This window comes from Solea solea, chromosome 2 (genome assembly GCF_958295425.1).
Source record: "Solea solea chromosome 2, fSolSol10.1, whole genome shotgun sequence".
NCBI classification, from domain to species: domain Eukaryota; kingdom Metazoa; phylum Chordata; class Actinopteri; order Pleuronectiformes; family Soleidae; genus Solea; species Solea solea.
In genome coordinates, this window is record NC_081135.1 from 16,672,777 (window position 1) to 16,733,724 (window position 60,948).

The 60,948-nt window shown below is 38.4% G+C and overlaps 1 protein-coding gene across 4 annotated transcripts; it reads right to left on the minus strand.

The window, feature by feature from the left end:
• Window positions 1-25,867: 25,867 nt before the first annotated feature.
• On the minus strand, window positions 25,868-60,305 carry arhgef7b (Rho guanine nucleotide exchange factor (GEF) 7b). Of its 4 annotated transcripts, none has more exons than XM_058622642.1 (22): window positions 59,874-60,305; window positions 57,735-57,818; window positions 52,120-52,204; window positions 51,441-51,559; window positions 50,723-50,927; window positions 44,867-44,958; window positions 42,605-42,699; window positions 42,243-42,338; window positions 40,226-40,348; window positions 40,001-40,139; window positions 38,006-38,065; window positions 36,434-36,580; window positions 35,145-35,231; window positions 34,979-35,057; window positions 34,068-34,204; window positions 33,639-33,857; window positions 33,427-33,520; window positions 32,391-32,480; window positions 31,855-32,013; window positions 30,697-30,793; window positions 29,935-29,989; window positions 25,868-29,523 (listed from the first exon to the last, which is right to left on the minus strand). In XM_058622642.1, the coding sequence occupies exons 1-22, from the start codon at window positions 60,036-60,038 to the stop codon at window positions 29,401-29,403; spliced, it is 2,550 nt and encodes an 849-aa protein (XP_058478625.1). In that variant the 5' UTR covers window positions 60,039-60,305; the 3' UTR covers window positions 25,868-29,400. The 4 variants fall into 4 exon arrangements, 3 of the variants coding, with proteins under 3 accessions (XP_058478625.1, XP_058478627.1, XP_058478626.1); XM_058622644.1 differs by lacking the exon at window positions 59,874-60,305 and adding an exon at window positions 57,890-57,908; XM_058622643.1 differs by lacking the exon at window positions 31,855-32,013.
• Window positions 60,306-60,948: the final 643 nt, after the last annotated feature.

A 60,948-nucleotide genomic window follows, 5' to 3' on the forward strand; every position in this document is an offset into this window, starting at 1 on the left:
ACATAAAAACCGATTCCTCCACCCTGCCAGAAAGTTGTGTGTCTCGATCCACTCTGCTGCAGCGCAGAGTTGGTATCACATCATCCAGCCACGTTTCCATGAAGCACAATCACAAGATGTAGAAAAGTCTCTGTTCCTTCCCATCAATAGAAAGAAATGAAAAGGTCTCTGTGCTTTCAAACGTGTACACAGATATGATGAGTGTATTATTTTGAAAACGGGACGTCTAGACTGCAGGCTTTTCACCGTAAATGCCTTTGTAATTCAGCGTCAGATAGTTTGACTACAGATAAACGAGTATTGGACAGCTTGACCGCAGTCGGATAACCTCTTAATAAGGATCTATATAAAGTAAGAATATAGTCCCCGGGTACAGCTGGTCATAGAGCTGCACAACAACGAGCGCTCCCACAGACCCACTTCCATTATTGAATATGCTGGTGTTTTCACTTCTGCCTGTGTTTTCTGTCTTGCTTGTGTTTTTGTTTTCCCCTTTTGTTTACCCTTGTTGCATCCCTAGTCATATAATAATGGCAGAGGCTATATAAAAGCCTCAGAATGCCCCATTTTTACCTCAAATTGTCAAAAGCTCCGTACCAACCCTCGCCATGCTGAGCTCCCCCTTTCTAACTTTTCCTAGAAAAAACCCTGTCAGTTATACATCCAGTGGCGGACTGGGACATTAATTCCGGCCGGGAATTTGATGCCATTCCAGGCCACCCTTCTCATGCAGACCACCATACCTCTAGTTGTGTATTCTAACCCTATTTGATAGTTAAAAGAAATGTGTGTAATTATTTGGCTCAATGGTCACCACAGACACACACACACACACACACACACACACACAAACACACACATACACACACTTCTCTGTGTATACATATATATATTCATTGATTGATTTTATATTATTAATGATTGCACACACAACCCAGAAAGACAGGTGTCTGTGAACACAGACTATAAAGTTTATAGTCATACTATATAGAGCTTGTATATATTATAATGATAGTCAAACTATTATTTATGGTGCAGAATTACAATAAAGAGAACTGCCACAAAGCTGCAGCCTAATAGATTAAGAGTAAACAACAAAGCTATCTGTATTTAATTATGATTTATTATTTCAGCATGTATAAACTATCCTGTAGTGGCTCAAACATTATGCAACAAAATCATATTTTTCATTAATCTCTAGGTATTCTAGATTGATTGTCAGGCCGTGTGCCAGTCATTCCTAATTTTTCCCCTGCAGTCATATTTTTATTAGCCCCCACTTTAGTTTTAGGAATACTACATAGATGTGTACAGTGGCGGATTGGCCATCAGGCCACCGGGACGCTTCCCGGTGGCCTGATGGTCATCCTGGCCTGACTTCAACAGTCACCGGACTGAGTGGACTGACTGGAGTTACCGGACACCCGGGCCAATCAAGTCAATCCATCTAGTTACATAATGACACCGCTCGGCGATCTGTCGGCGTCACACAACAATCAATTAGCTCCAGTGTCTTCACTCTAGTAGTCGAGAGAAATTGAGGGACAGAAGAAAAGGAAAAGTGGAGCAGAGAGAGAGAGGGACAGAAAACGGAAAGCCCTTGCCACAGATGCAGCGAAATGTTGTAGCTTTCATGGCGTTTATCGTTCAATCACCGTCACCACCGCAGACTGTGTGTCTCACGGAGGGTTAATTCCATCACCTCTTAAGCAACAATAGTGGAAGTCACATGCGCCGCCCCAGCCCCCTCCGCACACACACACACACACACAGGCACACGGCCTGACAATCAATCCAGAATGACAAATATGATTTTGTTGCATAATGTTTGAGCCACAACAGGATAGTTTATACATGCTGAAATAATAAATCATAATTAAATACAGATAGCTTTGTTGTTTACTCTTAATCTATAGGCTGCAGCTTTGTGGCAGTTTTCTTTATTGTAATTCTGCACCATAAATGATAGTGTGACTATCATTATAATATATACAAGCTCTATATAGTATGACTATAAACTTCATAGGCTGTGATCACAGACACCTGTCTTTTTGGGTTGTGTATGCAATCATTAATAATATAAAATCAATCAATGAATGTATACACAGAGAAGTGTGTGTGTGTGTGTGTGTGTGTGTGCGTGCGTGCGTGCGTGCGTGCGTGTGTGTGTGTCTGTGGTGACCATTGAGCCAAATAATTACACACATTTCTTTTAACTATCAAATAGGGTTAGAATACACAACTAGAGGTATGGTGGTCTGCATGAGAAGGGTGGCCTGGAATGGCATCAAATTCCCGGCCGGAATTATTGTCCCAGTCCGCCACTGGATGTGTAATTGGTCAACTTAATAATTTTCAGGTTTTTCATAATATGTTTTGTGTAAAAAATCATCAAATGTAAAACAAAGGGAAAACATTGGCGTTCTTGTTGTTTATAGGTTATTATGCTATTATTTTACTCATCCGGCCCACTTGAGATCATACTGCTGTGTATGTGGCCCCTGACTTACAATGAGTTTGACACCCCTGTTGTAGATTCTCACTGAACTATGAATGAACACATATGGAATTATGCAGTAAACAAAAAAGTGTGAAATAACTCAAAACATGTTTTATATTTTAGATTCTTCAAAATAGCCACCCTTTGCTTTGATTACTGCTTTGCACGTTATTGGCATTCTCTCGAGCCCATAGCCTGGAGGTGTGTTTGGGGTCATTGTCCTGTTGAAAAATAAATGATGGTCCAACTAAACACATACCGGATGGGATGGCATGATGCTGCAGGATTCTGCAGGATGCTGCAGGACGCTGTAGGATGCTGCAGGATGCTGCAGGATGCTGTGGTAGCCATGCTGGTTCAGTGTGCCTTCAATTTTGAATAAATCCCCAACAGTGTCACCAGCAAAGCACCCCCACACCATCACACCTCCTCCATGCTTCACGGTGGGAACCATGCAGGTAGAGACCATCCGTTCACCTTTTCTGTGTTGCACAAAGACACGGCGGGTGGAACCAACGATCTCAAATTTGGACTCATCAAACCAAAGCACATATTTCCACTGGTCTAATGTCCATTCCTTGTGTTTTTTGGCCCAACCAAATCTCTTCTGCTTGTTGCTTTTCCTTAGTAGTGTTTTCTAGCAGCTATTTGACCATAAAGGCCTGATTTACACAGTCTCCTCTAAACAGTTGATGTAGAGATGTGTCTGCTACTAGAACTCTGTGTGGCATTGATGTGGGCTCTAATCTGAGGTGCTGTTAACTTGCGATTTCTGAGGCTGGTGACTCGGATGAACCCTAAGCAGCAGAGGTGACTCTTGGTCTTTCTTTCCTGGGGCAGTCCTCATGTGAGCCAGTTTCGTCGTAGCGCTTAATGGTTTTTGTGACTGCACTTGGGACACATTCAAAGTTTTTGCAATTTTCCGGACTGACTGACCTTCATTTCTCAAAGTAATGATGGACTGTCGTTTCTCTTTAATTAGCTGATTGGTTCTTGCCATAATATGAATTCTAACAGTTGTCAAATAGAGCTGTCAGCTGTGTACCAACGTGACTTCTGCACAAAACACAACTGATGCTCCCAACCCATTAAGAAGGCAAGAAATTCCACAAATGAACCCTGACAAAGTACACCTGTGAAGTGAAAACCATTTCAGGTGACTACATCATGAAGCTCATTGAGAGAAGGCCAAGGGTTTGCAGTGCTGTCAACAAAGCAAAGGGTGGCTACTTTAGGAATCTAAAATATAAAACATGTTTTGAGATATTTCACACTTTTTTGTTCACTACATAATTCCACGTCATTCAGCACGTCTTCATGCATACCTATTCACACATTGCTTGCTGAGCCGCCAGGTGCAACTCTGGGTTGAGTGTCTTGCCTCAGGACACATCAGCATGTAGAGAGTTGGAAGACGATCCACTTTACCACGGCTGGACAAAATATTCTACTTTTGTGGAACATTTTACTACGCACCACCTACAGAACATGGAACAATCAGTGGAAAATCTGACAACTTTGCCTCAAGCATCTACATTTCACCAGCCCACTTCTCCTCAATCCACACACTCACACACACTTCTCTGATCTCCTCATCCTCAGTTAATCCTGCTCCATCTAAATCAGAGCAAACAGCCCGGAGGGAACAAACTACCATTGTTTTGGATCCATCTAATCCTTCTCTCCATCACTGTCTTCTCCCTCTTATGTCTGACAAGGCTTGTGAACATGAACACAACCACAACTCGTGTTTGTGTGTGTGTGTGTGTGTGTGCGTAAATTATTCTGCAGATCCATTTAAAACCTGGATCTGCAGAATAAATTCTTCCTGGCGTAGATGAGGGTGTGTGGAAAAGGGGGAGGGTGGATTGGACATAAAATGCAGGAGAGCAATAAGATAGGAGAGTAAGACAGGAGGAAGGAGAGGACAACAAAACAGAACAAGTTGGGGGGGGGGGGCAGATGAAAGGTTACTGCTAGGAACTGAGAAAAAGGGAAGACGTGAGATGATTTTGGAAGAAGCAATGCAGAGACGAGAGAGAAGATGGAGACAATAGGAGGTGAAAGAGGAGAAAACAAAGAGAGGTTTGGATTTTTAATTCCCTCATTTCACATAAAGACAATAAAAGTCACAAACAGAGACAGGAACAAAACTTAGAAAATTAAATTTAAATCCCCATTCCCTCTTCACAGATCAGAAAACCCCGCCCACAGCTCATGTGTGATGAAAAATCTCAATATTATCCGTCATTATATAATAAGTTCCACTCACGTTTGAACAGTATTTTTCTTTGGATATTATTTGGGTGCAAATCCCAAAACACTGATAAGTGTTGTCAGATGAGAACACAGAACAAATAAATACTGAAGAATTTCACTCTGTGAACAACAAACAAAGAGAGATAGAGTGAGGAAAGTGATGAAGGGAGGAGTTCAGTGGGCAAATAAGCTGAGAGGAGCATAGAGTTTATAAAAAAATGACAGTCAATTTGACAATCACCAGTCAGTTATGCAACCAGAAATTCACACATGTCAACTCATATGTGCTGTAGTCATTTTCCTCTAATTTACAAAAATGACCTGATGTTTCATATTTGCTCCCCCTGAAGTTTTGGATTACATATTTTTACGACACCACTGTAAACATCCATCCAGCAAACACAAGCTGTGGAGCCATGCTGGGCGGCATCCATTTTTCATGTCCCTGTGTTTTTCGTATGTGGCCTCTTGCTTGGTCAGACAGTCTTTTCCTCTTTCTTGCTTCCTCCGACTATGGTTTTCTCAGATTGTTTTTCGCGGCTCTGCCATCATGAGCGTCTAAAATAATGCTATCACTGCCTTGATTTTTGTGTCGGTACCTGGTTAGAGTGTGTGTAGTGCTATAAATCAATTCAAGTTTCTTGTGATGCCTGACACTTTGCAAGACCTCCTGATTCTGAGGACGCCGGGTCACCATCCCTGATCTTGCGAGGCTGGTTTTAGGGGGAGTGGAGACAGACCCCAATCTCCTCACAACAAGCCATTTTACCATCACAATGACTCCTAGGTGAGACCTCATGATTCCGGGTTGGCAGCTGTGATGTTCCGCTAACAGACAGTTGGGGAGAGTGGAACTATACAGGATTTTTACCTTCATTTAACAGCTTAGCTAATAGTAAAATACTGTTATTTTAGACGTTCATCATGGCAGAGCAGAGGAAGAAGAAATGACTGTCTGACTAAGTGAGGGGCCACACATGAGTTAACATCGGACCGGCTTTTTGTCGAATGGCGAGAACTGAAAAACACAGAAGCATGCTCCACGGCTTGTTTTTACCGGGTCCGTTGAAAACAAATGCACATGGCCAGGAGAGGGGAAGGGAGGGGGTGCCAGTGACTGTGACCATTCACTCCATAGTAAATGTTTACTGATGTTATAAATGAAAGGAGGAGGTGAGAGAATTCAAGACAGGGCTGAGAAGGTGTAAGGAGAAAGAGGATGTAAACAAAAGGGGGGAAAAGGGGAATTAGGAGGGAAGACATGTAAAGGAGAGCAAAAGAGAGAGGGAACATCGAGTAAAAGGAAGAGGAAAGGGGGAGGAAAAAGAGAGGACATATGAAAAGAAGAGGACAGAGAAAAATACAGAGAGAGAGAGAGAGAGAGAGAGAGAGAGAGAGTTGCCACTTTGCCACAGCAGCATTTAAAGCTGTAATGACAGGCCAGAGAGTGATAAGAGACTCTGAGTGGAGAGGCCACTATAGCTGCTCTCCTCTCCCTGCTAACAACTGTAATTATCCAAACTCCACACTCACTCTTATTGATCTCTCCCTCTACCCTCCTCCCCCTCCCCCACCCTGAGATAGATAGAGAGAGAGTGTGTGTGTGTGTTTGTGTGTGTGTGTGTGAGTCTCCCTCTCTCTCTCTCTCTCTCTCTGACAGGGTGACAGCAGAGTGTGTCCCTCTCAACACAAGAGTTGTTCACACCTGCTACCAGTAGATGTGGAGAGCAGTGACGAGGACCTGGACAAATACGTGACAGACTCAAAACACAAATATTGATGCAGCTCCGATGTTCCCCTCAACCATGGTGCGTGTTAAGTAGGAGTGTGTGTGTGTGTGTGTGTGTATTGGTACTCTCATGTGTCTCACACCTGCTTAGCAACAACGCTGTAATCAGCATAGTAGCCTTTATGTGTACGTCTGTCCTTTTCTATTTCTATTACGCGTTCAGTTTTTCAGAGCGATACACTAGATCTGTCGCATTTCCAACGAAATTTGTATTTCATACAGTCGTACAGAGGGTCAACTTAATTTTTTCAGTTTGTGTACATTATGTCACAGATGTAAGTATTTTTATTGTATTTTATTGTAATTATTATTATTCTCAATACTTTTGGTATACTTAGTTTTTATAGATTGTGAGTTATTTTCTTTTCTAGGTTGAAGCAGATATAACACAAGCAATTTCCACCCAGGCATTAATTTAGTATTTTGGATTCTAGATAGACTAATGCAGTACCCATACATGGCATGTAAAAAAAAGTTGTGGCCAATAAATACTCACTCCAACTTCTACCAGGGGTAACTACCTTGGCATGACACTTGCCAGGCTTTTGAGAATATCTTTGTAACTCATTCCCAACTGAAAATAAAACCCAATTACACTTTCTCTGTCCATCCTGAAGCTTTACCCCTCTTCCCTCACTTTACTATTTCTCCCTGTGTGTGTGTGTGGGTTTCCTACATTCCAAAAATATTCAGATTTGGGGATTAGGTAAATTGGACACTCTAAATTGACCGTAGGTGTGTGTGAGAGTGGATGGTTGTTTGTCTCTATGTGTCCCTGCGATGGACTGGCGAACTGTCCAGGGTGCAGCCCACACAGCGCCCCCCGGGACCCTCATGTGGAGGATAAAGCAGTAGAAGATGGATGGATGTACGATATACCTTTTTCGCAGGAACTGTTTTTGCAGTGTGATGACTACATTGCTGAGTGTGGCATGAGCAGCCCTGTCATTCAGGTTAAACCAAAGTCCTCACATTCCTTGGAAGACTTTACGGAGAAAAAAACCTTGAGTATTTAAAACTCCAGATCCTTTTAACTATTGAAACACTGACACCCCCGACAGTGATGATAACCTTGTGCAGGTGTGCAACAAGGACGACATTAAAAGCACCCTTCCAGTTTCTGATGGTATTCAACTAAACACCCCAAACCATTGAAACCAGTAGATCGTGAAACACTGACCAAAGATTAAGACACATTTATTAGCTGTTAACAGGAAACATAAAAAAAAGTTGTGCAAAAAGCTTCTCACCTTGTTCAATTATTTCCCCAATTTAGGTTGTTTGACTTCCTGTTGTCCTTTTCTTTGGATTCTTTCTTATAAAAAAGTATTTTATACCTTTTAATTGTGAGCTTCTAAGCATGTTGAACATTAGTTCAGTATTACTAATTAAACTACTTTGCTGCTTTTCACTTGACCAAAGGAAAGCAACAAAAGCTTTGATGTTGCCTTTTAATGAGGAGCACTAACAATGCTAACAAGTCATTATTAGAGCAGATAAATGTACAGAATGTATTACCTACTGTGTTAAAAGTCCTGGAAATAGTAAAATTAAAAGTGTCAGGGTTTAATTGTTGGAGCTAATCAGGTGAGCTGTAACTATAAAGGTGAGGTTAATAGCTGCTGACAGAATCACCTTCAGCAGACGCCAAGATAAGAAAAGGTCTTTTTATTGGCAGTGCTGTGGTTCATACACATACACACTCACACACATGCATCATTGTGTATCTGGCTGCTCATAAATACTCAGAGGATCAATGTAGGAGATCCAGTCTCTGGGCATCTCCTGTTAGCCATACGCAGCCGTCAGATAGTGCCGTTCAGCTGGGGGGAAGGATTTACACGTCGCACCGTGGACCTGACACCCACACAAAACCCCTCTTTTGTGCTCCCATCACCTGTCCCAGATTTATGATGTCCAATTACAAACGTGGATTCTAACACCATTCCCCATTAGCCTATCAAATGCTTTAGTGGTGGTTACCTCAAAGGGTTATCTGGCCTTTCAGCAGGGGCATTACCAATTTATACCCCCCACCCCCCAAGAAGATCTGAACAAAGACCTCGCTGCCTCTGCTTTTTTGTTTTCCTGCTCTGCTCCCCAAGACAGGTAATTAACGGGGTAAGAGTTTGTGGTTAATTTGTGAGATAATTATCTAAATTAAATTGCCTCTCTCTCTCTCTCTCTCTCTCTCTCTCTCTCTCTCTCTCTCTCTCTCTCTCTCTCTCTCCCTCTCTCGTATCATTTGTTGAGGGTGGTCAGGGGTTTTATGCCGCTGTAGAAACAAAACCAGTAATGACATGTTCTTTCTTTTCTTTTGTTTTCTTTCGCTTTGTTTTGCTCTCTCTCTGTTTTTAGTGAAAGAAGAAGTAAAAGAAGAGGGTAAAGGCACAGACAGAAAGAGAGAGCGAGATAACTGAACAAATCACTATACAGACAAAAGACAACACACACACTCATCTGATCTGCAGCCACTGTTATTTATTAGGTAGCTCTGAATAGCAGTGCTCAGCTGAGAGGCTAACGAGATCAGATCTTACTCTTCACATCCAACACTAACCGAGATCATTGGAGAAACTTGATTGTAGTTTATGATGCTTTTCTTTTGCAGTTGGAATGCAGTGAACTCGGGGGCAGCATCACTCCCAGTTCTGACATAGGAGTTCCAATGTAAATGGAATGCAGAGTAAGTCCATACATGCGTACATCACATGAGAGAATGTTCATGTATGCTTTTTAACAGCTCACCGCTACCGCCTCAGATTTTCAACCCGGAAACTCAGAGCACCGCCATACAGACATTGCTTTTTTACTGTGAATAGCACTTCTGTTTGTTTCACAGTAAATTTTCGTAAACATAGTACTGTTTTGTAATTTTGTCTGCAAAATATCATGTCAAGCGGTGGCATTGCTAACAATGGCCCAACAGGAAAGCAGTGAACACTGGGATGATGTCACTCCAGGTTCTGACTTCTGAGTTCTGGTGTAAATGGGACACAGCATCAGTGGCGGCTGGTCAAATTGTTCACAAGTCAGTTTTTCACATATACTATATATATCAGTGATATGGTGATATGTGAGTTAATATGTGCAGTTAATGCATATCACCACTAGGACACACCAAAGCACCATTCTCATGCCTGATACCGCATTTGATCGCGTAGCATTTATGTCCTTGTCTGTTTGTGTTAAATTGTCCATGTTTTTATAAATTATTTTCTTCATGTGAGACAGGTGGGGGGCCCTAGCGCCCTCTATGGACGGGCCGCCACTGCACAGCATTAGTCTTAAAACACACAGAAGAGCCCACAAATAGTTTCAAAAGTGAATTGTGACACTTGAAAAACACTCTTGACCCCACCCACCCCTGCTCTGCAGCAGGTCTGATAGTATTACTTGACCGAGCCTGTTTTCAGATGAAGGACAAAGTATACAAATTAAATGAAAACGCAGACAGAATAACAACAAAAGTTACACACTATAGCTTTAAACCTGATGTCTTTTGTCTCAAAATAGTAATGTTGTGAAATCGGTTGACAGGTTTTTAATGTGCCACCTAATGGACTTCTAAAACAACAAAGGCAGATGTGTGTGCAGATGTCCATCACTGCTGGCAGATCTGGGTGGACAGATAACACCAGCATGTATTTGACAATCCCATTTTCTTAAATCAAACTTCTGGCTTTGAGAGAAAAAACTTTTTTGTTGTAAAATTCCATTAGAATTAAATGTTTCCATGTAGCTTTTCAAATGTGATGAATCGTAATTTGCATGAAAATGCCCTGGATGGAAATCCAGGGGAGTGTGTCTGTCGTCCTCTCTCTCCGTCCTCATCCATCCCTCCTCACCTCCTCCCTCCCTCTTTCTCTCTCTGTACTGTATGAAGGAGGGATGATCGCTCCCTGTCACATCTGTTGGCACGTTGCCATCAAGCCTTGACAGGAAAATAACACTCTTCAGGGAAAATAATACACTCGTTCTGCCGTCAGTGCTCCCAGACACATGCCTTGCTGTGTGTGTGTGTGTGTGTGTGCATCTAAAAGCCCTTGTCGCTACTGTCAACCTGAGTACAAAGGATCACTTTATATGATTAGTATGCATCTCTGAAAAACATATTGAACAAAAAGCACTGCCCCGAATGCTGCTCCACGCCAATTAATGGATTAAGAAATTATTTTGAGGCGAAGCTTGTTGTGAGACAGCTATGATATATGGCTAGAAAGGCATCTCTGTTGTGTGTATTGCCAGCTACATGGCTCAAATGCATTTGGATCACACAACAGCAAACTTGTACAACCAGATATTTGTCTTTCCTGAGTGACAAGGCCCATAAAATGCCATTCTACCTTCATTTAAATCAAAGAAAAACAACTTTGTTCCTCTCTCGAGGTTGATACGAAAACTCCCCTCCAGCAGCTGTATCACATGCCTTTGAGCAACTCTCTGTTGCCGTGTGGATTGAAACCGACAGCAAAACTTCCAGATCACTTCAAACCCATCAACCCAGCACTGTTCATGAGGACAAAAGCCACTTTGACATGACAGTTAACCCAAATCTGACAGAGCCCTAAGACCCTTGTTAACCCTCTACTCAAACACATTTTTTTTGCAGCGGGGAATTTTACTGTTGACAAATCTACCACCAGTTTGTTTCCATCCATCCAATATTATAATTACATCATTTATAGTTGTGTGTTACACACTGATAAAGTCGTATGTTATGTTACTGTGAAAATATCTTGACATGACGTGTTGTTTCATGCGTCCACTTACTGAAGGTACTAAGTGTATGTGAAGTGATGTTTTGGGTTCGATTCCCGGCTCCGCTAGTGACCTTCTTGCGGCGAGGCTACAATGCTAGCTACTGTACCGTACCACTGTGTGTCCCCTGTCCCCAGAAATATGTATCAAATGATAAATGGTCTGTATTTAGAAAGTGCTTTTCTAGGCTTTATAACCAGATTTTTATTATATACTGATAGGGTTTTATGTTACTATACTATATTACTTGTTATATACCTTTATATGATGATTTACTACCAGCAATATCTTAAGAGGTTACACAATTAAAATAATTAAAAGCAGAAAATCATCAGATTGAGAGTGAAAATCTGACATGTTTCAAGTTTCTTTATTCAACAAAGAGTCCTACCGAGCCAAGATAGCTCACAAAGACAAGACAAACTTAGGAATGTCAATTAAGTTTTCAGGTTTGCAATTTATCATCAATGTTACTTAGGGAGTCACTGAGGTTTAGTGTGTTCTGGAGCTTACTCTCTGACCAGAGAACAGCATTTGAATGGATTTTTAAAGGCCCACTATGTAAAATTTAGGTGAAGTGTTTTTCATCTGGCAGACACTCAAAATAAATAATAATAAAATAAGTGTACACTCACCTGATTGTATATATTATTTTATATATATATTACCATATAATGAGCCTTTTATATTTATATCAGGAGCTGGGTCAGCTCTAAGGAGGGGGCAATTTTGGACCACCATGTTCTTACAGTAGTAGAAAAACTAAACTTCTTTTGTTTTGATGCTAACTGAAGGCTACATACTGTAGGTTCAACAACACACTTGGATGGGGACGGTGAGGTGAGTGATATTCTGGTACAACATGAAATGTCACCAAAACATGTTGCTATATTGTACACACTGTACCTTTAAGACAGGAGTCTCAAACTCAAATGACCTTGTGGCTGCTGAGTTTTTAGTTTAATGAAATAAGTGTTCAGTAGGGTTAGGGGATATGAGCCTAAAATGATATCACAATATTCCATAATATCGAAATAATTATATTTATGATGATATTGCAAAATACAGGTGTTTGTTTTGATATGGGCCGATAAATAACATTATAATAATCATTTAGAAATAACTCATTATAACTTGCTATTAAGTGGCGGATTGTAGATTTAAGTAGTAGTATATTCTTCATAAATTATGTGTCAAAGCTGCTTCACACTACAGTTTTGCCATTCACCCATTCATACATCGTTGTGATGTGACAAGGAGTTGAAAGCCAACCCTCTCCACCACTGAGCCACCGCTTTCCTTAACTGTTCAAGGGTTGTAAGTTTAAAGTTCAATTTTATTAATCCCCTTAGGGAAAGTATTCCTCTGCATTTTGACCCATCCTAGAATTAGGAGCAGTGGGCTGCCACACTGAGTAGCGCCCGGGGAGCATTGGGAGTTGGGTAACTTGCTCAGGGGTACCCCAGCACTTTTTGGCCGGGTGGGGATTTGAACCGGCGACCTTCCGGTTACAAGTCAAGTTCCCTTTCCATATAGTGGCAGCCCGTGTACGTAGTGTACCTAGTGTACGTAGTGTTACTTTAGTAAGCAGGACTTAACTAAATGAGTTATTTTTGTATAAACACACACAACACTATTGTTCAAGAATTGTTTTTTAAGGCGACCAGTTTGCATGCTTTTTTTTACTAGTGTTAACTAATTACATTTTACAGTGTAGACGATCAGAAACTTCAAAAGTTATCAAGGAAGCATCTCATCTCTGCAGCCTGTGCTAAAAATACAGTACATTTGCTCATGTAATTAGAAATGTGCAGACTTTTTAATGGCACAGGAGTTTGATGTGATATGTTGCTGATTGGTATTCTAATCCATTATCGACCCCGACGAGAAGCTCACATCTCACTTTCCACCCAAGCACACAGAAAATGGCAGTCCACTTTCCTACACTAATGCAAACAACATAGCTCCTCTAAAATCATGTGTAATTGGTGAGACCATTTTGCCTGACTGGATGTCTCGTGTAATGCTCGTAGCGGAGTGATGATGGCAGTGTAGTTCCTCCGTAGTGATGGGGTCTGATTAAAGGGTGGAGCGCAGACATGCAGATGGGTTGGGAGAACCGTTTAAATACATACAAAGGCAGATTTGCATTCATGATGCTTGACGAGCAGGCGGCTGAAAGGTGACACGTCACTTAGCAGATCAACCTAAACTTGTCTTTTATGCAAAGATGCTTTTTTTTTTCCCTGAAAATTAATGTGAATTAATGGGAATACTTTTTTTTTTTTTTTTTGGGGGGGGGGTGTTGCCATAATTTACACACACAGTGATTTACCCAACTGTTCTGAGAGGTTTTTTAACATTTACAGTTGCAGAGGGCGAATCTTTTCCTTGTAGTTTTCATAAAAATACAGTTTGAAAACCGTAGATGAATTACACTTTCACTGCAGCTCAGCCATAAAAAATGATTTGTGTCTCGTATTGGAGCTATTTAAACTGACGTTAAAACCTTGCATCTATTGAAGATATTTAAAGGTGTAAACGTATTTCTTAGAGAGGTAAAATCTACATTACATTACATTACATGTCATTTAGCAGACGCTTTTATCCAAAGCGACTTACAATGGAATTGAGTACAATCTGCCAAATCTAGTGAACAATTTCTTTATACTTAGAGTTGCATTATGGGAACTTCAAATAACGCACAAAATGACACTGGGAGGTGTCAGGTAAAGAGACAGAAGGGTTTTCTTGAAGAAGAAAAAAGGCTTCTTTATAATAATCAAAAATTATACAAAACATAGTATATAAAATTACTGGGCCCTTAAAAGAGGTCAAAAGAAAATAACTAACCAAAAGTAACTCAACAGCATCAACTGACCGAACAGTATGACACACAAGGGCAGCCAGCATCCGCAGATGATTACAAAAATATGATTTTCTGAAAATGTGTTTCAAATAATTAAGTAATCTTCACTTTAATGACAATTTTAGACAGAAATCGAAGCCTTTGATCTGAAAAAAGATATGAACTGATTCAAAGACATTCTGTTGTAAAGAGCAAATGTCCACAAAATAACTATTAGCATATGTTAGGCTCAAAGAAGAAGCAGTCATTCCTAAAATTTTACTGATACACAATCATTATTAACAGTACGAAAAGGGAAGATATAGTTTGTTAAGAGCATTTTTTTATATTTTATTCTCCGCTTCTCCCACACATTTATGATGATTAAAGACAATGTCCACATTATCACCAGGTGACTAGTGTTAGCTTAAGGCAGCCAATATATATGGGTGTTTGTCTCTGACTACAGACATTTAAAGACTCTAGCAACAGTCAGTGTCAAATTAAGTTATTTTTCAAACCAATAAATTTAACCCTACATTAACTAAAAAAATCAGGACTAAGCCAAACTTACTTACTGACCCTTATTTGTTTATAACCCACATTTTTCCTCAACAAATTAAAGGAGGTACTTAGATAGTAGAGATCAAAGTAAGATATGTTCCAATTCTGTTCCTCAGTTGTTTTTGAAAATGGGTAGAAAAGTCATCATATTGTCATTTTCATCTTATTGTAAATGTAAATGTTTATTTGGGCAAATGTGAAATTTCATTTTGTGTTTTTATTAAACCAGTGCATAGTTGACTTTTAATACAAATATTTCAAAATAAAAAGTCTTGTTTCTGTAACGTCAACATGTTTTTCTGGTACAAATACACTCGATGATTTGTTTCACAATAAAAGGACTGTAAAATTATTATTTACAGGTATATTAAATAACTTATCATGTAGGAGTTGTTTCTCAAAGTCTTGGATAATTCATGATCATTTATCTGCTGAATTTTCACAGTCATTCCACTAATATATCATAAGAAAATTATGTAAAATAAGTCACTGAGCGGTTGATATTCCACTCTCGTTCATTTAGCCATTATGGCACAAGTGAAGCAATGGTATAATGTTCACATAGTAAATGGAGATGACATTTCCTACCTGCACTATTCATATTTGAATCCTCATTTTCCTCATGTACAGGTACATCCAGACTCCATGTATATGAATAATTAATATTTTGAGTGTTGAGATCAGATCTTTAACTCAAATCTAATGCTGACATGTTAGTGCTGCATCTTTTTATTGAAAAAGGTTTCTTAATGTGAGGTACTTCTTTTTGACAAAATGGGGCAAAGTTGCAGAGGATGATGGTAGATCTTTTTTCTTTTTTTAAATAGGACTGTTGCTACATTTATATATATGTATAATTTAGCAAGGGTTAAAATCAAATATTGATTAATTGTAAAAAATTAAAATAAAAAATAAAAAAACGGTAACACGGTGGTACAGAGAACTCTATGCGAGATATTACCAAGGGAAAGCCTGTCTAAGTTGAAAGGAAATAACATATGTTGTAGAAATGTGGCAACATTTTATATAATATAATATAATATAATATAATATAATATAATATAATATAATATAATATAAGCCTGGAATGCCAACATTTACAGCTGAGTGAGGAGATTTCTTTTAAAACCCAAATTAAGTAGTAAAGTATTTGCTTATGTTTACTGAACATGTGTCACATGATTACAACAACTTGTGAGCTGATTTGTCTGATACCATACCATGGTCAGTCAATGTCAGTGTATGGGGATGGACAGGGAAACAGCTGTTAGTGTGTGTTGTACACAGACACAATCTACAGTCGCAGAGGCTTCAGCGGCCTCTCTGAAGTGGATATGAAGCTCCCTCTAGTGAAACATTAGCGTTTTTACTGGATGAGATCCCACATGTTGACAGAGCAGCGTTGCAGTCAGGTGCATTGTGGTTTGTAACTGTCAGATTTCTGAAGTCAATGTTCCTAAAACTCTGCTGCAGCATAAGATTGAAATAGATGAATTCTGATGTTAAAAATGAATGGGAAATAACTAAAACTCAATCAACTTGCATATAAGTCTCAGGCTGTGACATATATTTACATTTTAATGTTGATAAATATGCATAGGCCCTTTCCTTAAACAAATAACAATAACAATAATAATAAAGATCCAAGGGAAATTATACATATAGTATCTGTAATATATAAGAAAGTATAGACACATATCTGTAAAATATATACATGTGATAAAGCACTAGATCTAGATTAGGAAAAAGATTATTGAACACATGGTCAGGATTTACAGATGCATTTAAAGCTAATTAGAAATAATGTAACAGATACTTTAGTTCCAACTTAATAAAATGACAAATATTGAAATAATTATGAATAAAAAAAATATGACGCTAAGGAAAAGGAACAAATGAGTGGATTGTAAATACAATATGTATATATATATATATATGTATATATAGATGTATATACATCTATATATACATATATATAAGCATTAGCTCATATATATGTTAAATAATTTTCATCACACCATTTAGTTTCTAACTGTAACTCCAAAAATGGTGGATTAGCAGGTTTGTTATAATTTGCTGCCATCTAGTGGTTGTTTTAAGCCTCACATAAACCTTGACTTTTCTGCATCATAGGCCAAGTTTTAATAGGGAATCATCATGAATTTATGAGTAAAAAATCTTGAATTTATCCAGTAATTCACATGTGTTATTGCCTGATGTGACTGATAAATGCAGTAATTCAGGTTTTGTAATCATCATGACTTATAATTTATTGATGATTTATATGATGTTCATGATGACTTCAAAGGTAAGTCTGTGTTTAAAAGGACAAAAGGAAAATGGTCTGATAAAAAATGATGAATTCATGATAATTCATGTAACCTCACTGTAAGGCATTACTGATGATATCTGTTTAAATTGGATTCAAAATGAACTGAATTGTGACTGTAACTGAAATCTTTATGCAGCAATAACACATGAAAAGTTAAAGCAGAGATGTCAAACTAGTGCATGCGGGCCACATGCGTCCCTTCAATGAATGAATGAACAGATGGAATATAATATATTATAATATATATAATAATAAGACGTTCTGTTGTAATTGTCACATTATGAATGTGAATGTGTTACATTAAACATAAAACTACTAATTATGCTTGTTTGGTGTTTTAATTACAGTCATCAATGTTATTATTTTTGAACTTAATTTAGATTTATTTCATGACAGATTTGTTTTTGCATCCTAAATATATTGTGAATACGGTTGCAAATGTTCAAAATTGAAAACTTAACCATGGGAGTTAATGGAAATGTGTGGAAATTAACAGGAACAAACTAATGTTCAAAATTGAAGGTTGAGAACTTAAATCCAGTTGGTCAATGATCATGGTGGATATCCATAGACCACATTTGCTGAATGTAAACTAGCTAGCACCATTTGATTTAAGGGGCTAGCTAATCATGGTGCTAGCTACCTGGAATGTGACGTTGTTTATTCTGCCTCCTGCTGGTTGGTTTTCTGTAACCATGTGGTAAACGATATGACACAGTTTCTTTAAATTATCCAAACTTTCCAGTTAATTCTCATTAATCTCCATAAATTCCCATAAGTCTCATGGAAAGTTTCCAATTTTGATTATTTCCTAAATTCCCAAACAAAAGTTCCCATGGAAAGTTTCTGGAAATTTAACAGGAATTGTCTGCCTCTTTGAAACCCTAATTGTGAAGCTTACATCATTCCATATCAGAGCAAGCACTTTTACTTAAAATATCATCATGAATATCTTTTTTCTAATATTATGATGGAATATTGTGTTTTTATATATTTCCTTTCAACGCAAAGGTTGTAGGTTCTGCTAGTCTACATGCCGATGTGTCCTTAGGCAAGGCACTTGCTCCTGATGGCTGTGCTGGCAGTGTGTGAATGGGTATGAAAGATGAGTGATATGTGTATAGCTGCACATACTTGTGCTGCATGAACGTGTGTGTTAGTGACAACCCTAAACAAAAGTATATTAATTACTGATTGATCAATGTTAAATACTTTTACTTCTAACCCTTAAGTACATATTATATGTATATACAGTATATATATTTATATATATATTACTTTTGATACTTAAGTACAGTAAATGTTAGGTACTATTTTTACTCAAGTAATATTCTAAAAGGTGACTATAACTTCTACCAAAGTCATTTTCTGGTGAGATACTTGTATCGCTTTCAAGTACTTCATACAAGTCTGAAAAACAGTCCCACCAACTAAACCAAATATTCTTAAATAGATTGAAATGGTCTTGTTTTAAGTGAAGCAAACTTTGCTTGGCTAGAATTCTTAGAAATCAGCGTGTAAATCTGCAGCCACTCTCACACTGTAATGTCCCCTTAATATAAAGAATTACAAGCCAAATAAAGTCGAAAAAAAAAAAATCTTGTCAAATTGGGATTGGGTGGTATAGAGGTTTTAAATTACAACATCTTACAACACAGTTAAGAATTCCAAAATACAGTTTCTACAGATTCTTCTAATACAAGTATAGTTTGTTCCTCAGTTGGGATTTCAGTTAAAAACTTAAACTAAGCTGCAATATCTTATTAAAGCGATACTATGTAATATTTCAACCGTTATACCATTATATTTATTGTGACCCTAAACCAGTGTGAATAGCACCCTGGTCAGAGCCTGAGAGGGTAACTTTCGAGGGCGTAACATGATTCTACTTTACTGCTTCGCTCCAACCTCCTGAATACATCCATGCTCACAACACTGAGCGGGCAAAGCTACAGAGTTTCATGGGATTTGTTCTATCAGTGGAAACAACAGAAGCACTACAACAACTAAACAGGGTGAAGATTTTGTCGAAAGCAGATTATATAATTATAGTGATTATAAGAATAAGTCCCACTTTCACTTGCTGGCATAAGCTGAGAGACGCCAAGGTGAATGTGATGTGACTCGTACTGCAGCTACTTGGAAATGCATGTTTTTAAAATAAGGCTTGAAATGAGGAATAAAGCAATCGCAGTATGTGAGGAGTCGACTGATATGGATTTTTCAGGACAGATATTACTTCTAGACTATTACTACTAAATGAGACCAATAACTGAAATTGTGACAGATACACAGATTTTTACTCTAATTCCAAATTTTACAAAATCGAACACAAAACTGTTTAAATTAAAAAGTAATGAAAAAAAATTATGTCTAACTGTCCTTCCATTCTGGGACTGCCCCTTTATGAGCTAAGTGCAAGAAATAACGGTATTTATATGGAATTCTAATTAGCAATATGAGACTATTGGCGTATTTCCACCGGCTCTACTCTACTCGCCTCGCCTCTGCACGGCACGGCACGGCACGGCACGGCACGGCACGCTTTAGGTTGCTTCTCCACCACAATAAAAAGTACCTACTCAACATGGGCGGAGTCATCACTGCACGGCTGCGTGAAACTGTGGCGACTTTATTGTATGCGCGACACACACACAAACGAGTGACTAGTGACTCCTACACCAGACTCCTGGTAGTTGTTGGAGATTAACCCAGGTTTTGAGGATCGTTAAGTAGTTTTAACTTATCTACAGTTTGCTGTGATTTCTGTCCACAGTCAGTGAAAACGACCGAGGCCTGGATTGTCATAATTTTGAACAATAACATTGGGGGGAAATAGCTGGAACTGGTCGACTGTAGGGTTATCAGTGGATGCATCAGTGGGCCATTCAGAGGGTTTTTGTGGTTTCTCAACTAACAATCCGACTAATGCTTAAGAATGAGCGTATACAACTTTATTATCGTTTACTTAATTATAAAATTATCTTTTTTTTGTTGTTATTTAATCGGGACAATGCAGTTTAACACAGTTCCAAGACAGAGCATGAAGCTGATGTGCTGCAAAAAGAGGATATTTACAACTACAGTCACTAATTGGGCTTTTGTACATCAGACAGACAGACAGACAGACAGACGACTTTATTAATCCCTTTGGGAGGTTCCCTTGGGGAAATTAACAGCTCCAGCATCCATACACAGCACTGTTAAAAATAGAGAATAGAATAAAATAAGATAAGAATAAAAATAAAAATATAAAAATAAAAATGAAAGTGACCCATGCTATATATATGTATGTATACCTACATACACACAACACATGTATATATATATACATACATACATACATACACAGATACATGCATACATACGCACACATACATACATATACATACACATATACATATATATGCATACATACACATACATATATACACATACATACATACATATCCATAAATGTTAACCCGCTTAATCACGGGGGTGCTGTGCCAATCTCAGCTGACATAAGGCGATAGGTGGGGTACACCCTGGACAGTTTGCCAGTCCATCACAGGGCCACACATAGAGACAAACAACCATTTAATTTACATAATCCCCATATATTGCATGTTTTTGGACTGTGGGAGGAACCCGGAGAAAACCCACACACACACGAGGAGAACATGCAAACTCCATGCAGAACGGTCCTTGTTAGGTGTAAATCTTTGAGGCTAAAATTCTCCCTAAAGCAGTTAAAGGAGTGCTCACATTCAAATGGCCACATATTTACATGTGTTAGATATTGTTGGAAAGCTTAGAAATCACACTTTCAGAAACTGTAAATAACGCTAATGCCCCTCGGCCTACTTGTTCCTGGTTTTCTCATGGCTGGGCACATTTACACCGTATGTTGTGTGACAGGATGGTCTAACTAAGATTGTGCTTGTTTGGAAGTTTTGGAAATGCAAATTATTGCTATAAAAACATCCCAATTTTTATCATCTTCACAAATTAACAGCATCTCAACTCCTCCTTCAGTATCTAAACAACAGACAGGTAGACACATGACCCTCCTTCAGGAGAACAAAAGCCTTCTCAATCATACCCTGTTTTCTTATGTTCCTTTAAACAGTACAGCAAAGTTTTTCGAACGGTACCCTGTACACAAATAACAATGCACTCACAGTATGTGAACTTTTTACCCTGTCCTTTACAAAGTCCAAACATTGAGCGGGGTTCACATTCCTTTTTGGGCACGTCTCCACTGAGCTCTGGCCTTATGGTTCCATAAGTGGGTTCCACCCACTGGCCTGAGATGTCAGGTCTGCACTAGACAGACAGTCTAGTGCAGACCTGTCTTTTCTTAATGTTTTCTTAGTGGCTGTGTGTGGCATGTTATGGTAACTAAACAAGACACTAGAAATACAATGTTGTTAGGACATCCCACAGCTCTGCTCTTAGCCAAAGACTTTTTGAAGTTTTGGACTAATCTCTCAGCCAATCTGTTGGACGCAGGGTGATGCACTGGTGTTTTAATGTGTTTAACAACATTCATCTTGAGGAACTTTGATTGAGGAGCATTATATCAGTCACCACCTCTTTTGGCAAACCGTATACATGTTTCTTTAAACCTCAATAGTCTTGCTTGCTTGAGCATATGCATCCTTAACTACAAGAAACATTTGTTTGTTTACTTTGAAACATTTGTTAAGAAAAGTTTTACGTAAATAAAGTTTATTATTATTGTTATTACTTCCACAAAATCAAGTTGTTGTTCTCTCCCACGGCTCATTTCCATGTATGTGCAGGTGTTATAGCACGCATGTCACACTAGTGTTGTAGTACTCGATGTTCGGTCACTTTTTGAAGGTCTCGGTCTCGTCTCGGAATCGACTGCATTTTTCTCGGACAAAGTGGATTCGGGATTTTATTTCAAGACTGGTCAAGACCAAAACTGTGGGGATATCAATAAATTGCCTATGCATTTTTGGATTAACTTGTTAATATCATGACTGTGATTTTGCGTAACGGTCTTGGTCTTGCCTCGGTCTCGACCCCTCAAAGTCTTGGTCTTGTCTTGGTCTCGATACACTGTGGTCTTGGTCTCGACTTGGTCTTGGTTTAGGTGGTCTTGACTACAAAACTATGTCACACTGCTCTGTACATATTTCACACCGATTCACTTCCCTTTCAATCTCTTCATCTAGTGTAGGCCACCATCATAAGCTCCTGGCCAGAGACATTCTTTTCATGTGTGCCCCAGTGACTGTCATATAAGTCAGATAATAACCTGCTTCAGAGTTTTGCAGGAATGACAACTCTAAAACCCCGATGTACACAACCAATTTGGACTGTGAGTTCTAACCTGCGTCTCACATAAGGTTACAGAGCCTCATTTGGGACATACTTTGGTCAACCTGACAAAATATGTTGTTTCACTTCAGCCAGTACAGATTAATGGTAGACTGTAAGACACTCTAAACGCCGGTGTGAGCCTGGGAAAGTTGGCATCCATTATGAGAAGTCTGAATAATGCATCCACATTAGTTTGTGATGGAAAGAAGTTGCTTTGGCAATAGCCAAAACACTTCTCCTGTTTCGGGTGAATTTGAACCAGCAACCGTTACAGGTTACAAGTCCAATTCCTTTCCTCTTGGTCCTGGCCTGTCCTATTCTGCTGTCATGAGCTTATAGAGATTAAAGCTGACGTAAACGCAAATTCACTCACTCACTCACTCACTCCTCTTGAACCACTTTGTACTCCACATGAGGGCAAAGTAAATTAAATAAACAACATAAAAAGCATCACTTACATGTTGTTGAGTCCAAATCCACATGTCAGATGAGCCGTCCAGGTTTGTCCGTAGTGGCCCCATCTGTGTAGTAAGTCCATGTTGCTGAAACCATATGGGACCCACATGATGTGTCCACTTCAGGCCCATGCCCACTTAGTACCCACTTAATACCTGGGTAGCGTGGAAAGGGTATTTAGTGGGCATGGGCTTGAAGTGGGCAAACACAGGTGGGGTGATCATGGAAACCATGGATGAACCAGCTTGGCATGCATATCGTCAATCTGAATATAACCCTTATGTGGCCCATATGGACCTGCTGGCTGGGATGATAAACTCAGTTGTTCATTGAATCCAGTTTCCTTCAGTTCAACATTATTAATATAACCATTGTGACAATGTAAGATTAAAGTGATAACCTGTGATATTCACATGCCGACGGGTCGCTCCATTAAAGTTAGTTTCCGTCTCTTACTGTGGACAGAAAAGGATTCTGGTTTTGCTCAGCGTCATCTTTTTCTTGCCGTCCCTTTAGTTATTCAGTGGTCAGTAAAAACAATGGAAACCCCCAAAAATGTGAAGTACGTTGATGGACGAACGTGCCATAGTCTTCCAGATTGTTGGCTGTCCAGAACAAACGTTTGAAAGAAAAGTTTGACCTTTTTTTGCTTAAAAAAAAAGAAGAAAACACAAGAGTTAGTCCGTACAGAGATGAAGAAGAAGATGAAGACGGAGAAATCATTGAAAGACAGATGAAGGATGTAGAGTAGAGGAGTGGAGCATCCTGCTATCTCTCATCCATGATGACAAATGGAGAGCCTGCCTCTCTTCGTCCTTTTATATTCTCTTCCCCTGCTGACTCGCTTTTACTCTGGCTTCACTGTGTGTGTGTGTGTGAGAGAGAGAGAGAGTGTGTGAGAGAGCACAGACAGACAGACAGAGCTCTTTCAGAGCAGCAGGAATATATTATAGCCCAAACAAAAGAAGCTGGCTTATTGTTTATGAATTACCAGCCTTTCAAAAGCCAACAAAGGCTTTCTATTTTCATAGAAAACTCAATTTTCTGTGATTACCACAGCAAAGAAAATAAAAAGACCTCAGTGGATGCAGCATCCCAAAGGGATTCATTCCTTCTCTCACTCAATCAGCGCTGCTGAAAAGGTTTCTTTATTTCCTCCCTTTCCCCTAAAAGCCCATTTGATGGAGAGGAAATAACAAAAAAATATTTTGTGCTACCTGGACTGGCGGGTGGTGTGGGAGGTAGCGTTGTGTGGTTGTGGTCTTTCTTTCCCTTTTCTTCTGCACTCACTTGTTAGGGGTGGGGACCCGTGAAAGATTTTTTTTTTCTTGTCATCTATAATTTATCAAACATCTCTTGGAAATAATTGGTTGTGATTTTTTGATTTAGGTCATGGTGCAACTTTCTAAAAGAGGGTCTCCATACAAAAACTTTTTTGAGTTTTTGTAAATGTGAACACCCAGATTCCTTTTCATTATCCAGACTAGTGCAGTACTTCTACCCATAAACAAACATCTGAAAAAACACACACACAAACACACAAACACAAACACAATGGTTGCAAACTTATCTTGGGCAAGCCATTGTAAGCTATTGTTAGCAATAACAGTCAATAACAACACTCTATTTCACACATTCACACATGCAGCCAATACCAACATGTCTATGCAGAAGAATTAAACAAAAATAAGTGCTAATGCTAAAGTAACTAACTAACTAACTAAAAACTAAACTATCTATTTTATACAAGGCCTATAATCAAGGTGGTAATACATTTTTTATATATATATATATATATAATATTTTTATTTACATGTGTTAATTGAACATATATTACTGTACATTCACAGCAAATTACTGGCTACTACTCACACTTCTGTTAATGTCAACAATAAAACACATACATATGTAAATCTTCACAGTTAAAGCCTGTGAAATCAGCATTTCATTCTTTAATTATTTACAAGTGTACATTCACTGAATGGTTGACTGAAGCCTTCATGATGTTTTTCATGTACATGAACACATTTAAAGGAGATGAATGGCGTCAGCACATGCTAACTTTAGAAGACGCTCCTTCAAATTTGGCTTTACTTTTTTTTCGTCTTCTTCTTTCTTTCTCCTCCTGAATATATGGCTCGAGACAAAAGGTGAGCCAATCAATGATTCCTCTCGCAGTGCACCAGTGCTGTTGTGAAAAGCATTGACATTTGAGCTTTCCAGACGACATCTGCAAAATTATATGCCTTCCATTGTGTGAGGCAGCCAGCGCTGTATCAAAGGCTGTAAAAGGCCTCGTCAATTTAGTAAGGACAACTCCACAAAGACTCCTTTCTCTGCTGTTGTTATGGAAATAATGCTTCTCACTGGTAACCTGCCAAAACCTGCAGGCAATTTCACTGTGTGATGTTATTGATTGCAGTGATAACAGTCATCAGCCAGGGAAGCCATCACACCGTCTCATATTTATACATGGTAATCAAATTCAACAGCAACCGCATAGAAGCTGTGCAGTGAATACATGTGAACTGTTGTGTTCCCTCTTCCACCAAACAAGAGCTGCATTTACACACTGGACCATCTATGGAGTTGTGTTTAATTCTTACAGTGTGAAGGCAAATGTGCGACCACATGTACGACCACAAGGCTCAGACTGGAGGAGAACGTCTTGGTTTTTACTCTGAGGTCTGATGAACTTTGTAACCCAGTGCATATTCATTTGATGCAAACTAATGCTGCCTGCCATTGGCAGTCAGAACTCAGATTTCCAAGTTTAACTGTGAGATACTAACTTAGTATCTCCTAATTATCACTTAGCATCTCATTATGCGATAGGATTACATAAATATGACTTTGTATCTCATAAACCATACTCAAGTCATACATTGACTTATGATTTTTTCTCCAAGTGTTGGTAACATGTCTCTTTTAAAGGCTTGCCAAATAAAGGGACCCCTTAGAAATGTAAGGGACAGGATCAATCCTTGCGATCCTAAGTGAATTTTGATAAAGAACCACTTGACACATGTTTGATTCATTTTATTCAAACAAATGGGTGAAATAAATTATAGGAGTTATAATTCTATATTCTCATCATAGGAAAAAAAAAAAAGTATCATATTCATATAAGTACAGCACTGAGAGTCAACACGACATATTGGGTTAGACAGCTTACAGTAGTGCAGTTCCATTTTAGTGAAGTATTTAACAGTGTTTCTCCCTGTGACAAACATGCTGGTTTTCTCTACAAACCAACCAGGTCAGGTATAAAATAAAGAGTCTTACAAATCAAAATCAGCTGCTGAAAGTAAAAAACACAATCATTTCGCAGTACATTTTGTAAAAAGCATTAAAAAAAAACAAAACATTAACATTTCCAGTGTTGTATTGCGTGGGCTTTGGTCTTGAAACAGAAGGCAGCGAGATCATTCTTTATCAGTTCAGTGCAGTTCAAATGTTTTTCAAATGCTATTTCGCAGCTACAGTGACTAAAAAGTTGAAATGCATGTACCTGTACCTGTTTTTCTGATGATGTTAATGTTGTTGCTGATTTACAGAGCTCATATATTAAATTGCTCTTGTTTTTCTTTTTGTGTTATTGACTGCAGTGACTCTAGTTACTCTACAAATGTACAGCCTCATTTTCAACAGTAAGGGATAATGTAAGAGTCATGTGATCAGTTTCACTTATAACCACTAACTGCCTGACCTTGCACGTGAATGTTCATGGCTGTGTGAAGAAGTGTTAAGATTGTAGTCAAAATACACATTTTCAGGTAAGAAAGTCATTTTTTGGAGCCCTTTGGAAATTCCAAACCCAAAGAATAGTGGGTGAGATGTGTAAATTGCAAGTTCTGGGCCCACGAAGACTACATACATCTGTCACCACTGTGACTCCCTTTACTGGGATTAAATGGATAACACACACAGATACACACTTCATGTTATGTCTTCCTGGTATTTTTCCGTGGATGACATGACCTCCTATTGAAGTTTTTAACAAAGCTCTTATGTTAGGATCCACACTTCTTACACTGTTCTTCATTTAGCCGTCAGTGATCAGTCTTTTTTTTCTTTGTTAACCATGGGAAGATTCCTAAGTGTGTGCACATGCACAATAACTTAATGTATATACAAACATTACAATATTTGGTGGTGTGGTCTTTTAATTCTTTACTCTTAAACCGGATGGGATTAGTTTTACATGGAGAGGTGGGGTAAAGTAATTATTACGCGAGCTTCTCAATGATTTTAGTCCTGCCCAAGTGTGCCATGTAAGTCATTATTTCCAGACGATGTCAATCAGATTACAGCAACTTTTACCTTGGGTAAAAAGGTCCGGAAAATTACCCCAGGTAATACTAATCATGTGTGAATAGACCAGCAGCAAATAAGTGCGTAAATATTCCGTCATATCCTGTTTACAAGTAGTTTTACCCAGATTTTCAAGCATTCCAAGAAGGTTGAAAGCACTTGTCAGAGGCACAGGACTTCTGATTGCTTCAGGTAAATGCTTATTGATGTAAGCACCTCACTATGTAGTAGTCCTAGGCTATGTGGCTAATAAAATGCCAATACAATCATTCCCTGGTCTAGTTTTGCATTATAGGCGTTTTAGCTTATGTCCACTTGTGGTAGTTTTAGTGAGATTTATTTTCCCGTACTGATTGTCCATTAACATTACAGATGCCCTGTGGTAAAATGACCACCTACCCATGTAAAACTAACCCTGTCTGAATGGTGCTTAACTGTTACCATTTGTGTTACAACACAGTCTGGCAGCTGGGTGGACTGTAACAATGGCAGTCCTTGAATTCTGTGATAGAGTTGGAGAAGTTGAAAACTTTGCTATTTTCTGTCAAAATGAGGGTGCTCAATCATCAATATTATGCAAATTACAGACAAACAAGTGTTACATCCATCCCCTGTCTCCTCCACGGTATCTTTCAGGTGCAGAAAACTCACCAACAGCTCTTTCATTTATTAGACATTAATTTATCTGCACTGGAATGGCAAAAAAGTTTTAAAAAAACAAACAACTCAAAACCACACTTTCCAGATTGTGGTGTTTCAGTGTTAAACAGTGCAAAGACTGACAAGTGATTCTATATTAAGCACCATAAATAATACTAGTAATATTGTAAAGAGGATATTTGGATGGGATACAAAACAAAGCTATTTTTTCCCCAAATGAACTTAAAGCATGCCATGTTAACCTTATTTGGTAACACTTTACAATAAGGGTACACTAATAAATATTAGTAAATGCTGTAATAAGCGTTTACTACATGTTAATTAACGTTTTAACTGAACATTTACTAATGTTATTACGGTTAATTAAGGTATTAATTCATACATTATTCAAGGATTAACGTCAGTTAACACAGGGATATCAGGGTATTGAATAAACATCACTTTTACTATAATTAAGCATTTATTAACCATTGTTAACCTTTATTAATGCACCTTGTGAGACCTGAAACAACCAAACCAAACATTTGTGGAACATGTTTCCCACTGCTTAATAATAGATAAGTAATGCTTAATCTGTACACTTATGAAGTCATAGTTAAAAGACGTGTCACTTAAGGGAAACAAATGTTTCAACTTCACAGACACAAAAACCTTTATAAATATTAACTAAAGAAATACATTTACAGTCACTTAACTGTTATCAGTTAACAGATATTACTGACATTAACAGGAGCTTTATAAACCCTTGAATAATATATGAATGAATAACTTAATTAACCTGACAAACATTAATAAATGGTGAGTTAAAAACATGAATGAAAACTGTTAGTAAATGCTTATAAAAGTCATATTAATTCCTACTGTAAAGTGTTACCTACTAGCTTTAGACGTAAGTATAACATTAAACAGCCATCTCATTGTTTCTTTTCTCACCAGACTTCACCTCAGCTGCTTGCATTATGTGACCTTTAAATGTTTCATTCTGGAGGAAAATTTAAATGGATGTTGATTCCTGAGAATATCCATCTTCTGTTTCACTTTGAAACTACAAGATGGAGAACTATTATCTAGCTACCAATAAATCACATTAGTCCATGTCACACTTAGAATTTTCATCTCATCCTTTAAAAAACATGAGGTCACAAGTGCTGGCTATTTTAGGATGAGCTTAAATAACTTTGATAGAACAAAAAAGGCTACTTCATTTTTTGTTAGTTCTTATCAGTATATAAAGGTTACAATAACTAAAGGCATATCTGAGTAATCCTGAAATAAATGTGCATTTATATATAAGGATGAATGTGAAAGAAATAAAAGATTGCTGTTGTTTTTTGTCAGTGCTCTAAAAGCTAAAAGAAAAGAGGAAGAGAGCAAGATAGGAAGTGACGTCACTATACCTACCGGCTGATTTGGCTTCACAGCTTTACACTCAGATGGGATGGAATCTGTCTTTCTCTTGGTCCAAAGTTTAGTGCACAGGTGTTGAATAGCTGGTGAAGCATTGGGACAACGTTTCATAGATTTGGTCATTTAAAAGAATCAAATCAAATCAAAAACTGGATTTGTCCGTGGTGTTTTTCATTTCAGAGGTTTGTCTCATCCCAGATGGGGTCATTCATGTTCTTGAGAACTCTTCTGACAATCCTCTCCAGCTCTTTCCTCGCCCGCTGCTCCTCCTCCAACGTCCTCTTCATCCTCTTGTTGTCCTGTAAGGAAAACGTTTTATTTTATTTACCAGTTTACCAATTCAAAATGAATACAGATATGACGGTCGTTACATTATACATATATTTGCTCTCGTCAAGACTGATGTTGTAGCCATCTTTAAAAAGTGAGTCCTATCTAGAACATTAAATGTTTAATGTACATTTTTTGAGAAACACTGGCTAATAATATTTTCCTTCATCATTCTCCCTCTTACTACAAATCCGTCTTTCCACTCAGATTTCAAAGGTTCTTTTATTTGATTTATTTGTTTTCACTCATGAAAGATAACTCGATCAGTCACCATTACACCATGTAATTAACACTGTAAATAATTTTAGGTTCTTCATTTGACTGGAAATGGATAATATGGAGAATGTTAGTAATGTATGTTAGTAATTAATGTGACTCACCTGTTTGAGTTCCTGGACTTCGTCCTTGAGGCTGTACACAGTGTCCACTAAACTCCTGCAGGGACACAGCAGCAGTGGGATGTGTATTTAATCTTATCCTAACTATAGTTCAGGCATGTACAGCACTTAGAGTATTTATTAGTGAGCTATTTATATACATTTTGACCAGTTATCACCATTCACTTCATTGTATTTATATTGATCTGTGTGTGTGTGTGTGTGTGTGTGTGTGTACTCATGTTGTGTAAAACCCATTTACACACTCACATTCTGGGGACTTGTCTTCCTTATGTGGACAAAAATCAAGTACTCATATGGTAAATTATTACATTTCAAGGTGAAAAAGGTCAAGGTGGTTAGGATGAGGTTAGAGTTAGGATTAGGGTTAAGCCAGTAGTAGTTTGAGTAAATCTCCAGGAAGTCATTGTAAGTCAATGTAATGTCCACTGAAGTCATGGAAACCAGACTGTGTGACATGTTCTGATATAAATACTGACTTTGTCAGGACCAGTAGTCCTCATGTACTGTAGACCAAAACCTGGTCCTAATGAGGGAGAACCTAATTTTTAAAGAACTGGTTAAATTTAGGTAAGAATTATGGTTAGGTTAAGGTTAGATTAACTGGCTATGGTTAGGGTTGAGGATAACGCTTTGTTTAGGCTGTTCAAATTAACAGAAGTCAATGCAGAGTCCTTAAAGGGACAGCTGCCCAAACCGGTACAGTATGTGTGTGTGTGTGTGTGTGTGTGTGTGTGTGTGTACCTCTCCTCCACTACAGTTTGTCCGTTGCTCCTGGTTTCCTCCACAATAATCTTCTCCTCCTCTGGGAACAACATGTGAACATCCTTCCTGCTGGAGCCTGATTGACATTAGCAACGACATTAGCATATGCCTCACATACAAAATGACCACCAAACATACAAAAAATAAAAAAATATATTTGTATCAGTTGAAGCAAAAGGAGGATGAGATTACAGAGAAAACACAATAATTCAGATTATTGTGTTGTCAGTAATTAATATAACAGTGAGCTGTAGCCCAACAAAACAGCATAGAGTTAACGCTGTAGAGTGCATCTTATAAACAAATGTCTGTTACATTCAGCTCCACACGACTCTGATTAGATCTAATTGCACACACAAATCTGTTGAATATTTGATATATTTGAGTGAATATTTTCTGGTTTCTTTGCTCCATTTAACAAAGGAATTTGGGGACATCACTATTTTCAGGTTTGAAAAACACTGGTCAACATTTAAAAAATAAATAAAATAAAATTGAATTGAATTGAATTTTCTAACAATTTTAATTGAATTTAATTAACTGAAAATCGACAGATGAAATATTTATATATTTTTTTAAAGATTAAATTAATTGCTAGTTGCAGCTCTGCTGAAAACACAGAAGTTCTTCACTCAAAGTTTTTGAAGTGAATTCTACTAATCAAAAAACCTGGTTAGATGGAATATGGGCCTTTTGTCCCCATCTGCCTTTGTGCTGCAGCTGTATACACACAAACTCTGTCTTGGTCAGCTCTGATCTTATTGATTGACAGAGCATATTTTCAGATAAAGGACAGAGTATACAAATAATGTTACACAATGGCTGCTCACTAAGACCAAACAGAGGCAGAATAATAACATTACCAACAACATCAAAGGTTCCAGACTGCAGCTTTCATTAAGTTACTTGATCTTTATGTTTGGTTTGCATGCACTGACTCTAAGTACACACCCACCTTTAAACACATTACACAGTAAAAGGAGGCATATGCTTGCTCATGCTATACGATTAGAAAAGCAGACACAAAGAAACACAGACAGCAGGTGAAAGGTTCGGGCTAGTAAACGTGTAGTGTATCTCTACTCAGGAGCTAGTTTTTTTCGCCAATGTGTCTCTGGTTTGACACCAATATCTTACGAGAAAACGAGGCAGTCCTGTAACTATGGCTGGTCCAGATACTGTCATAATCCGAGTCCTCTGATTGGTCAGAACATGGCAGGTTGCCGGGTAGCCCAGCAATGGTGAGGCTGGTGTCACCGAGCACATGGTTGTGCATGAGGTCAGTCCCCTGCCAAGCTGTGCCATAAGTGGTAGATGGAACCAAAACCAAATTGAATGTTGGGGGGGGGGGACGGGGTAGGACAAACCATATTGAGATCGTACAGAAAACAATAAAAACATAAATAAGGAATTTAGGCCAGACCAACCCAAATTAAATAAATGTTTACATTAAAGAGTGAAAAATGGGCATCATTAAAATAAAATTGAGCATAAGAATAAAGTGGTTAATGGAAAAACAAGGAATGGAGGATGAGGAAAGCCGAGGAATGAAAGGAAGACAAAAAACAGGAGAGAGAAAACATGATTAGAGAAGAGAACAAACAGTGTTAGCAGTAACAATCAGTAGGTGGCAGTGTTCATGCTGTGTTATGACCCATGATGTGTCAACTCACTGGAGTTGAGAGTCTGCCGTGTCTTGGCGCTGGTACAGTAGGCTTCAATCACCTTCAGTATCTGAGCGTCCTCCTCTAAAGCTGCCATACCTGAGGGACAAGGACAGGACAAAGGGACATGGACGTAGTTCCACAACAGAAACATGGAGCTCAGTTCAACACAGCACAACGTCTACCTGTAACCATTAGTGTGTGAAGCAGCAAGTAATGTCGGTGTATTTCAATACCTTCATTTTGAATTTTCAATTTCCATATGTGCTAATTTGAAATTCTAGTTTTTAGCAGTGATATTCTCAACAGTAGCATTTTCTATGTCTTTGTTGTTGCCTGCTGCTATGTGTCTTTCCTGAGGACCACATTGGAAATAAGTGTTCATAGTTCATGAAATCGGCAACCCTCCAGTTACAAGTCAAGTTCCCTTTCCACTGGACCAAGGGCTGCCCAATGGTTAAAATTGGTAATCTACTAGTTAATCTGTGTGATTCTGCACAAGAGCATGGACACCCCACCCAAACCTGTTAGCAGTTCTGTCACGTTTAGTTTTTTTAAGAAAAACAATAAAATAGAATGAATTTATAATGTATAGTGGGATTTTTGTTTGTGTTTTGTTTGTTGTTTTTTAATTGAAAATACAGTGTAAACATTTTAGAAATAGATGTATAATGTGTACAAATAAGTGGTGATAATAAGTAGAAACTGATAAGTGATTGGCCTAGTGTTTCTGTTTGGAAGCGAGGTTTATTATTTTCGTGACAGCAATGAACGCAGCACACAGGCTGCCACCATACAAACACTGCTACTTTTACCTACTACAGCACTTCTGTCGTATTTGTTTCGGAGTAAATCCGTTGTACACATAGTACTGTTTCATTTTAAACTGTAGAAATGTTGGTATGCTGTTTGTGTGCACAAAATACCATGTAGAGTGCTGTTATAGACTGGTATTGCTGATAATGGCTAGCCCACTTGTGTCCATCTTTTTTTCCAACTTCTCAAATGGAACATGGTCAGGGTGACTTCAATATACAGTACTTACTCTTTCTGGCAGTGAGGTCCTCCTCTGAAGGTTTTCTCTCTGGCTTCCTCTTCGGGAGCAGTTTCTTCATGTTCTTGGGACTTTTACTCATATCCTATTAAATAAAGTGCAATTATGTTTTTATTAGAGATTCGGTTCTTCTTTCAGTTAACAGGACGCCTTTCTCAACTTTTTTTCATTGTGTAATTTGATTTTAACGTGATATCAAGTACCTCCTTGTAGCAGAGAGCAGCAGAGGGTCGCAGAGGAGGTGCAGGGCGGAGGCAGCTCAGGCTCCAGTGTTTGGGGGTACTCGGTGGCTCCAGAGACCCCCACATCAGACTACTGTGTAACGTTCCATAGGAGGAGAGGTGAGGAAGAGTGAAACTGTGACCACTGCTCCCTCCACGAGACTCAGAGTGTCTGGTTGGACTGACCGGTTGAATGGGCAGCTGGGAGGAGGAGAGGAGAGGAGAGGAGAGGAGAGGAGAGGAGAGGAGAGGAGAGGAGAGGAGAGGAGAGGAGATACATTACACACATACAAATAAAATAAACGGTTGGGGAAATTCTGCAGATTTCTTTAGAGACTGAAGAAAATATCTCCCATGACCCAGTGTGTGGGAACTAGTGACACAGTGGATGAGCTGACTAAACTGACTTACTGTGTGATAGATGGACTGGGGCTTGTGTGAGTGTCTGTGTGTAGCTGGAGTGTGTGTCTGTTTGGTGAGAAGGTCGAGCCAGTCCTGTAGATCGTGCTGACTGTTGCACGCCACCTGCATCCGCTCACACTGTCCACCTGCACAACAAAACATATACACACACACAGCCAAATATGTTAACATGATATGAGGTAATGGCTTCCTACATTTCCCACAATTTATTTAATCAAAACATAGAAATGGTCGGGGTAAGCTAGATTAGTGTGATATTCAATTTGATGTGGAGTCTTTTTCAATGTCAAAAATCTGTTGGACAAATATATTTGATTTTTCTGTAACATTTTAGATTAGGGAACACATATTCACCATTAATTTGTTGCTTATTAGTATGTAAATTAGTAAGATATTGGCTCATAATTGGTGATTATTATTTTGCTTGTTGCTTATTAATGCCTTATTCTGCATGGCCTTATTATACAACCAGTAAGCCATTAACTAAGAGTTTTCCCTCAATAACCAACACATGTTCCCTAATCTAATGTTGCCTCCTTTTCTTATTCTTGTGATACTACCACCTTATGAAGTCCATACTAAGCAAAGCATATTGAGATTCAAATACAACAACTTCCTTACTTACTAATAATAAGCAATAATTCTGAAGTTATTGAGGGTTATGTTACTAATTTGCAATATCTGAAAGTGTTTTTCAGATATTATTGCTTTTATGTTATTTTAAGTTTCATGAATCAAGGGTCTTATTAAGTACAATAGGCGTTTTAAGTGAGAACAAATTCTTCCTGGTTCCTTGCCAGTGCATTATAAGATGTAAAAATGATAAACTCTAGTTGGATTTTATAAATGAGTTCACACCAGAAATGTCTGTTCAGTGAGTTACAGAGAAAGAGACTGACCAGATATTTCAAAAGCATTCCTCAGGTTTTCTCCATCCTCTATTCTGGAGATGAGCATCCCTGTTAGTGGCATCCTCCCCTTTCAGAGATACACAGAGCATAAACACAGCATTAGTCAGTGGACTGGGGTTTGTGATGCGTCGAGGAGCATACAGAGAAAATGTACCTGATAGATGAATCCACTCATTCTCAGGCTGGCAGATAACATGAGTAGTGTATGAGGGAAGAGGATGAGGTAGCGTTCATTTGACTCCTGAAAGGCAAAACAGCTTTTGTGAACTCTTTTTTTGGGTCATAAACTTCTTCTTCTTTTCCTTTCGGCTGCTCCCTTCAGGGGTCGCCACACCGAATCAACCTCCTCCATCTCACCCTGTTCTCTGTTTCCCCCTCTCTCACACCAACTAACTTCATGTCCTCTTTCACTACATCCATAAACCTTCTCTTTGGTCTTCCTCTGGACCTCCTGCCTGGCAGTTCCAACCCCAGCATCCTTCTACCAATATACTCACTATCCCTCCTCTGTACATGACCAAACCATCTCATTCTGGCCTCTCTGACCTTATCTCCAAAACATCTAACATGTGCTGTTCCTCTGATTGACTCATTCCTGATCCTATCCATCTTTGTCACTCCCAAAGAGAACCTCAACATCTTCATCTCTGCTACCTCCAGCTCTGCTTCCTGTCTATTCCTCAGTGCCACTGTCTCTAGACCATACAGCATCGCTGGTCTCACCACTGTCTTGTATATCTTTCCTTTCATTCTGGCTGATACTCTTTTTATCACACATTACCCCTGACACTTTTCTCCACCCATTCCAACCAGCTTGAACACTTTTCTTCACCTCTTTTCCACAATCTCCACTGCTCTGGACTGTTGACCCTAAATACTTAAAATCCTCCACCTTCTTTATCTCCACTCCCTGTAGCCTCATGGTTCCACTTGGGTTCCTCTCATTCACACACATATATTCTGTCTTGCTGCGACTAACCTTCATTCCTCTCCTTTCTAGAGCATATCTCCACCTCTCGAGCTTTTCTCCACCTGGTCTCTGCTCTCACCACAGATCACAATGTCATCTGCAAACATCATAGTCCATGGAGATTCCTGTCTGACCTCATCTGTCATTCTGTCCATCACCACCGCAAACAAGAAGGGACTCAGAGCCGAACCCTGATGTAGTCCCACCTCCACCTTGAACTTCTCTGTCACACCTACAGCACACCTCACCGCTGTCTCACAGTTGGCATACATGTCCTGCACTAGTCTAACATGTAACATGTATGTAATAACCTCAGGTAAAATAACTAAACTAGTATTTCTCAAGTATATCTGGCAGTCCATTTCAAACAAGATGTGAGCTGTAAAAAATTGCATTTATTAATAGTAGTAATTACTTATAGTAGTAATTATTTATTAATAGTAATTAGTAATTCAGAGAGATTCTGATGGTACCTGACAGTTCTGTGTGTGCACTGTTGCCTGGGACATGTGCAGAACAGGCCCAAGACTTTTGATGTCATCCCCTTCCCAGTTTCGGATTGGCTCTGTTAAAATATGCAACTCCAGGTCCTTCTTCTTTCTCACCTCCAGACACTGAGCCTGGACACACACACACATAAAAAGGCACACATGGAACAAAATCAAATCATGAAGATGAATCATTCCCTCAGTTTCCTGTTCATGTAATGTAAAATGATTTATATTCAAACAAGTGAGCGCAGACCTCCCCCAAGGCAACACTTTGTCACTTGTGTTTTACACACCTACATTGGATCTGTATAAAACTTTACCTGCATATAACTAGTACCATCGTACATGGGGTTACAAAATACAGAAATAAACTGGACATTTTCAGGTTTCAAGGTTGGGAACTTACATTTTAAGTTCCCAACCTTGAAACCTATCCAGTCTTGTACAAAATATATTATATTTGTTGGCATAATCTTGAATAAAACAATCAGATTTGTTTTCAAATACAGTTGAATATCAATGCTATTCCTCAACCATAGGCACATAGCATACTACTTACTGCAGGGCTACTGAGACATCACAGATGATTTCTTTTTTTTGTTGTTCAATGAAAGAACTGATAGTTCAATGAATGATAAAGTTCTACTCACAAATGAAACTGTGTCACATTTTTAAATGCATTCTTTTGCATGCATATCTACTTATGACAATAAGATTTTTAAATTTGGATATGACACAGTTCCTTTAAATTATCCAAAATGTCCAATTCATTCTCATTCATTCCCTAATTCCCAGGGAACATTTCTAGTTTGGAATATTTCTAAAATTCCCTTGGAAAAAAATTCATCCTGATTTGTTAAAGGTACAGTGTGTAATATTGCCACATTTATTGGTGAAGTTGCATGTTGCAGCTGAATAATCCTGAATAATTGGACAGAACAATGTTAAATGTGATGGTGACTGTAGAGTGTCTGATCCTACATAAACATACCAAATGATTTTTGACAAAGTTATGATTATTTCATTAAAGTTTTGAGATAAAGATTGATCTAAACAAAAAAGTAGCTTTATAAAGTCATGTATTGTTTTAACAAACTTGAACAGATGCAGCCGTGATTAAAAACATAACTCGCTAAATATGAATGTAATTAATTAATCACAATTAACGCGATAATTTGACACCCCTAATATTAATGTAAAAATGTCTTCATAAAACGTGAAACTTTTCATTCATTCATTTATGCACTACTGTTTTATCCTCCACACGAGGGTCGCGAGGGAGCTGGCATTGGGCGAAAGGCGGGATCACACCCTGGACAGGTCTCCAGTCCATCACAGGGACAACATATAGAGATGAACAACCATCCACACCGGTCAATTTAGAGTGTCCAATTAACCTCATTCCCAATTTCGCATGTTTTGTTTTTGGACTGTGGGAGGAAGGGAGGATCTATACCATTATACTTCCTGTAACCACAGTTTTTAATTTTTTAAACCTGTCCATGGTGTATGTGTGTGTGTGTGTGTGTGTGTGTGTGTGTCTATGTCTCTTACTGCAAGGTTTTTGAAGGCCACTATGGAAGCATGAAGATCAGAGCTGTCAGGGTGTTGGTCCTGAGAAAGACACACCAGAAATAAATATAACATGGAAACAAAAGCAAACACATTTTTCACTGCCGGCTTTACTTATTAGTGTAAGATAGTGCTGGGTGGAACTGTATGACCAAAAATGTAAACGTTTTCACAGTATACAATGGTATTTTTTATGCATGAGCATGAGTGAGTGCTCTGTTGAGTGGGTGGTCGAATGGTCGAGTCAGAGAGTGTTTTGTGTGTGGGTGTGTGTGTGTGTGTGTGTGTGTGTGTGAATGTAAATGCATATATTCTGAGAGGGGTCTAGCTGCAGACCTGCACTGTCAGGACCCTTCGTTGCAGACCTGCACTGTGAGGTCTCCTGCACTGTCAGGACTGGAAGTTGATTTGAAGCCTTTCAAAATAAAAGCGAGCATACCGGAAGCATACATTCAAAATAAAAGCGAGCATACTTGAAGCACGTATTTTTCATTCCCCATGTGAAGTGTGAAGACGACGAGGTGAGTAACAGTCAAGTGACAACAACTTTGCGTCATACGAAGAAACAGAAACCGTCTTTATTCACTAGAACGTTATGTTGCACACTATATATTGTCCTGTAAAGTTATATTAATTTGAAAGAATCGGGTTTTGGACTTTTGGGTAGTTTTCAGCGTTGTTATCGTATGATAGTGCTCACTTAAATGTGCCATTTTCCTACTCAAAGACCAAGAAAACTGAGTTATATCATATAATTTGTATATAATTTTGTTTTACTTATTACGACATCAACACTTGTTTGCAGCCAGAGTGGAGATGCCTCAGATTTTGAACATGAACAGCACCCAAACTGAGGAGGCTGCGCAGGAAATGGGAAAGCTGTTTGACACGATGGATCTGAATGAGGAAGAGAAAGAATTAATTCTTGAGCCTTTTAAATTTATTTTTTACCAGATTGAAGATATGTGGCTCTTCTGTGAAGAGATTATGGACAAACGAGGGTACTTGTCGTACTGTGAGTACAAAGGAAAGAAAAAAAAAAAAAAAAGTTAAAATTGTGGAAAAAGAAAAAAAAACTGCTTAGGAGATATTGGTTATCTGAGTCATAGGTATTCAGTAATTCACTTTGAATACACAAAGCTAAGTTCATTTAAAATCATCAACCCTCACACCCTCCATGTGGTCCAATAGCACAAGGTAAGAACATAGCACAAACAATATTAAGCAATTATTAAATGAATTATGAGGTGTTATAATTGCAAACAAACATAAGATATTGCCTATATAAAAAAAATAAGTAAATCAATATGTATATGGTCCAGCAGTATATAATATTTTGTTCGTTTTTTATCTTGACATTTTCCTGAGTTTTTTCACCTTATACAGTTGAACTGGAAAGATATACAGTTTTTTTTTTTTTTAAATCTCTTTCATTAAACACATGGATACACGTAAACATATTTACATTGTAAACATAAAATAAAGATCCAAGAAACATTGGGAACGAAAAATACGTGCTTCCGGTATGGTCGCTCTTATTTTGAAAGGCTTCGAATCAACTTCCGGTCCTGACAGTGCAGGAGACCTCACAGTGCAGGTCTGCAACGAAGGGTCCTGACAGTGCAGGTCTGCAGCTAGACTGTCTTGTATATTCTTGGTACTCTAAAACATGTTTTCTGCTTAGGTGGTGGAGTAAAATGCTCATTGCTGCAACTACTACCACAGTCACTTCACACAAGTTACTCTCCGAAATTGGCTATCTACTGTATTACAACAACATTCTTTTAATCTTAATAGTCTTATTTTTTAAACAAAACAAAGGTCAATTGTCAATTCAAAAAACAGAATCTCTTTGAGATTGATCAGTTCACATTTTTGCAAATCATTTATTTAAAATCATTTGCTGGCCCAAATACTGATGTTGGTGGGCCGGTGAAGCACTAGTGTAAAAGAATAATTAGACAGATTTAAGCTGACCTCCATGTGTCTATCCAGTTCAGTTAGAAGTGATGGGTATCTCTCTAGTCTGGTGAAGGGTTTACTCAGACTCGTGGTCAGAGTCAGGATCCCTGGGTTTGACGCTCCCTTTGACTCCATGTACTCCCCGAGCACCTCACTGTGACCGAAAAAAAACCCAACTCTATTATCATTATTCACAACAAACACACAATGTGTATTTTCTTTTGCGTTTTCATCATGTACCTGTGTTGTGTGAGTACATTGACAGCAGATGGGTGGTTGGAGCAGTAAGCCACATAGATGAGCTTCATCTGCGGCATCAGACTCAAGAAAAAGCCCCCTATCCTCTGCTGGCTCTCTGGCAGTCTACACACAAATGACATGGTGTTATTACACTTAACAAGTGTCACGTGTGTGGAAGACCAAAGAGAAGGTTGTTGTGGATGTTGTGACTCCTTCACAACATCCACGGAGACAGACAGTGTAATATAAGGGATAGGCAAGATGGAGCTGATCCGCTGTGTTGACCCCTCAAGGAGTGAAGTGAAAAAGTGTCAGGATACAGTACAGGATAGACCAGTAGTTCCCAGAGAATGGGTAAGAATTTTCTTTGTTGCTGAATAAATGTGCTGAATTATTTCCAAACCTTTGCTTAAGATTTATGTTTTGTAGTTGTGATTGACTTCTCAAATATATCTCTTGGAAATGGCTGGTTTACCTACCTATCAAAATTATACTACTTTAGTTCAGTTTATTGTCCCTGTTAGAGCCATTTATTTGGCTTATCTGTTTGTTTATGTAATACCTGGAAGCCACAGTAGGTGGCACACGGTACTGTGAGGTGCAGAAAATTACTAAATCGGCGTTGTTGTAGCCATTTGTTTGGCATTTGTATTAAGGTATAGAGTTTATGATAGTGTCTGCACAGTTTGGGCGGAGGTCACTTGTTTGTTAAGAGGCAAACCGTAAATAAATGTTTAATGACTGCCTACAACGCTCATGTGTTCCATTCATTCATTGGACCCGGAAGACGACGCGTCAACTACCATCAAGTACCAGTATAGCAGCCCCTCAGTGGCTTAGGTTCGTTTTGTTGTTTTTATTTTGTTAAAAAGAAGTCACTACAGTCCCCAAAGGGAATAATATTTTTGCAGGTGTTGCAGATTTGGCAATAAAAGAAATGTTAAATCATGCACAAAGTTTTCACAATTTCATTAGCTAAATAGATTGCAAGAACACTTACAGTATCTGTCTCAGAACTCTGCTGGTAACAAGCTTCATAAATCTTCTGGTTTCAATATGATGACAGCTCAACAACACAATAATTCTACTGAGAGTGTTGACGCACTAATCCAACTCTTCCTCCAAAGACTGATGAATGTTGAGTTTTACTGTGTTCCATTTACATCTCAGAAGAGTTGGGAGTGACATCACCTCACTGCAAACACTGCTCCTTTTACTGTTAATAGCACTTCTGTTGTATTTGTTTCACAGTAAATCTGCCATACACATAGTATAGATACATGTATCCAGAAAAAAACTAACATGAACAAACTAACAGAAAAACACTTTTGCTTGTGTTTATTTGTAGTGTTTTGCAACTGAATTTACTTTAAAAGAATAAGAACCAGGCAAATTAAGGTGTGGTCGAGCAAGTTAGCAAGATGAAAGCCAGATGGTAAAATCAGATTTTTGTGTCTAGGTTGATTTTATTAAGATATGTGTGGGATAATTTGTGTCAGTTTAAAACAGAATGAGGAAAACACAATTCTTATCACTGCAAGGTGATAATTGGTGGAGTGAAGTGATGTGGTTAGTCAGGGCTTGACAGTGATGGCTTAATAGGCTCCATAGTATAGGCAAAAAAATGAGGTTATGAAATCAATTCCTCATTTTGGCACAGCCACCAGGTTTAAAACAAATCTGAGTAGGTGACAGGTTAGCAGTGTTCCAACAACAATTAATAAAACATGTACTGAAACTCCACACATTCCCTGAATATGATGCAGCAGTGAGCAGGATTCAGTGTCACATGACCTCTCGCTAGTATCCTCCCTGCCACACCGGGCATCCAGTTACACATTTTGTGTTACACATTTTGTGTTACACATTTTGTGTAGTGGATGTTACATAATAATAACAATACAAATGCAGAATAAAGGTAAAAAAAAATGTGTACTTTTACAGTAAGTCATCAATGATTTGGTCCATAAAAAGTTGCTCAGTCACACATCATAAGACAAGAGAAGGGTAAACTGACTTTGTGTGCTCCTCTAAAGACTGGACCAACATCTGCTGGAAGGTTGAGATCTCCTCCAGATTTCCTTGAATGTGACTGATGTCCTCACTGCTGAGTCTGCAAAAGGAGGAAGACAAATGCGAATTAGTGTCATTAGTAATTTAAAAGATTAAAAAGTATCCTGATTGATGTGTGTATCAGGTCAGATGATAAAATAATTGTGTACTGCCTTCCTTAAAATATTAACAGTGACTCATTCACACAACAGACTGTTGTTTCTTATAGATGAGAAATATTCGATGAAAGTGTGAGTAGTGTGAAGCACAAGCCATGAAACCCAACTCTGCTGAATAAATCAACGAGAAGTGTAAAGATAAAGCAACCTGTCTGTGGGGTGAAGTGAGCGCAAGTATGCACCAAGAAGACTCTGCAGCTCCCTGGAATATTCACTCTCTGCTTCCAGGATGTTCTGTAGCACCTGGTGGAGACATCGCACACACACACAGAATGAGGGGTAACAGAGCAAGTATATGAGTGTCTGTGTCCCAATTCTCACAACAAATATCACTAACACTTTATTTTACGAGGCCATGTCTACCTCCTGCGTAGGAAGTTAAATTAAAATGTGAATTTATAGCAAGATTCTGTGAGGGAAAGATGGTTGAAAGTAGAACTGTTATCATTTCTATATGAGGATTTTCTCTCTTTAATATCTGTTTTTGAATTTTGGACTCTTGATCATTGCAATCTGGGAAATGTCAATTAGAATTTCCCACAATTACTGTTATCTGAAAATTGAGAAATTAGAAGGGACACGACAACATCCAGTCAGGTCAGATTAATTCCATGTGAAAGTATGTATTTTTGTTAATAGGTTAAAAGACACAGATCATTGCTGTGTTCCATTTACATCAGATGTCGGAACTGAGAGTGACGTCAACCCCAAGTTCACCGTGTTCCAGTTGAGAAGTTGGAAATGCAGATGTTTTTTGGGCTAGCTGTTACAATGCTCTATATGGTATTTGGCATACACAAACAGTGTAGCAACACATCTACAGCTAAAATGTAAACAGTACTATATGTATGACTGATTTACTGTGAAACAAATACAACAGAAGTGATATTAACGATAAAAGTAGCAGTGTTTGTATGGTGGCAGCCATCTTGGAAGGTTTCTGCTAATTTGCCTGTTTGTGCTAATTTGTGAATTGCAGTATTTTAGATAAGACACATTCTGCTGCTGTTGCAGTAGACGGTTTAGGTTTGACTGAGGGGAATTTTTCTATTTTTAAATTTGTCATTTCTGTCTGGGAACAACGTTGACATTAGGCAGTGTGAGTGTGTGTGTGTGTGTGTACTTCAGGTACTTCAACCAAAAAGGGACTGTCTGGAGAGACTGCGCTGCTTGTTGCATTATTAAAATACACACAGGTTTGCACAGCTATCCTTTTAAGAACTCACAATGACTTTAAATCATTTGAACACCCTTAATAAAGCCTTATCCTTAAACTTAACAAGAGCCAGTTAATCACTAACCACAACCTTAACCTAATTCATAGCTTAACCTTAAACTTAACCAGTTCCTCAGAAATGAGGTTCCACTGCATTAGGACCAGGTTTTGGTCATCATGAGGACTACTGGTCCTGACAAGGTCAGTGTTTATGCCTGATATGGTCCTAGAGATGTGACAAATACAGGTACACACACACACACACACACACACACACACACACACACACACACACACACACACACACACACACACACACACACACACACACTAGCAGCAGCAGCCAAACCCTGAGGCAAGAGTGCCCCAGAAACCAGTGAAATGGAAGCACTAACCTACATTACATCTGCTGCACTCTCTTCCCCCCGCTCTCTCTCTCACACACAGAAACACACACATAGATAATACATGCAGTGGCAAATCTTAAAATCTCTAAACACAAACTTAAAAGTACATAGCCCAGTTAGGGTCATGGGGTGAGAAATATATTTAGACCAAACTTTTGCATCCTCTCACAATATTTTGCTTTCCTCACAATATTTTGTGTTCCCCGCAATATTTTGCGTTCCCTCGCAATACTATTTGCATTCCCTCAAAAATAACCGGGGAGCACCGGGGAGGAAACACAAAAGTTATTCTGGCTATCCCTTATTAAAAAGAGTTACTACTTTGTCAAAACTAAACAAGTCTCTTGTAAATTTTTTGGAATTAAGTTTTCTTTGTCTTGTTTTGGTGAAATGTAGGCAGGTTTTCACAGTAAAACATGAAAATGCAACTATTTTAAGTTGTACATATATAGTATGCAAAACATTCACATTTCACATGTGCAATACTAAGAAAACAAAAAGGTACCAACAACTATTTAGTTTAATTATTTGAGTGAAACATGGAATTTTGAATTAAAACAGCAACTTAAAATTTTAAGAAATGTGTGCATAGTTTAATTTTTTATGTGTATTAAATCAGGGGTGAGTACTGTAACTTGTTGTTACCTCTACCTAGCAATCTTATATAAAGCATCACACAACAGACATTACTGTGAGTCATAACATCTTCAAAAATACTAAACTAGTCTAGAGTCTAAACTAAACTGAGCAACATACACTGTTTTTAAAGATAGATTATAATGCTTACCACATTGTAGTAGGTCTTACTGATGATAGTGTTGTCAAATCCTTTGGGTGGACTCTTTAGTGTTCCAGACTTTGGCTTTTCTAATGTCTTATCTGGAAACAGAGGAAGATGGACAGGTTAAAGATCATAGGCTAGAAATGGAGAAAACAAGCAGAAAACAATGACTTAATCTGTACAGTTTGGCTTCTGGAGAGGAGGTTTACAATTGTTTGAGTTGTTTAAGAGCTATTTTTCAATAATTATAACTAGGGATGCAACTAACGATCATTTTCATAATTGATAAATCAATAAATAAGGAAACTTAATTATTAAGAAACATTCAAACCAATAAATCAATTATAAAATTAATTTACAATAATAATAATCAATTAAATGCCGCAGCCCTTATTATAACCACAAAGATTACTTCTTAAATCAAGAGAAAACCTTGAAAAAATAAGATTTCTACCGACATTGCACCACCTATGCCACAAAGAGGGAAAAAGTCCTGGACGCTGTTCATGTCACTCATTTCATGTCAACAACTGCATGCACTCTCTCACCACACCAGCCCAAGCTAAAATACTAGTAGACACATGACTTCTAGCTGCAGGTGGGTTTGAAATCAGACAGCCATAGCAAATCTTCCACAGGAAGCAAGATCAGAAGGATGTGAACTGTGGTTAACCTACAACAAGGCAGATCCATAGCATGTTAAGCTACAGGTGCCACCCAGTTTCACCTCAGGACCCCACAATGTGCAACATCTACAGAAATCTAGTATCGCAATATGAATCCTAGGCTATATTCTGCCATTCACAACACAAGCTAAAATCCTTGTGCAATCACTCTGAAGGAAAACGAGAGGCTGGGATGAACTACTACAGCAGTGGCATGAGTGGGTTAGTGAGCTTCAACATCTCCCACCTTTCTACATGACCAGGTGCTACACCACCCCTGCAACTGAGAATAGCTCAGTGGAATTGCATGTTTTCTTTGATACCTCAGAGCTTGCTTATGGTGCGGTGGCATATCTGTGGTTCCTGTCTGTAGATGGTGAGCTTCACACCTCCTTCATCTTGGTTGCACCCAGAAAACAACTCTCTGTTCCTCGTTTGGAGCTATGTGCAGCTCTAGTTGGAGACCAGCTTGCCAAACTCCTTTTCCCATCAGTGACACCCTACTATGGACTGACTCTACTACTGTGCTGTCCTGGATCCATTCTGAGTCGTGTCACTATAAAGTGTCTGTGGGCACTCGTAGTGCTGAAATTCAGGACACCACAGAGAAATAGTGATATGTGACATCAGAGCAAAATCCTGCAGACTACATCACAAGGGGAAAATCTCTCCTGGAGCTGTCTCAACCCAGTCTGTGGAGTAGTGGCACATTACATGATCTGTAATGTAACAGTGTTCATACTTCTAAACTTCACTGTTGACTAACATACTATATAGTATTTTATTACTTGTTTATTAATTTGACAAAATGTGTCCACCTAATCATCCAACTACACTGCTCCTCAAGATTATGACACAGGTCTCTTGCATCCAGGTCCAAAGCGTGTATTTGCGTTTATAGTTACGACGTGCCAACTGGATCCTAAAAGGCAGACAGGCCATCCACAAATATCAGAATCTGGAGTGCAGAAAGTGGTGTGACAAAAATGGCAGATCTTGCTAAACTCCACTTGTACCAACCTCCAATCTGGTCTATTGGTGTTGACTCTTTTGAGACATTTAGTATAAAAATTGGCAGACTAAAAAATGCCTCACTACCAGATGTGTCCACTTGGATTTGCTAATAAGCATGAACATACTTATTTCTTATGGCTCTACAGGTGGTCCAGGAAGGTCAAGTGGTTTCAGAATAAATCCTCCGAACTGTCCTTCTCGAAGTGGAGAGGATTCTTAACTCAAAGCCGCTTGGATTTTTTTTTAAATTTATTAATCCCCTTAGGGAAATTATTTCTCTGCATTTGACCCATCCTAGAATTAGGAGCAGTGGGCTGCCACACTGAGTAGCGCCCAGGGAGCAATGGGGGTTGGGTACTTTGCTCAGGGGTACCCCAGCCCTTCTGGCCTGGTGGGGACTTGAACCGGCGACCCTCCAGTTACAAGTTCCTACCTCTCTCCCCCTCAGGTGGTTTATGGCCCAGAGGAGCTGCTGTCCAGGAGGAGCTCTGGTCCAGCAATGTCAGTAGGACAAGTTGTCATGATAGTGAAAGTGCCTCGTGCTAAATGGCCTGTCAGCAAGGTTAAAAAACTTTTCCCCAGCCCAGATGGACAGATCAGAGTGGTTGCTGTGTATTGGGAGACACACCTACCAGTGTCCAGTTGCTAAATCCATTGCACTGCCAGAAATGGCAACAGAGACAGAAGACAACTCCCCATCACAATGAGAGGGGCTTCTATTGCATTCTAATGTGCTACAAACATTTGGGGACGGCTGTGTAAAACCCCCCCGTTCATGGAAAGTGGACTGAGCCACATCACACATCTGTCCATCTGGTGGTGGAGATGGACTGGACTGTCTGCCTGACCACTCAGATGAATCCGACTTATCCAAATTGACTGCAAGCTAAGAGTGTTTTGTTTTGGACATGTGTATGTATGTATAGGAAATGCAAGTCACCTCATGTTGTTTCATGTTTCATATTTGATAAGTTTTATATTAATATTTACCATAGATTGGTAGTATTACTTAATGTATGGGTTATCCTACATGCTTGGAAGGGTGAGGTGAAGTATATTCACCTGCAACATGCAACTTCAGCAATAGATGTTGTACCTTTAAATCAATACATATAATATTTCACTTATTTCACAAATGTATAAATTTATAAAATATGATGATTATCAATGCAACAGCCTTTAAAACGAGGAATTGTAATCACAGATACCTTATCACAATATGACAATATCAAAAATATAAGACCATATCTTGTCTCATGTCATGATATAATATAATTTCCATATACTGCCCAGCCCTAGCTAAGAGCCACTGAATTTTGTGTAATTATGATGGTGTATGGTATATAATGTAAAATAAAAGCTTTTCTGTGATGTACTGAACTATTTTTCAATTTGTGTCATTAAGCAAGCATGACAAGTTTACTGAACATCCAATGAAACCCAGTGTTATCTTACAAATCAAACAACCCATGAATGGCTGTTTTCCTCAGTATTGCTCTTATCACGGTCCTTGTTTCCAGTTGCAAACTTCAAGTCAGGAAGTTCCCTCTACACACACTGCAACTCCGGACCTTCCTGTCATTGTGTGCATGTGCAGCTTCCTCCCCTCACACCCCCACCCTACCCCCAAATCAACACAATCAAGCAAAGGGAAATGACTCTCACAAGCCTTTACATCCAGAAAACATTTACATACATGCTGCATGGTAAATGGTTTGTGACCACTCAAAGCTGCTTTATACTACAGTTTTGCCATTCACCCATTCACATACACTTTCATACAGGGCATCTATGTGCAGCACTCATTCATACGCTGCCAGCTCAGCCGTCGGGAGCAACAAGGACACATCGGTGAGCTACCGTCGCCCCTTCAATCTTTTTTACAAAAGATTGGATCGAGGGCTGACTTTCAATAGATCACAGTGAGGAAGCTGCTCTGCTACGCACATAACCCAGACCCAGAATCAGGTCGCCTGCAGGTAATTTAGCACCAGGTTCTCCACAAACATGCGGTCCAGCCGCGCCCCAACCCTGTCACGAGGGGGTCTGCTCTATCCGGGGCCAACCAAAGATCCACGGCGGGATTCTGACATAGAGGCGTGTAGCAACCGATAACTTAATAACGGCCAATATGTAATAACGGCCAATAGCATAATTATTTAAATGTAATAAAACCAATAACGTAATAAATTGCCAATAATGTAATAAAGTTGTTCAGCCAATAACGTAATAACTTTTTGCCAATAAAGTAATAACTTATTACGTTATTGGCTGGTTATTACCTTATTGGCCTTGCATTATAATGTAATAACTGAGCCCATAATGTAATAACTGAGGTATCACCTTTTTTTATTTTAAATTTCTGGAGAGAAAGTGTCACACTTAGCCTTAATATTGCATCTTGCAACAGATGCTTAAATATCCGACCTTATAGATACCCCTCCACCCTAAAACCCCCCTCCACAGGAGGCCTAAAGGAGCAATTAAGTGTCAATTTGGATTTATATGTTACGTTATTGGCTCAACAACTTTATTACATTATTGGCAATTTATTACGTTATTGGTTTTATTACATTAAAATTATTACGTTATTGGCCGTTATTACATTATTGGCTGTTATTTTGTTATTGGTTGCTACAAGGTTGCTACATCGGTTGCTACTATTACGTTATTGGCTGGTTATTACCTTATTGGCCTTGCATTATAATGTAATAACTGAGCCCATAATGTAATAACTGAGGTATCACCTTTTTTTATTTTAAATTTCTGGAGAGAAAGTGTCACACTTAGCCTTAATATTGCATCTTGCAACAGATGCTTAAATATCCGACCTTATAGATACCCCTCCACCCTAAAACCCCCCTCCACAGGAGGCCTAAAGGAGCAATTAAGTGTCAATTTGGATTTATATGTTACGTTATTGGCTCAACAACTTTATTACATTATTGGCAATGTATTACGTTATTGGTTTTATTACATTAAAATTATTACGTTATTGGCCGTTATTACATTATTGGCTGTTATTTTGTTATCGGTTGCTACAAGGCATTTAATCATAATCCCACAGATGGTAGCTTCGCACCATTGACTCCTCAGCCAAGCACGTACACCAAATGTCTGAACCTGCGGTTCCTCTCGTACTGAGCAGGATTACTATAGCAACAACGTCATCAGTAGGGGTGTCTCACAACGGTCTAATACGGTCCATATACGGTTTGATATATATATATGTATATATGTATACATGTATATATGTATATATGATATTATAGCTCGTATTTTCATGAGGAAAAGCACTTAAAATAAGTCAAACATAGACAATTTCTATTATCGTGATAATCGTGAATGGAGATAAACATTAATGAAACTACATATTTCTACATATTTCCTTGTTATTACGATGTTACTTAATTATTATTTTTTAATTTCTGACCACCAAGTGCAGGTTATGCTTATTAAAGTTTAAAAATCAAACATAAAATATAAAAACAAATGTGTACTTGGTTACGCTGTGTTTCAAGGATCTCAAGTGGTCAGTCAGTTCAGTGAGACCCACAAAAGCATATGTGTGTGTAGTTATTCAGTATGATTGCTTTGGGACAATCCTATACACTTGGGTTGCAAAGGGGTGTGGGCTGTGTAAAACATTTCATTCCATTCAAATCTACATCACATTTTTTTTTTTATTGTATCATTTTGCATGTATGTCTGCTTATGACAAAATAAACATTTTTTTGGCTTTCGGCTTCTCCTTGTCTATGAACCGCACACATAATTTGTCAAAGATAATTACGCCGGATTCCCTTCCTGATGTAAACTACTGGGGTCAATTTAGAGTGTCCAATTAACAATGAGCAATGGGGATACCTTGCTCAGGGGTACCCCTTCCCATTAATTCTCATATAGTCCCATGGAAAGTTTACAATTTGGAATATTTCCAAAATTACTGTGTCAAAGTTCCCATAGAAAGTTTCTGGAAATTTTCCAGGAATTTCCCACGCCTTTGCAACCCTAATTAGAAGGTGTAATAACATAATGCATGTTTTGAAAGTGTTTGCAAAGTCAGATCTGGGTATTAAAAATACTAAATTACAGATTACATTATCATTCTTTTCTACACTGCTCTGATAAATGATTGATTAACGGAAAATGAACGACGTGCAGCAATAAGAGCTTCACCCACCATTTCCTTTTAGCTCTCGTACATAGTTACTGGGGAACCACCCCGTCCTGCCTTCAAGCGAGCCTTCCCACCAGCCCCCATCCTCCTGCCTGCTCACGCTGATGATGTCGCCCTTGGAGAAGGAGAGCTCGTCCTCATTGGTCTGCTGGAAGGGAAAGCGTGCCTTGACCAGCACGTGGCCACTCCCACTGCCCTCTGACATGTCCTTGATGTTGAGGAAAACAGGAAGCACTGAGCTATAGGCTTAAGTTTTCTTTTGGTAGAATTAAAGATGTGATATGAAACTTTTATGCATTAAAAAGTATTTTAAAAAATGACAAGACTGATGATATATATTTTGTTGTGTAGTGTACTTTTTCAAAATGTTTCCAAAACTGTTTGATTCCATAAAAATATGTATTTCTATAGAAAGTAACAGACCAATTTGGTCACTTTGATCGCCTTTTAATGTAATCGTCCTCTTTACTGTCTCTGCTTTAACTTCCAGGACAAACCCACTATGACACATCAGTATATAAATTATTCTTTACTACTCATTTGCCAGTGTGTTGTTCTTTTGTTTTTGCATTTTTAAGTGTGCATTTCATGCACGTTCTGCCACTAAAATTCTAACATATTAAAAGATCAGCCAAAGAATTTTGTGAATCGATATTACATGTTTCAATTGAAGATTAATACAATATTGTTAAATGTTATTGTCATTGTCATGGTAACTCACCAGGCTGCGATACTGAGGCTGCAGTAGTTTGGAGGAACGAGTCTGAGTGTTCAGAGCGTCAAATGACTTGATCCTCAAGGTTGAGGAGTGTGGCAGGCGCACAATGTCTCCAGGGACACCTACATACACAAGCACAAAATGTTTTAAAACATTCAAGTAACAGTCTAGTATGACTACAAATAGGGCTGATTATTGCCATTTTTTAATGATAGGCAGGATATGCAAGTTCAGACATTTTCTTCTCAGAATTTCGAGAAATGCTGTTAACTTAGTAAACCTTTATTTAGTTGTTTTTTTTAGTAGTTGCGTGTATTTAATATTTAATTTATACATAATAATTATATGTTAATAATATATATGTATAAGTGCACTGCAGTGCAGGTAGAAAATGCAGATTGCAACAGACCACCTTCTAACCCCACTGCATCAGTGATTGAGGGAGCTCAGAAATGTAATTGATATGGAAGGCCTCCAATATATAAACTCGCTAATAAAGAAAGCAATGTCCTAAAGATCTGGAAACCACTTCTGGTCAGCAGTATGAATAAAATCACACATGTATAGGGCACTAAACTAAAAACATCACACCCAAGTGAAAAAAGGGTAATATTGTAAAAAAAATGTATATCATGCTTAAATCACATTCTCGTCCACATACAAAAAAATACAATACACTTACTTTCAGTGGCTTTGTTCAGGGCAACCAAGCAGTTCAGTACCTTGGAGAAGTTCAGGCCCTGCAGGAGGTCACTGACCTCAAAAGGCTGAAGGAGACAGAAGAGAAAAATTCCATACTTGTGTCACAGCAGATGAAGATATAACTTTTCTTCATGGTGCAAAATAAGAAAAACATTAAAAAAAAATAATAGACAGAGAGGGTGCAAGCACTGAAGTCAAGGAGGCAGCAGCATAGTGTTTCCCAAACTTCCTATATGAGGAACCACTGGCAAACTACCGTGATACAAATCCCTAAAACTTAATAATTAAATCGAAAAGTGTTGTCTGAAAATATTGACACAAACCTAATTCCATAGATCGGAGGATAACAGTATCGGCCAATATCTGCTGATACAAATATCACACCCTCAAGGGCTGGGGTAACCCTGAGCAAGATAAGCAATCCCTGTTTGCTCATTTGTTAACTTAATGTGGACTAAGAAGTCTAAAAGTACACTGTACAATGTACACTGAGTTTAGAGGAGTTTTTACATCTCTGCGCCAAAGGCAGTCTGAAGGATTACTCAAAGCCCCTAATCCTGTGTATACCACACACAAACTGACTGACTTCTGCATTCCCAAGGCAGGAAGGTGGAGCAACATGGCATGTGAAAGTCAAATCTGAGATATTCTGATGATTACACGCTACAGCAAAAAAAATAGGGACGAGACATTGTCTTAGATTTTGGTTCTCATCATATCATGATAAGGTATCTGTGATTTCCTGGTTTTAAAGGCTGTTGCATTGATAACCATCATATTTATTATATTGAATATGTTAGATAAATACACTAAATACTCTAAATTATATTTCACAAACATTTAATAACATTTGACCACATTCATAGCTAATGTCATTGTTTCTAACAATATCCTTCATTTAACATTTAAAAGACAAATACATAAACCAGGTATTATCTGAAATGAAAGGTAATAACTTAAACAGTTTATTTCACAGTGTATTGTCACTCTCCTTTGAGAAGCACAAACATTGCAAAAAAAAACTTTTCATGAGCCCAGAGAAACAGCTAGGGCTGCAACTAACGATTATTTACATACATGATGAATTAATCTGATGATTATTTTCTGTGTGATAGGGAGAGGTAGAGAGAGAATGAGAGAGAGAGAGAGAGAGAGATTATAAAATTAGTTGATGAATTGAATAATCAATTAATCGTTGCAGCCCTAGATGCAGCTTTATATCCCGACATATAGCCTAAACTATTGAAATATCTTCATATTCAGTTCATTTAAAGACAAAACTGCTATGTTCTCTCATGACCTCTTCCTGTGATTTATATATGCAGGCTAATCAGTAGTCATTCGCAGTACAAACGCAACCTGTTTTCCTACTGGCATTTAGCCAACATACTGTACAGTATGAGGCTTTCTTTACACTCCAGCAGCAGAAACACAACATCCAGGTTCTAAAAATTAAAATAATGTTCTAAATATTCAATAACTGATCAATGCATTTGATTAATACATACATCTACTTTCAGAACTTCTGCAGGACACAACAATCATGTTAAACTGATCATAAGTAAACATAGACCTCAACAGGAGAACAGATGTTGTCTCCTTATCTGCATGTCCCCTAAATCCTAATTATAAATGACCCATTTATACATATTGACCAAAACATTTTGATTTTAGGTTTTAACGTTACGTGTTTTAAAGATATGCCAAAAATATGAATTGACTTGATAGAAATTACAAATATATTAGTCTTGCTATCAGGAATAGGACACACACTTACAAAGATATTCTTAATTCTTCTGCATTAGCTTCCAGTCACTTTAACAGCTTAACCACAATTCACATCTTTGCCCTTACCCTAACCAGTCCCCCAGGAATACAGGACCTGAAAAGTCTGTTAGGATCTTTCTTTTTTTTATTTAAACATTATTTAACCAGGAATAAAACTCAGATTGAGACAAAAAAAAAATCTCTTTTGCAAAAGCAACCTAGCCAAACCAGGCAGCAGTAAAGGTTAGGGCACAGATACAACCAAATCAATCATACAGCATACACAATACAATGTAAAAAATAATAAAAGATACAAAATCTACTTAAATTATACAAAGCGCAGTATAAATATCACCTAATCAGTAAAATTGTCCAATGAAACCAAAAATGCCCTAACAAGGTAAAAAAATAATAATAAAATGAAATAAAAAAAACAAATGAAAAAAACAACTACACACAGAGAAGAGCACACAGTCAGAGCCTGCTGTGATTGGTCAAACAGCTTACCTGACAACAGGGAGCACTTGATTAAAAGCCGCAGAAGCACACTAAATGCACTGGATCAATATCCCGTCCAATTAGGTTCAATTAACAGTTGAAGACAAATGTATGATTACACAGTGCAGCTCCAGTTAATCATGGAGTCATAGACAGACACCAGTAGTCCACTGTGTAATCCCATACTGGTGGACAGAGCCCACGCCTTGTCCTCTGCTCCGTCTACACTGATGTCAGGCAGAATGCTGGTAGCTGAGGCCTTGGCTTCCAGCAACATGGCTGACAAGCCTCTAATCAACCTGATTGAAAAATTCACTTTCTCTGCCAGGGCGGGTTTCATTACGTCAGCCCACCCTCCTCCTTCTCCTCTTCCTCCTCCTCATTTCATCTTCTCATACTCCACCCACTGCTCCTTCTCCATAGATTGAATTTTTCTATTCAAAGCCTGTTTTCATTGTCAAGACTATTCAGTCAAGTTTGGCAAGTTAAAAATCTGTGTTTCATTGTCAAAGATCAATAGCGTGTAAACTGTCTTTTTGTACTGTTTTATCTTGGTGGAGGATTTACGCTGCCTTCCATTGGAACTCGGATGTCTGAATTGGGAGTGATGTCACTCCCTGAGTTCAACGTGTTCAGTTCAGTTGAGAAGTCGGAAAAAGGCCAGGGACGCAAACGACTCTTAGGCTAGCCAGTCATGTGACTCGGTTTCTATGAACTGCCATGTTGGCAGCCTAAGATGCAGCAAAAATGAACCAGTGCTGGATTGAACCAGTCAGTGTTCACCACACACTTTGAAATCCACAGAGATTGACCGATATATATTTTACATCTTTACAACAGCCCACAACATGACTCAACTAACATTCTGTTGCTGATTTTCATGTCCATTTTTACAGAGATATTGCATTTTTAGATTGTATTGGCTTTTACATTTGTAGGTTTTCACAATCCAATCCAGTGATTTTGAACAGTATTACACAGTTGGTGTAGTGGTTAGCACTCTTGCCTTTGCAGCGAGAAGACCTGGGTTTGCGACCCGGTGGCAACAAGGATCATTCTGCATGGAGTTTGCATGTTCTCCCCATGTGTGCATGGGTTTTCTCCAGGTTCTCCAGTTTCCTCCCACAGTCTAAAAACATGTCCAGGTTGTACCACCGCCTATCACCCTATGTCAGCTGAGATTGGCACAGCGCCCCCTGCAACCCTCATGTGGAGGATAAAGTGGTAGAAGATGGATGGATGTGCCAATAATCATCCCTAGTACACACATATGGCGTGTTTCCACCGGCTCTACTCACCTCGCCTCGGCATGCCACAGTTAAGTTGCTTTCCCACTAGCATAGTACCTGGTACTTTTTTTAGTACCTGCTCTGGCGAGGTTCCAAGTGTGTTGAGTAGGTACTATGCGGGACATTGCCAGGCTGCCAGCCACTGATTGGTCGGAGTGCCGTCACAGGAAGAGACGTCCGACGCAGAAATCAAGCCAAACAGTGCCGAACTGTAGATCAGTTAAAACTACTTAACAATCATAAAAACGTAAGTTAATCTACAACAACTACCAGGGAAATGTCTGTGCTTCGGTCATGGAGGAAGAACTGAACAAATACAAACAACAAACAACTGCTATACAAGTCACTAGTCACTAGTTTGTGTGTGTGTGTGTGTCGCATGTAAAACGAAGTCACCGCAGTTTCACGCAGCTGTGCAGTGATGACTTTTGTAGTAGAGATGCAACCTAAACTGTGTGGCGCCGAGCCGGCACCATAGTGGAAAAGGGCCAATATACACACGTCACACATATTTAAATACTAGGGGTGTCATGAGCATGATTGTAAATCGGATATCGATCTAAACTACATCACAATCTTGACCTTCGAAAGCTAAGGTGGAATCAACAATTTAACCAAGGCCCCAGTGTGACATCCTGCATGATGTATTCTTGCCCATGTGTGGCCTTAACGTGGTACATTGAAAACAAATGATGGACATTACATCAATCATGATTCATGTTTTGTTTTATTTAATTAAATAAGTAAAACCAATGATCCTAGACTAAACTAGACAAGTCTAAAAATGGCAGACTCATAGGCGCTAAAAGAGAGAAAAAGATCAAGAATCAAATTGAATCAAGAATTTGGAGAACGGTGACATATCTATTACATTATTACATACATATTTGTGTATATGCATGGAACATAACGGCCAATTTAGTGCCAAATACACAATAGTTTGCTCCTTTACTGTATAAGGATGCACTTCAATTATTTTAAATAAAGAAAACATAATCACCTTCAACTAAATCATAATTTATTCTAGGGATTGTACAGATACCACAAATTCAAGTGTCTACCAATACTGATGTCAGTCTGATACACGCATTCTATACCTTTTAAACATAGCAATTCAAAAACATAATTCCTCAACTGTGTAAAAAAGATTCTCCTCCCATCTTCTACCACTTTATCCTTCACATGAGGGTCACTGGTGCCAATCCCAGCTGACATAGAGTGAAAAGCTGGGGTACACCCTGGACATGTCGCCACATAGAGACAAACAACCATCCACTCTTACACTCACACCTACGGTCAATTTAGTGTCCAATTTGCCTAATCCCCAAATCTGCATGTTTTTGGACTTTGGGAGGAAACCAGAGAACCCGGTAAAAGATGATGTGTACACATGCAAACATGCAAACTCCATGCAGAGCAAATCAGTCTAGATATGATTGTATTATTATCAAGAAGGTATTTCAACTCAATACATTAATCTATTGAATATTATGACGTTTTATTGCTGTTATGAGTGTTTTATTGCTGCTTGAATATTGGCTGTTTTATCATCATCTTCCTCCTCATTGATAGTTTTTTTAAGAAAAGATGATCTATTAAATCATAATGTATACAGGGTGTGGCTTTACTATTAGACAAGAATAACTGGCCTACAGGTGACTTATTGTGTAATTGGCTGAATAAAAGACATTTATCAATAAACTACTGCACATTCACATTAGTAATGTTATCATATTGTAGATATTTCACATTTATAACTACACAATTACCAACGACATGGAAACGTATAAACCCTCCTTTGTGAATAGTTCATCAGTTTTCTTTAACGCCAACATGTTTATCAATATGCTTCACATTCTTCACTTAGAAACAATCACGCACAGATCCGTTATTTGCTCGTGCAGCTACATGTGCCTTTTCCAGGTGACAGTAACAGTATAAACAAAGTATAAAGGGGGGTTTAAAGTTTAAATGATGAATATGTTCATATAAGAGTTAACTACATGTTCTTCACATTGTGTCAGCGTGTTGATAAACTCACCTCCACGCCGTAAGCCCCGCAGCCTTTCACAAACTCGCCGATATTCCTCTGACAGTCGCTGTCGCTCCTCGGATCCTGGACAAACTACAAACAGGAAGTGGTTCATTTAGCTCATTTGGCTTTGAACTGTAAATATGAATAAACTTCATACATACTAATGTCACAAATATAGGTTTTCCGCGCACGGAAACAAATCTTATTCTAGTCGTTGACGTTACTGCTGCTGCACTTGCCACTTGCTGCTTATCCGTGTCAAGCTAGCACATTTCCGGTTGCAACTTTCAAAATAAAACATTCACTGAGGGACTTTTTGCGTTCAAATTTTGACCACGGGAGAATGACCATTGATTGATTGATTGATTGATTGATTGCAATAAGCAGATGTCTAGGTATTTTACTATTATTTAATGTTGTAGTTATTTTAGTAGTTTCACAATTATGTATTCAATATTTTCCTGGGTTAATTAATTAGTCGAATTGATTTTGGCCATAAATTAACTAGAAATAATTTTATAATAAATACTTATTACATAATACTGTTACAATATAATTGTATACTATATATTACATTAAATTTGTTTGAAATGTGTTTATTTTATGAAGACTTAAGTAATCCATTATCCAAATAGTAAGTTATAGATTTTGTATTTGATTATTAATCAATGAATAATCATTTCAGCTCTTTGCCTGCTAAGACCTGCACCGTCTGTCTGTGGCAAAAGCTGCTAACAGGTAATTTTATTTTGAAAAAACGGCAATTAGCCTCAATCTTTAGCTAAATGAAGCCAGCTTGATGCTGATCTACAATCTCCCAGGGAAGTTGGATAAGCCTAAGGAGGATGTGACGTTAACAGGTTCATGGTCCAGTATGTGTTTGTGTGTATTCATTAACTCTTCAGAGCATTCTCTGGCATAAACACTGGCCTTGTCAGGACCAGTAGTACACATGGAGACCAAAGCCTGGTCCTTATGAGGCAGAACCTATTTTTTGAGTTTTTGGGCTAATATTTGAGTTGTGGCTAAGGTAAGGTTAGGGTTAAGCATTAGGATAGTAAGCCCCCCCCCCCCCCCCATCCACTTTTTTATTGTTAACTGTATATCGTTCCATGTCCAAGCAATCACTTTCACTTTGAAATTCTGTGAAATGCTGTCACAAATGTTGTCATTGCAATATCATGATGGAATATTGTGATTTAATGTGATTTCTCTCATATCCCACACCCCTACCGAACAGTTACTTTTTCCCCATAGAGTTGAACATTTTCATTTGACACTCGCCCCGTCCTAGTGTCCTTATAGCTATGTGTGTATGTGTGTGTGTGTGTGTGTGTGTGTGTGTGTGTTACTTATGTTGTGGGGACCTAAACCTGTCTACACAGTCACATTATGGGGACTTGTCTTCCTTATGGGGACAAAAAGCAAGTCCCTATAATGTTAATTACTACATTTTAAGGTGAAGATATGTTTTAAGGATAGGTTAAGGTTAGGGTCAGGGTCAGGGTTAGGATTAGGCCAGTAGTAATTGTGGTTATGGTTAGAGTAAATCTCCAGGAAATGAATTGAAGTCAATGCAATGTCCCCTCAAGTCATGGTTGTCTAACATTTGTATGTTCTGGATCGTGATTGGGTTTTTTCACATTTTAGTCATGAAAACAATTATGTAACTGAATGGTTTGTAAAAAGTGTAATAATGTGATTGTGATGTTAACAGCTGAGCTATGAATTGTTTAACTTTACAGTAAAGACAAAAAGTCAGAATTTTGAGATTAAAGCTGGTATTTTTGAAAAAACTGTTAGAATTCTGATTTCTGAGATTTAAGTAGTAGTATAAATCCTAGGGGAAAAAAGTGAGAATTCTGGGATTAATCTGAATTTCAGAGAAAAGAAAATCTGAATTCCTAATACTGTTTTGGATTATAATTTTGGCTTCAGATTCAATCAACTGAAGACGCACTTTAAAGGCAAAAGTGAAAAACGAAAGGACAAGCAAAGCTATGTTTCTTCTTTAAAATGTTCACGAAATGTGGCATAACTGGGTTAATAGTTGGTGTATGTTATGTTATTTTGCTTTTGTGTGCATGTTTAATGCCCCACAAAGCCCGGTGCTGCGTATTAATCAGGACCGGATCGTGCACTTACTTTGTCCACCGTCCCGGGTCGGAGTCGCTCCAGCAGCTTACACAGCACGACTCCGTCCTGCAGAGACGTCTGGAGGAAAGCCTCTGGATCCGAGATGCTCTTCTTTGGTGAGTCCAAGACTCCCAGTGTAATCAGCCATGTCACTGTCTGTTCAGCCGAATTCATGCCTGAGTCTCTATACTGTCATCGAACAGCAGCAGGAACAGCAACAACACTCCAGTGTCTCCTCTGTGTCCTGTGCTGGTGCGTCCAAAATGAGACAGCTGGTTCAGCCCCGCCTTGTCTGAACACTACAGTCAGCACATACACAGTATAACAGTCTTATTCCAAAATAAAATCACATAAAAATAGAGATGGAAATGAAAAATAAAGGGGCTTCCTTCCTCTAACTGCTGTATTGTCCCGCTCTCTCAGCGGATGTTGGCATCATCACCTTTGCTTGTGCACAAAGTAGCAGCAGCAGCAGCAGCAGCAGCAGCACCAGTGTCAAGGTAGATGTTTGAAAACAGAGCTTCCTTTAAATTCCTTCAAATTAAAAAAATACAGTGCAGTGAAATTAAGGTACAAATGTAGGTAGGCAGTAGTCAATGACTTCGGGTGGCCAGAGCAGGTCATCCCACTGAGAGAAGAACTCACAATGGTGTGTTGACACTTTATAATATAAAATAAAAAATAAATAAAATAATAAACATGCATGGTAAACAGTGTCAAGCTTTTGAAGACAATGAGCAGAGGCATTCATACACAAATGATCTCCATAATCCAACATCTTTGTTTTGCAACAAAAGAAAAACACAACTTGTTTTGAGAATAAAAACCCATTTTTTTCTCCACATGCGGCTTGAAAGAGAGGGAGACATCAATTAAGGCACCCAGGTATTTATACATGTGAACCATCTAGATATTGTTTCCCTCAAGAATGGACACTTTGAAGTTGTATTATATTATTTATTTATTTATTGTTTTAAAGAATTGATCGTTGTTGTTTTTTACAATTTTCTTGTTGTCAAAATAAAAATAATAAATAGTTGACATATTATCCAATAGTTAAAATTGCAGCAGTAAATGTTTTCCA

What these genes read in the sequence shown, in the direction of transcription:
- arhgef7b (XM_058622642.1), bottom strand. Translation starts at nt 60,038, where the DNA reads ATGAATTCGGCTGAACAGACAGTGACATGGCTGATTACACTGGGAGTC. An exon ending in GCGGGGCTTACGGCGTGGAG is followed by an intron (nt 52,205 to 57,734) that starts GTGAGTTTATCA and finishes TGTCTCCTTCAG; the next exon opens with CCTTTTGAGGTCAGTGACCT. An exon ending in TGGCCTTCAAAAACCTTGCA is followed by an intron (nt 36,581 to 38,005) that starts GTAAGAGACATA and finishes GTGTGTGTCCAG; the next exon opens with GCTCAGTGTCTGGAGGTGAG.